We start from the raw sequence: 72,089 nt of genomic DNA, 5'->3' as shown, positions 1-72,089 counted from the left end.
GTCGTATTTATTAGTTGTTGATTCTCATCTTCCTCTAATTTTGGCGTAATTAAGTGTTCCATAAATACTTCCATTTGTGCTCTTACTTAATTTCTGCATTTCTCTGCTTTATACAAATTTTCTGGTTATTTTTCTTGTCTTGGGCTCCCTAAGTTTGGCAACAACTCTTTCAACTTTCTGAGGCCTAAGTCATTGTGCTAAAAGTAATTTGTTTGTGCTGTGGGGTTATTAAAAGATACTTGCTTAATACCAATCTTTCTAAACTCATTCATATTATCCAAATACTCCCTTGTTTTCTTTTAAGCATTCTGCAGTCTCTCTGTTTCTTGTTCTGTGAGATTCCTCTTATTCTGCAATATTTTAACCATTGTCAACCCCTGTAAAAATGCCTAATACTTCTTAATATCTCTTTCTCTTTTTTTTTTGCTGCCCTATTTTTAAACTCCATTTTCATTTTATCCCACTCATTCACTATCCGTTCTGAAGAAATGTCCGTGTTCCCTAATAACTTTCAAATAATTTCTACTGCATATTCCTTATGTTTGTCTCTTTTTAACAGGTAGGTGGGAAATCATCAGTGTCTTATTTTTACTTAATTACCCTACATTTTTATCTTAGTTTTTATTGGTACATGATCTGAAATAGTGATTGGGTGTGTGTCATAGCTTTCAATTAAATGCATATGTTCCTGTGAAATATTATTTCTATCCATTCTGGCCCAGTTATTACACCTTGGGGGATAATAAGTAAATTCTGCTCAAGTTCCAACTACTAAGCTCATGTCTACCATAATAGGTATTTTCATAGCTTTCTTCAGAAATATACCTTATTTTGTTATATTTTCCCTTCTAGGTCCTCCCATTACATCCTCACTATTGCAAATGAAGTTCCAGTCCCCATCTATACTATAAGTAATATTCACTGCAGAAAGCTATTTATTGCAACCAGAGTGTTCATAAGCTCCATGATAGCAGTCTTTGGTGAAATATAAATGCAAGCCAGTGTAATCCTCCTTCCTTGCCTATAGTCTCTATTACCATATATCTGCCATTATTGTCTTTTTTCCTCTTCTGTCACTATTACAGCTTCTCTAGCAATCAGCATTATTACCCCCCCTTTCTTTGTCCTTGATATTATACTTTAACATCCATCCTGAAACTTTTTCTTTGTCAAATTCACATACTCATTTTCTTTCCAAATGTGTATCCTGCAGCATTGCTTTTTGCATTCTGCATTTCTTAATATAATTCAATATTCTTTCCATTTTGTTTAGATCTGTAAGACCATTAACATTCCACAATACTGAACAGAGTAGCCATTATGCACTTATTATTCATGACAATTTTTATATATATTTTCAACTAATGTTTGTCAGGTTAATCTTTTATACATTTGTTTCATAAAACCCTCAAACTAAATATATTTTCAGAACACTCCCATCCCCTATTAAATTAGAACAAACACAGACAACTATGTACAATTTCAGCAAATGAAGTAAAGCCTTCCAGATAGGAACAATTGCTCCAAATTGATAGCTGCACCCACAGGTATAACCTAATCTAAAATTAAGGTTGTTAAAGTGCATGTTACAGCCTGTGTTCCCACTTACACTGATTGCTCTCTGCTCTTTTCTTATTTGTATGCTCCTCCAAGATGAGAAAAATACAGCTTGTAATCCTTCGGAAATCATTAACTTTCATCCCTAAGAAATAGTACACTGGTTACCTTTTAATAAAATTAAGTTATGCACTCTTATATTAACTGCATTTTATTTATTTATGTTCAGTTTTATAATTGGTGTATTAAAGGAGTACAACAGGTTTCTCTAATGTATTCCTCAACTTCACAGCCCTTTTCCTCCCTATTTACATTGTCCTCTGTAAAGCAACAACAATAAAGCATTTACAATTTTTATAATTCCCCTTACTTCTGTAGCAGAAGCCTACCTTCTCATACTGTGATAGTTTCTCTTACAAAATGATTCTCTCACGTTTGAATAAAGCTTGCTGTAGTCACCCAATTACTGACATCATCAAGGCCAGGCAGTGCAGGTACTTTTTTTTTTAACCAGTTCCCTCCCCCAAAGTGACATCACCACTGCCGTCATCTGATTCTAATTAAAATAATGAGACCCACCCATTCTGTGATGTCATGGCTCCCTTGTCCTTCCCCCAGCCTGAGTGCTGAAATACAAGTGCAGGAGGTAGGGTACAAGCACCTAGAATTATTCAGTGCAGCTTCCATACCTTAAGTCTGAAAATGAATTCACATACTCACATGAACAGGAGTAGCTGCATATTGATGGCTAAAGGTGTATAGGTATGTCAGGTAGTTACTACACTGCAAAACTGGTATGTAATGGTGGGGATATTTGGAAGGCATGAGCAAACACATCAGTATATTAAAGCCATAGCACCAATTGAACTGGAGGCTGGCAAATAGATTTAGTAAGGGATTTTGTCCATGCACAAATATTTCAACAGTGATTCTTTGCAGTGGCATCCATTATCTGATTCAAGGTAAATTAACCTTGATGTCTTTTATTTTAAAAAAATCAATAAAAAATGTACTTTGTTATAAGTGACTTCTGGACACAAGAAAAAGGAAGGGGAAATATAGCAATGTGGTTTGCATGTACAAAGACAAATCCAGTGACACTGCAAAAGGTTTTTTTTGCAAACCAACCAGTGGAGTAAAAACATGTGTAGGCAAACACTGCATACCAACACACTTTGCACATGTAAATCTCATTTTTTAACAAGGTGGAAGCATGAAGTGATACCTTAACAATTAAATTAATAAAGATCTAAACTGGTTAATAGTATAAATGTTTTATTCTTTAGCTCCTTGGTGTAAGACCTTACAGGAGTTGCTACATAAACTGGATGTGAATGCAGTCAAGTAAGGCCGGCTATAGTGCAGCAAAAAAATGTCCCCTCTAACAAAGGAAATGCTAGAGCAAAGATTAAATTACATGAGTCAAGCACCCTGCTGAGATCTGTCAATCAATAGAATTACCAGGTCAAATTACCCTCAGGACTTTGACAGCTAGGGAAGCTAAGTGTTACGGGGGAAGGGGAGAAGTAAATGGACTGGAATTCATTGTCTCACAAATTAGTGCCATTTAAACTAAATTAGAAAAAAGGCAGCAGTAAACAGCACTTTGAGTGTGTTCTGTGACATTTGCACTATTTCTGTTTTAAGTAGTCATTCAGCAGCAGGGAATGTTACTTACACTGTTCTATTTTACTCAGTACTTTGTATGCATGCAACATCTATGAAATGACAGGAGCTTTAGGCAAATGGAGGCCTGCATGATGTAACATTTTTGAGCCAAACAATGATTTCTGGGATACTGAATGGCAACCTGATTTTTCCAAACCACGTCAATATGCCAGCCTCTAGGTGGTCAGAGTCTAGAATTACATATAAAAATATTTAAAATCCTGTAAAAAATCCCAAAGTGCTGTTAAAGTGTAGGAAACATCATGCCGTGATGTTTTAAACATGTTTTTTGAGTCTGCGTGTGCGGTACTCCTTTAAGGTTGTTGGTGAGTCTACTACCTATTATTCACTTCCCATAATTCCAAACTTTAGTTTTCACTGAACTGCTTTCTATTTAGTTAAATGTTGAATTTACCTTAGCAAAAAAATGCACAGAACTCTCAAGATTAATTGTTTGCACCTGCAGATAGCTCACATCCATGTAAAAGTAATCAACAATCAATGAGGAAAAAAAAACACAGCTAACAACTTTGCTGATGCCTGAAGGAATCTTTGTAATTTTCACTCAAAACAGAATGTATAGAATTCCCCTGGCTAGATGCCTTTAGCAGCAGACTTCTTGTCTCTCAATGAAAACATTTGCTAATGGAAAAATAAGTAAGCTGATTATCTTGGCAGATGCGAGAAGGTTAGCATTTTTCATGGCTTTCATCATTTTTTCCTCTTTTTCAAGCCTATTTGCTTGCAAAATACCTGTTTGTAGCTTAAGCCAAGAATACTAATCTAGACAGCCACCTTTGTAAAAACAAGGGAAATTATCATCTTAGTTCTACACATAACATACAATTACACTTTAACACTCACCAGCCCAAAATCATGGCATTGTATTAGCTCAAACTCTCTTCTATACGATTCTTAATTTGATACTGTAAAGCCTATATTTCTTGCAAATAAAAAAAGGTACTTGTATACATTAATATATTTAACACTTGTAACAGTCACCAAAAAGAGTTACCCACTCCCACATTTAAAATACCCCTGACTGCACACTATACAAAACTGCTTTATGATACAACATGCAGTTTATATCATGGGATGCTTTATACAAATATTAATAAGAACAAGATTTGTTTTACTTACAGTTGCTTCTTTTTTCCCTTAAGTGTCCTTCTAAACATTAATGACAAATGATACAGCTTCTCTTCTCTTCTGCCTGGTGTACAGTGAACAATAATTTTTCAGAAATACTCTGCAGTCTCCGTTTTTAAATATTCCCCTCCATCATAATTTTGCCAGAATCGACTCTTTCTGCTGTTGTTTTTGCATATTTACTAATCTAGGTCTTGGCTGTTTTCTCCTGGTGAGGTTTAGATCATACACTTGATATGCCCTTTCATTTAACAAATCTTTCTGTGAAACACCGGTCCAGGTGCTTATTTGTGCTTTAAATTGTTTTCTCCATCCAGTTTCTCTGGTATAGCAGAAAATCTCAGGCATTCTTTGGCCACTACTGTCTAATTCTATTTTTTAAATGGATCTTCTTGAGAAGCCTCATAATCTGTCAGCCTTTTCATTATTTGAATCTCTGATTTTTGAGGTTTTATTAGTTCATCTGAGCTTCTTCAATTTTTTCCAGCATGTTTTTATTTGAGCTGATATATTACTTTGTTGTTTTATTTAATTTAATTACCTTTGAGTACATTGGATTTATTTTTTCCTCAAATTTAATGGAAGCAATCTTTTGAACCAAAACTGAAGCTTGAACTGATTTTGCTGAGCAGCTGCAGGATTCTTTCCAGCCAGTATTTTCTCTTCACCTTTTCTGGTTGATTATCTTTCACATTCTCCACATTTCTTCTTTGCTGGCATCTGGGCAGTATCTTTACTAGCCAATAACTTACATTTACCCAAGATTACAATTTCCTGCATTTTTGTTTTCACACTGGAAGAGCTGAAATTAAGCTAGTGATCAGTATACAGCTATCTTGGAAGTCAGGTTCATCTTCTCTTACCCCTCATTTCAAGCTTCTTCCTCCTAAACTTCTTTTTTTTTCTTAATCTCTTCGTGCTGAACCTCATTCTCCGTTGTCCTTCCAGTGGGATCCATTTTCTACTCTCCTCTACCCCTCCTCTCTGAGAAAGTGCCCCTTCCTACCTACTTCCTTCCTTCTTGCTTTCCTACTAATGTTGCTTTCTTTATGGCCACCTATGTCTCTTTGTTTCTTTTATCATTCATCACAACTGTCTCTCTGCTTTGGTTTCCTTCTCCTTGTCATTTCTTTTCTAGCTGTTGCTCCCATCTTCCTCCTTTCTCATTCCTTCCTGTATGCTGTCCTCATTTGACTGTATTTCTAGGACTACCTGTACTCATGTCTTCCTATACTTTGTCTTGTCTTTCTTTCCTTTTCTTACTCTGCCTTGGTCTCCAATTTTGTTGCCCCCTCCTATTCTGTCTCTGCCTGTTTTTTCTTATTTGCCTGGTCAAAACACAAATGTCCCTCTCATTTTCTTCTGAAGTCACTCAATTTTCTTAAGACCCTGAATTCTCTACCACTCTAAAACTCTCCAAACCAGCCCCCTAGCCCGCAGCCTTAACATCTTATCCACCTCATTCCTTACACCTTCCATCAGCCCCAATGGCTACTTCATGCAGTACAATTATTGGACTCCTTTGTTTTCTTTTTCTAACATTTACTTCCATATCACTTGGCCTTTCTGTCTCTGCCTGCTTTACTACTCTGTTTTTGTAAGTGCCAATAAATTAACAGATACTTAAGTAGCAGGCACTGAATAAATGCCTAGTCTACTTTCAGAATAGATGATGCAAAACAATAAAAGGATATGCATCACTAGTTCTGTATTCTAAATGGAGTGTCCTACATTCACTCCCCACATACAAACAGACATTACACTCTCATGTACATGTGCACACAAACAAAAGATGTGGGGTTTTTTTTTGCATTAAATCAGACGTTAAAAGTGAAATGAAAATGGAGGCTGAAGTAATACACACACACACACACACATATATATATATATATATATATATATATATATATATATATATATATATATATATATATACATATATGATCATGTAATCAGTAACTACAAAATAAATAAGACTGCTTCTTATCTTAGACAGTCACTACAAAAGATAAAGCAATAAATGCCACAATAATTAGCTTATGTCACTTTAAAAGTTAAATGGAAGAAAAGAAAACAATATGCTAATGTGTCTTAAAATGTATTCACAGTTGTTATACACTGAATATTGGCAAGGAATAAATGGTCTTGTTACTCACCTGTTTTGCATTGTCTATGATCCTACAACTGTAACTCAGTTAAATAAATCTGTGAAGAATACAAAAGTCTACATGCAAATGACTAGTCTCCAAGTCATCAGAATCTATATTGCAATTCAATAGTTGCAAACCCATATATATATAAACTAAAAATCAAAATATTTTTAATAAGTAACTAATTCAAATAGTAAGAAGTACAAATTAAAACAGGAATAAATAATATACAGTAAACATGTCCTAAATGTAAACCATGTTATTACTAAGTAATTAAGTCAGAATTCAACAAACTTAATAAACATCAAATAACAAACTTATTGGTTTTGCGGCTGTATAATAACCCAGGTCACTACTTCTTCCCTTCCAAGTCTTCAAAATTGTTCAAAGATTGTTATTGCATACATAGTCATTTGATTTATTTACTTATTGAACACTTAAAATTTATATTACCTATACTTCTTCTTCTTCTTTCGGCTGTTTCAGTTAGGGGTTGCCACAGCAGATCATCTGTTTCCATTTCTTCCTCTCCTCTGCATCTTGATCTGTCACACAAACCATCTGCATGTCCTCTCTCACCACATCCACAAACCTTATCTTAGGCCTTCCTCTTTTCCTCTTACCTGGCAGCTCCATCTTTTTCCAATATACCCAGCATCCCTCCTCAGCAGTTCGTAGCCTGCTCTAGGTCCCCAACCACGTCCCAAGTCTCACACTCCACGTTCCTAAGCACCCTGGAGAATATTAGGGTTCAACCTAACACTCTCATACTGGGTGACTTCAACTACCCCTTCATTAACTGGGAAAACTACTCATGCACCAATACATTTCCCCAATGTTTCCTGGAATTCATTAATTCCAATGCCCTGGACCAGCTCATTCTTACTTGCACTAGAGGTAGCAACATCCTTGACCTGGTCATTACTAACACGGGCGACTGTTGCTCTATACCAATAGTCAACTCCTCCCTGGTTAGATTTGACCACAAACTAATCACCTTGGAAATCCACATCCCTCCCACCCCACCCCACAATGGTAACCACCATGAAAAACTTCTCCAAAGCTAACTTTGAGCTCCTAAAAACAGACATGGCTAACTTCACGGCACCCATGCAATTGGAGAACAGCTGCATGACTGCTGAATGATACACATATGCCCTGTATGAACACATACACAAATGCATGGATCTCGCCATACCCAACAGAACCAAGACACTCTCCTCCAAAAAAAAAAGAAGCCAATCTGGTGGCCCCCTGCCCTAAACAAACTCTACAACAGAAGGAGGAAACTGATGGAAAATAAGGTGAAGTCCCAAGACTGGAAAAACTCCCTTATCAGTCTCAACAAAAAGTTGAGATCCCTCATCAAATCCTCTAAAGCTAGCTATGAAAACAGAATTGTAGCAGATAGTAAAGACAACTACAAGACCTTCTATAGTTATGTAAAGAATCTCCATGGCAATACCCAGATTTGCTCAGAGCTATTGCACAATGGCACCATACTGAGCCAACAGATCTTGCCAATATACTGGCCAACAGATTCAGTGCCAACTCTACCCCTCTCTCCCCTACCAAAATACCAATCACAGTACCAGTAGATTGACAGGCACCCAGTATTACTGCTGCATAGGTTAAAACAGCACTGTCCAAGGCCAAGAATACAGCTTCTATGGGACCTGACAATATCCCTAGCTGTGTTCTACATGAACTACAGAGTGAACTGGCACCTCACCTGTGTTCAATCACAGCCTCACCTCAGGCTTTGTCCCTACCAAATGATGCACTGCTGCAGTCATCCCTCTCCACAAAGGAGGAGTGACTACAGACCCTGGGAACTATCGCCCCATTAGCCTGATGAGTCTAATATGCAGAGCTATGGAACACATCATCACGGACCTAATAAACAAGGATACAGGGAATCTCCAAACTCTGGATCCCACACAGTTTGGTACTGTGAAGGGTAGATCATGCCTGCTTAACCTGGTTGACTTCTTTGAGTCAGTCACCAGAGCTGTGGATGAAGGCAAGATGGTTCATACAGCCTATCTTGATAGTCAGGGAGAGCAGGCAGCATGTCAGCAAAGGAGTATGGAAAGCTGACAAGGAGCCAGCTGGCTGAGATGTGCCAGGCTAGGGGACTGGTGCATAGAAACCTGAGAAACAGCAACCAGGAGGACAATCAGACTGGCAGTGGAGATGTACCACACTCAGATAATGGACAGCTCAACCTTTCTGCAGAGGACATAAAACTCCATCTGGAGCTAAAGAGACTTGAGTTGGAGGCCAGGCATTTGGAAATAGAAGCAGCTGAGAGACTGAGGTGTCTAGAGAGTGAGGACAATGAGAAACTTACAGACAAGGCAAGAATTACCCTCGCCCAAACTCACCTTCTATCCACTCTGATGTATGCTGCACCTGTCCTAACTCAAACCAGAAAAACAGATCTTACCAAACTTGAGGCATGCTATCATAACATTGCTAGGTTTGGTAACAACTCACTCTACAGAACCTATAATTGTCAGGCTTTAATTACAATGGCTAGAACTTCCACAACTACGTAGCTATCAACAACTTCTCACAGCCTTTAGCATCCTCTCCTACCCTGAAAAAACTCCAGCCCTAAATCACCTACTATCTCATTATTCTTCCTCTTGGCCTCTTCGGTTTTCTAACAAGTCTCTCCTTACTATTACTAGAGCAAGTAACACAGCAGGAAAGGCACTGTTTTCCCACACCACAGCAAAAGCCTGGAATAACCTCCCTACTTCTATTACTTCTGTCTCCTCTACCCAGACTTTCAAACACTTACTCAAACTTCATCTTACTAAAAACTAGATATGTCCATGTATCACATAATTTACCACTAGATTTCCCCTCTATCCTGTACCTAATTCTTAGGATTACATCATCTTGAATAGCTGTAGCCTGTTAACTTGATAAACAAATAACACTAGATTTGTTTGTGTCTTTCGACTTTTCCCGGTTAGGGGTCGCCACAGCAGAACTCTGGTCCGCTAATGATTGGCAGTTGATTTTTACGTACTGGCTTGCCAGGCCTGATGCACAACCTTCAACGAAGGTACGCCCATTCACGCATGTCTCCATGCAGAAGACAATCTAGCTAAGAATCGAACCAGACAGCGTCTTACTGTGAGGCGACAACGCTACCGCAGCACCACCACCGCGGGTCAAACAAATAACACTAGATAATTTGTAAATATACTTGTCAGTACTACTGTATTTTTAATGTTTTCAATGATATATGGATGAATGTTTGCTTGTCTTTTGTCCTTCAACTTTTACTTATTCTTACTAAACTGTGGAGCTTTTCTCCCTGGGCCTCAGCTGTAAATGGACCTCTGTCCAGTCGAACTATCCCAGTTAATAAATGTAAAATAAAATAAAATAAAACAAAAAAAAAACTGTGACATTTGCAGGCTGAGGAGAATGAGAAACTGCTACACCTGGAAGCTGAGGAAAACGAGAGGCAGAGGCAGCATGAGAAGGAGATGCTGACTCTTCACCAGAGTCATGGAGGTTATGGGGAAGGGAGTAACTGGACCCCAAAAGCATAACAGGTCAGTAAATTTCTTCCGCAGTTTAAAGAGGGGGATAATTTTGATAGTTTCATTCATATGTTTGAGGGCATGTAAACAGTATGATGTTGACCAAAGGCTCTGGTTATGGTTCCTAACCCACTTACTCCATGGTAAAGCTGTAACTGTGCTGTCCAAAATGTCTGACGATGCATGTTTTGATTATACTGCTGTTAAGAATCACTTGTTATAAATGTTTAAGCTAACACCTGAAAAGTATAGGAAAAAGTTTTGTGAGCATAGACACAAGGCAGATGAAAGTGTGTGTGAATATGTTGCTGAACTGAGCACTTATCTTCATAGGTGGGTGAGTGGATGTCAGGTAACCACTTTTGAAGGGCTGGCAGATCTTTTGGTGAGGGGACAAGCCCTTAGCACTTTGCCTGAGGACATGAGGATCTGGTTAGCTGATAGACAATGTGATACTTCAGATGAGTTGGGGAAGAAGGGAGACTTATACCGAGCAAGCAGGGCATCATGGGTCTAAAGGAACCCATAGTGGGCAACACAGACTGCCCCAACAGAATCTGCCAGTAGCAGGGGAAGCCACTAGTCCAAGTACATGTCCAGGACTTAGGGTTAAATGTTTTGAATGCAACCAGTGGGGCCATGTGGCATACAGATGTCCATGGAGGCAAGGTAGGGATCAAAAGGTGAGAGAGCCAGTATGTGGGAAATACAAAATGCCAATAGCAGGTTGTCTTGAGACAACAAGGGTACCAAACTACCATCCTACAGCTGTCCTAATAAGGAAGGATTTGGATGAGGCAGTATCATGTGCTTTTGCAGTTACACACAGTCAGGCTAGGAGACAAACATGTGGGTCTGGTAGCCTGGGGGAGACCCAGACAGACTGCATACTTGCAGCCAGGACTGGTGAGGTGGTTACTTCAGGGAAGGAGCTACTCTGTAGCAGAGAAACTGAAGGTGAGCCACAGCTGCTTGTGGGTACTGATGTTCCCTTGGACAGAGGGACTGCAAAGGTAGAGGTGAGTAGTAGTATCCAGGCTAACAGTAAGGCACTACTGTCAGAGGATGTCAGACATCCTGTTGAAGAGGAGCTGGGAAGGGTTACAAAGAGAGAGCTGAGACAGGCTCAGCTCTCAGATCCTACACTGCAAGGCCTGAGGCAGGTAGCTAATGAGGCACCGGATTCTCAAGGCAAGGGGGAATCTGTATACTGGGACAAAGGGTTACTGTATAGAGAGTGGACTCCTGATGGAGGGCTAGCAGTTGGTAGTGCCTAGAGCCTACCATCTGGCACATCTAGCCATAGCCCATGATATTTCGTTTGCAGTTCATAGGGGCATAAAACATACAAAGAGACATATGCAGAACTTCTATTGGCCTGGAATTTCCAGAGATGTAACAGGGTACCGCAGAACCTGTGAGCAGTGCCAAAAGGTAGGCAAGGCAGGAGATAAGGTGAGAGGTCATTTGATGATTTGCCTGTGATTGAGGAGCCATTTCAGAGGATAGCTATGGATATTGTGGGGTCTCTGAGTACCCCAGGTTCCACAGGGAAAAAGTATATCCTAGTGGTAGTGGAGTGTGCTACACGATACCCAGAGGCAGTGGCTCTGTCCTCCATTGAAGCAGAAAAGGTGGTAAATGCTTTGTTAGAGATTTTCAGCAGGGTAGGTTTCCCAAAAGAAATACTGACTGACAGATGTGCCAATTTCATGTTAGACCTGCTGGCTTGTCTGTGGAAGTACTGTAGGGTGAAGCACCTGAAAACCACCCCCTACCATTCCCAGACTAATGGTCTTGTTCAGAGATTAAACTCTATGATCAAGTCCATGCTACGGGCGTTTACAGACTAGTTTAAGAGGGAGTGGGTATTTGCCCCATCTGTTGTTTGCTTACAGAGAGGTTCCCCAGGAATCCACAGGTTTTTCACCCTTTGAGTTGCTGTGCATAGGGCGAGGGGACCTCTAGATTTAATGTGTGATGAGTGGGAAGGTGAGTATGAACCTCACAAGGAGTCTGTTGTGGCATATGTCCTAAATCTCAGGACAAGGCTCCATTTTACAATGCTTTTCACTCTTGATCCTAAACGGTGAACAGATTTCCACGTATAGTCAGTGGCGGAGCTAGCTCTAAAAAGAGCTGTTTTAGCCCTGTGGGCAGCTGGAGCTCTGTATAGAGCTGTTACAGATCTTCGTGAGCTCTGAGAAGAGCTGTTTTGTGTTTTGAAAGCCCTTTCGGGCAGATGCAGTAGCTCTAAAAAGAACTGTTTTGTTTGGTTTACCGGAGCTGTGTCTGTGCCTCTGGCTGGTCTTACCAGAGCTGATACAGATTTCTCTGAGCTCTGAGAAGAGCCGTTTTGTGTTTTGAATGCCCGTTCAGGTGTCAGTGGCAGCTCTAATAATAGCTGATTTGTTTTGTTCTTCAATGTGTCTCCGGTTGCTCTTACCTGAGCTTGTACAGATCTCTGTGAGCTCCGAGAAGAGCTGTTTTGTGTTTTAAATGCCCTTTCTGGCAGATGCGGTAGCTCTAAAAAGAACTGTTTGGTTTGGATTACCGGAGCTGTGTCTGTGCCTCCAGCTGGTCTTACCGGAGCTGATACACACTTCTGTGAGAAGGGGTGTGGTTGGGTGCCGTCCAGTGAGAAGTGGGATGTGTGATCCTGGTAGGCCCATGAGGAGAGGACGGACCCAGTTGGAAGCTTCTCATTCCTCTTATTTAATTCCTTTTTGTTTTTGTCCAGCTTCTTGTTCGTATGTGCCGTACCTAACCTCTAGCACTAAGTTGGAGCCTTTCCCTTCATCACGGTTATACCTGTGTTTGAAAAAATAGTAATAAAACTTAAATTTAACTAAAGTAAATATAATTTAACTGTAAAACAGAGATTCTGTGGTGGGTGGTTTGGAGCTTTGAGAAATCTTGGGAAATATTCTGGGGTTACTGACTATGGTTTTAGCTTTAGGCTTGCCAATGCCATCTGTAAAACATTGGAAGCTCATTTCTGAGAAAGTCTCTGAGATGTCTGGTGCTTTCGGGGCAGATAGGGAGGTAGCCTGTCTGCTGCTCCTTCATCAGGGGGGGGTCGTACATTAGGTAGTAAAAAGTTAAATGCAGTATGAAATTGAAATTTTACCTTTTAAATTAAAAAATAATAAATTAATAGTTGAGCTAACACTTGTAACTTTTGCAAGGGCTGATACAGTAACGGTTGTTAAACTTTAATCAGTTAACTTACTTCAATTTTAGTTCTGCTTTTAAACACCCATAGTTCAAAACATAAATTCATTATGCCTTATGCCTCTGAGAAAACCATGAGCAAAATAAATAACATACCTTACTAGGAGACGATTAGTTGTAGTTAGCATGGTTAAGTGTCCTTTGGTTCAGGACTGGGGTGATTAGTTGTAGTTAGCATGGTTAAGTGTCCTGAAGTTCAGGTCTGGGGTGATGGTCTCCATGTAGTTGAGACCCGGAGGATGCCTTGCTTTAAGTTGTATCTGCCAGATAAGTTCTTTTTTCTCTATTCTTGAATTGAAGTCCCCGTTGAAAGGGATTTTCTCCAGTTGTTCGAGTATCAGGAACTTAAATCTTTCGTGTCCTGTTTTTTTGTTGCGTGTGTTGCTAGTTGATTTGTCTGTATCTTGTGCCTGATATCGTATAGGTGTTTGGCAATCCTGGTTTTAAGGGCGTTGATGGTCTTGCCCACGTAGAAGGCTTGACATTTGCAGCAGTTTGCTCTGTAGACAACTCCTTCTGTGTTGCAGCCTCTGAATGCTCTTGTGGTTATTGTTTTTTTGTTGTTGGGACAATAGAAGCAGTCTGTGCCTGCCATGTATTTACAGTAGAAGCAGGGGGATAATTCGCTACATGGATAGGTGCCGTATCTGTTGAGTTGTATTGGTGGGGGTCTCTCCAGGTGGTCTTTTAGGTTGGGTCCTCTTTTCATCATGAACCCTGGTGCTTCAGCAAAGATGTGTCCAAAAAATCTGTTTGAAGAGATGATGGACCAGTTATCATGGATGATCTTTTGTATGTCCTTATAGTCTGTGGAGAACTGTAAAATAAAGTTGAGCCTATATTTGTTTTCATACATGTTTTTAGTCCCTAGGCTCTGTTGAAGTATGATTTTTTTTTATCTTTCTGTTGTTCAGGATGGGGTCCAGAATCTGGTGCAGTGTCCTGTCCATGTAGCCTCTGGCCAGGAAATCGTTTTCCAGATCTTTAATGATGCGGAGAAAGTCGTTAAGGTCTTTAGTGATTCTAGAGATTCTGAGTCCCTGTGATTTTATCATGTTTCTTTTGACTTGTACGGGTGCATGCTGCTGCCATGGAGTAAAAAGTTTACTCTTGTAGGTTTCCTGTACAAGTTGTGGTTGATGTTGCTGCTGGTGTTCTTGGAAAGGAGAAGGTCCAGGAATTCGACATGTATTGGGCTGGTTTTGGTGGTGAACCTGAGGAAGCTGGTGCTGCTGTTGATGTGGTCTAGGAAGTCCTGTAGTTTCTGGGGGGTCCCATTCCACACTAAAAAGATGTCATCAACGAAACGGAAGTAGCACGCCATGTCCTTGTAGAACTCCGAGTTGTATACATTGTCTTTTTCCCATTTTCTTAAAGCCATGATGTGAAGTTGTTAAATCTCACCGTTTATTCTCACTGATGGGTTTGGAGCCGATCCTCAGCTCTGACACGTCCGATAACAAAACTCAAGGTTTGCCAGTAGCTCGAGACCAAGCCCCTTATCCCACAATGCACTGCTGGAATTACCTCAGATCTAGTTTGCCGCGACAAGAGAGATTTTGGTGATCCAGTCAGCTTGGACCATTTTTTGCTAAATCGCAAGTTTAAAAAAAATTATTTCTCTTCTTTTTTGATAGACTATTCTTTATTTAGTGTGTGTGTGTTTCTTGTTAAAATAATATAGTTTTTAGTAGGTTAGATTGTAGAGATAGTGCCCTGTGTTGGCTTAGTTTTCTTAGTGTTGGGCCTTTTCTTAGCCCTATTTAGTTTTAACAATTTTTTTCTTGTTATTAGTATTTTTTTAGTGTGGGCCTAGTCATCCCTGTATTTAACCTCTACAGGTTAATTTTGTGGTGTGTCTTCTAACATGTCGGATGAGAGGGAAAAGTCTCACCCCAAATCGGGTTTTAAGAAATGTCCAGATTGTGGACAGAAAATGTCCGTCACGGACAGACATGTCCAATGTGTTTACTGAATGGGGGCTAAACACCTCCAAGACTCTTGCAGTATTTACCAGTCTTTTTCATCTAGGGTTCTCTTAGAGAGAAGGAGAAAACTCATTGATAGGGGGTTGCTGCAGCATACTTTCTCTGAGGGGTTGGGTAGCCAGGAAGGTGCCAGCACTTCTTCAAAATCTTCTAAATCTTCAGATTCTAAACTAACCAAGAAGGCTAAAAGATCAGAGGGTACAAGGTCATCGGTTCCACAGTCCTCGGAACCAAGTGTCCCTTTGGTTCAGAGCCAGCTCCCAGTCTTGGAGCCAGTCTCTGAGGTTCCCTCATCTCCTCTGATCCAGTCAGCACCTTCAGTGCATTCCTCGAAGTCTTCAGTCAGCCTCTCTGATATGGATATGGATCAGCTAGTGCAGAAGCTTCTACGGGTACCAGGAATTGCTAAATTGTTGTCAGCCCCGACCATTTCGTCATAGCCGAAGACCATTGAACCGGACTTGACTACTCCTCCTCCAAGCCGTACTGGACTCTCGGAGCCGAATGAGCCTGAACCGATAGTTGTCGAACCTACGGAACCGAGACCTGCACCAGTGTTATCAGTTCCATCTACTTGGATGTCCTCAGTGCCGACCGGGGACGCTAGGAGCCGACACTCTCCTGTTGGGTCCGGGGAGGATAGTTGGACCAATTTATCGATGCCGACTCTTCCTCTTGGGGCATCGGCTCGGATGAGCTTGGCTCCTACCTCGGGCTCGGAGCCCATGGTTTCGGTGCGTAAAGACTGGACGGTCCCTCCGGATCTGTCTACCCCTTCTCGTTGGAGCCGTGGTGCTTTCGATGCCATGAGGAGAGTCCTGTCTCCTAAGACATCATCGGCATCAGTTTGGGCTTCCTTCTCCCCTCAAGCTCCTGTGTCCACTTCTACATCTACCGGTCCCCCTAAGCATAGAGACCCTGAGCCTCAAGTAGCCCCACAGGGTGTCCCCTGCTCTTTCGAGTCCTCCCCAGATCTCCCCACTGAGGAGGTACCCAGGAAGAGACTGTGCAAGAGGAGGCACTTAGACTCCTCACAGGTGTCTTTGACATCCGACACTGACTTTGATGAGTCAGAAGGGTCTCCTTGATCCCCCTCTGAGGATATCTCCTTTGCAGAGATATTAGAGATCCTTAATCAGAGGGGTGATTGGCAGTCCAAAACCCCTACTGAGGATGAGTCAGTGCTCTTGAAGGCTTTTGGGTCTCAACCTTCCACTTCTTGGGTGTCTCCACCTTATGACGAGCTCATGGAGCTGATCTCTCATAAGGCGTGGGAGTCACCGGAGGCCATGGAACCTGTCCCTCGGAAGCCAAATAAGTTCATCTCTGCCCCAGTGGACAAAGCTTTTTTCAACAAAGGAGTGCCTGTTGATGCCATGGTGGTAGCTGCAGCCACCAAAAAGGAAGTGTCTGAAACATCCGCATCTATCCATCCTCCTAACAGAGATTCTAGGATCATGGATAGATATGGGAAACATATGTTTAGTTCAGCTACTTTTTCTCTGTGATCGCTGAACTATTTAACCCATTTCATGAGACTGCAGAGAGATCTCCTGAAAGAGCTAGGAAATACTCTCCAGGGTACTATAGCTGCAGGGGTTGCTGACAAAGTCGACACACAGCTTGCTACCCTAAACTCAGTTGTGAACTCGTCCATGCATCTCATATCTTATGCAGCTGATGGTTCGAGTAGAGCCGCTAGTTCAGGCATTGCTCTGCAGAGATAAGCCTGGATGCATCTCTGTTCCCTTGCGGAGCCCTTTAATTCTTCCTTTATCAACACCCCATTTGATGGCTCATCACTGTTTGGGCCTAAAGTAAAGGAAACTTTAACCAGGTGCGAGCAGGAAGGCAAGACCCTATCTGCCGTTGGAGTCCATTTTTCTACCCCTACCCGGCCCTATCCCAAGGGCCCTAGGGGTGGGAAAATGTGGTTCCGAAAAGCACAGGGAGCCTTTCAGGACACATGTGGAGAAACCCCCTCTAGAGGCAGAGGAGGGGTTATAACGGAAGATGCCATGCGAGGGGTCCACAGCAACAGGGTGACAGAGGCCAGTTCTCTGGTCAGCCCTACCAGCACTCCTGAAAGGAGGCCCGGCTGTCCGGTTCTGGAGGTAGTCAGGGGTCGCTTGCCTTTGTACCCAGAAGCCTAGCTAAACCTAACGTCAGATACATGGGTACAAAACATCATTTCCAGAGGATATTTCATACCGTTCTCTTCCCCACACACTTGTGTAAACAGAATTCCAGATGTTCCACCCAGTCTCAGGGAATAAGCAATCGTAGAGGTCCAAAAATTGCTAGAAAAAAGAGTCATCCAACCAGTCCCAGCAGACCAAGTTGGATTCGGAACTTACTCAAGATTCTTTTTGGTACCAAAGAAAACAGGGGACTGGAGACCTATCTTGGACCTCAGCAGACTCAACCAATTCATAAAGAAAGAAGTTCTGAATGGTGACGCTTCAGTCCATTCTTCCCTTCTTAGGGAAAGGCGATTGGATGTGCTCCATAGATCTCAAGGGCGCGTACTATCACATAAAGATGAACAGATGCTCCAGGGATCACCTGCATTTCTGGCTGGGAGCCAATCATTGCCAGTTTCGAGCCCTGCCCCATTGGTCTCACTACAACCCCCAGAGTGTTCACCAAATGCATGGCAGTGGTCACGGCTCACCTGAGGCATCTAGGATTCCAGGTGTTTCCATACCTAGACGATAGGCTCCTCACCACTACCACCAGGCATCAACTGACTCAGGCAGCACAATATACTCTGACACTCTGCCATCAATTAGGCATTACGATCAACTTCAAAAAGTCTGCCTTATCGCCATCGCAGCATACCGTTTTTATAGGAGCAGAGTTAGATACCTCAACCACCACTCTATGTCTTCCAATCGAAACAGTCACTTCTTCGCCAACACGTCAACTCACTGGTGTCAAAGAAAAAAGCTACAGCAGCAGAGGTCTTGAAGGTTCTAGGTTTGATGGCAGCAGCAGTCCTGGCTGTACCACTAGCAAGGGTGCATATGCAAATCCTTCAATGGCTCCTCTTCGCCCAGTGGTCTTACCAAAATCTACCAATGCACCACATGATTCTCATCACAGATTCTTGCAAGAGAGACCTTCGGTGGTGGTTGATGTCCCTTCATGTCACAATCGGAAGACCCTTTGCCCCCCCCCCAGTAGCCACTGTGACCACGGGCGCTTCCCTGATAGGGTGGGGGGGGGCATTTTCAGGAAAAGACTGCCCAAGGCACATGGACGGATCGAGAGTCACATCTGCATATCAATGTTTCTGGAGTTGAGAGCGGTACTTCTGGCATTTCAGTACTTTCAGGCCTCTCTTCCTCTAGGGACAATTGCAATTCAGACGGACAACATGTCAATGGTCTGGTACTTGAAGAAACAAGGCAGAACCAAGTCTTACCCCCTTTGTCGAGAAGCTCTCAGGGTATGGCAATGGGTTGTGTCGTCCCACCATTTTCTGATAGCAACACACATCCCGGGGAAATCCAATGTGATAGCAGACAAGCTGAGCAGGGCAATACTGTTGCCTCATGAGTGGTCTCTCAACCAACGAGTTGCAGATTTGATTTTCCGCAAATGGGGCCAGCCTTGCTGCTACCTCTTTGCCAGTCACATAAATACAAAATGCAGAAGCTACTTTGCCCTAATTCCACCTCCAGGACATTCCCCGAGAGATGCACTCATACATGATTGGCCTCTGGGTCTCCTATATGCTTTCCCACCTATTCCATTGATACCCAAGTTTTACAGAAAGCAAAATCACTGGGAAGGACAGTTATCCTCATAGCACCCTACTGGCCTTGACAGATTTGGTTCCCTTTCCTTCACCATCATCTGCTGGAGGATCCATGGATCCTGGACCCAGTTCCGGACCTTCTGACACACCCATCAGGGGACCTCCATCCTTCACTGCAGTCCCTAAAGCTGACTGCTTGGCTGATCTACTTCCCCTAATCACCAGGCTTCATTCGCTCTCAGGTGATACAAGACAAATCCTTTTGTCTTCTCACAAGCCATCACCCAGGAAACTATACTGCAGTAAGTGGAACAGGTTGTCAATTTGGACCAATATACAGAAAATTGACCTTTTCTGAGTTCCTCTATCGTCCATATTACAATTTTTGATGAAGATTTTTAAGGAAGGAGCAGCAGCTGCACAGTTTGAGTCCAGTTAGCCACCATATCAAATATCCACCTTGGATTCGATGGATTGAACGTTATGGGCCATAAGTTATCTAAGGCTTTTCTTAAAAGGGCTTTTCACATGAGACCTGTCAAAATCCCTTATTCTCCATGGAATTTGAATTTTATGCTGTCTCAAATAATTCTACCCCCCCTTCGAACAGGCATCTTCTTGTAATCTCAAATATTTGTCCTGGAAGACTATATTTCTAGTAGCCATTACTTCTGCCCGCAGAGTGTCAGAACTTCAAGCATTATCTATCGGACCTCCTTACATGATTTTCCATGCTGATAGAGTATCTCTCAAAACAATCCCCTCCTTTTTGCCTAAATTATGTTCTGAATCCAATATCAATCAGGTCATTGAGTTGCCAGTCCTTTTTCCCAACCACTCTAACAAATTGGAATACATGCTGCACAAACTTGATGTACACAGTCAGCTCAGATTTTATCTTGATAGAACTAAGGATATTAGAAAATCAGATCAACTTTTCATATCCATTTCGGAGGCCAGAAAAGGTAATCCAGTGGCTAAAACAACCTTATCTAAGTGGTTATCAGATTGTATATCCTTTGTTTATGCGAATGCAAACATGCCATTGACACACAAACCTAAGGCTCATTCTACCAGAGCGGTTTCTACGTCTTCTGCCTTTCAAGCTAAATTGCCCCTTGACAATATTTGTGCTGCAGCCATTTGGTCTAAGCTTCATACCTTTATCACGCTTTACAAAGTAGATAAGGCTTCCAGGGATAGGTCTTCCTTTGGTTCCGCAGTACTGAAAAACGTACTTCCATGAGCCACCCAAGATTGAGGGGGCTAGGGACGCTACCCATCAGTGAGAATAAATGGCGAGATTTAACAACTTCACATAAAGAAGTTATGTACTCACCATAACGTTCCATGTGAGTTGTTTATCTTGCCTTTTATTCTCATGTCCCTCCCTCCTTCCCCCTCCTGGCTGACAGTTGACTTAGAGGCTAGTACCATCCTTGTTATTCAATACTTCTTCTTCCCCTTTGGGAGCTGCTTCTTTGTAGAAAAGGAAAAAAAAAATAAAAGGGTATATATACTCACAGCAAACAAGATCTGAGGTAATTCCAGCAGTGCATTGTAGGATAAGGGGCTTGGTCTCAAGCTACTGGCAAACCTTGAGCTTTGCTATCGGCCGTGTCGGAGCCAAGGATCGGCTACGAACCCATCAGTGAGAATAAAGGCGAGATAAACAGCTCACATGGAACGTTATGGTGAGTACATAACGTCTTTTTAGCTAGGCTTGGGGCCATGGCTGCTCCCATTGCAATTCCTGTGGTTTGTCGGTATGTTTGACCACTGAAGCAGAAGTAGTTGTTGTTGAGTATAAGTGAGAGGATTTTTCCAAATGTGTCTGTTTCTCCAGTAACTGTTGCATTGTCTTTGTTGTAGGCCACCACCATGGCCGTGATGCAGTAATCGTGTGGAAGCACTGTGTATAGGGCCTCCACATCGATGGTGACTAAAATGGCTTCTTCTCTGAGGCGAATGTCCTTAATTCTGTTGAGAAGGTCCACAGAGTCCTGAATATATGAGGGATTCTTTTCTTCCAGTGGTTTGAGTGTGAAAAACATATATATTGCTAGAGGTTCTTTAATTGCTCCGTCACTGGCAATCACTGGTCTGTATGGCGGGTCGTTGAGATTTTTGTGGGGTTTCGGTATCCTGAAGAACTGAGGTAATTTTGGGTGTGTGACGGTTAGGAAATCAAATAGGTCATTGCTGAGGAGCCCCTCTGTCCAAAGTTCCTTCAGTGTGTTCTTGACCTCGAGGTAGGCTGTTGTGATGTGGTCAGTGTCTCTCTTTTCGTAAAATGTGGGGTTGTTCAGCATCATCGTGATCTTATGGTTGTAGGTACAGGTGTCCATGACCAGGATACCTCCTCCTTGTCCACTTTCATTACTCTCCTGATACTTTCCTGGCTTAGTTGCTTTAGCACTTCCATTTCCCTTTTGGAGATGTTATAGATCTGCTTTTTGGGGGTTTTTTTAGGAGTTTTTTTTAGGTCCTTTTCGCATTTGTTCTGGAAAGCGCTGATAACTTGGTTCTGTGGTGGGCAAAAGTTGCTTGGTCTTTTCCAGTTGACCTCGCTTAGGGCATGGGTATCCAGTCTGATGTTTTTTTCTCAGAAAAAACAAAAGTTTGAACTGTAGTTTCCTTGTCCATAGCCTGAGGTCTATGATGTTCTGGGCGAAGTTGGTCCGCTTGAAGGGGATGAAGGTGAGACCTTTCTGTAGTACCCTTAGTTCATTGTTGGTTAGTGGATTTTGGGTGTAGTTCCAGGCCACTGGTGGTTCGATTTTACCAGTCTCTTTTGTGGAAGGTTATCCGGAGGTTGCTAGAGGTTGGATAGGTTCCTGATCCCTCTCCATGATCTGTCCCTCTTCTCTTGGAAGGGGGTTGGGGAGGTTAACCTGGGTGGTGGTCATGGTCCTTGCTGTGTGAACCCTGTGGGATGGTACAGGGGCTCATCTGTGTGGCTGCTGTGTTGGTGGTTGATGTCGTCTGTGGGTTCTGCTTGCCCTCTGCTTGTGCCCCCATAATCGTTCGTGTTCCCTTGTTCGGGGATGGCTCTGTGTGTGGTTTTGCCATTTTCCATTCTTTTCTGTCTTTGTTCTCCTGTGGGTGTTTGTTGCTGCTGTGGTCCGCTTTGTTGTTGGTATTGGGGGTGGGTCTTGCTTTGCTGGATCCTGTTGCTTTGGTGGTCTCCATTGTTATTCTGTGGTCGTTGTTTAGAGGGTGTCTTGTTGTTAGTACCTTATCTGTGTCCCTGGGTGCTCTGCCCTCTGGAAAATCCTGGTGTTGTTTGTTGTCTGTGTCCCTGGGTGCCCTGCCCTCTGGAAAATCCTGGTGCTGTCTGTTGTTGTGGATCCTGTGCAGTTCCTGTTGCAGGTTGTTCGTGTCCTTGGCCAGTTTTTTCAATTTTCTGCTTTTGATTTTGTTTTCGAAGTTGGCATGTTTTTCTTTAATGGCATTGAATGTCCTGTCAGTGTCTACGTTTGTTAGACAATTCTCTTCACGCTCTGTTATTGCTTGGATGTTTTTTGTTTGCTGAGTGTAGTTGTGCTCCAGGAGGGCATCAGTTAGTTGGAAGCTGGTGTTTGTCAATATGGATTGCCAAAGGTCTTGTAGTCTTTTGTTTTTGCTTCTTATCAGTGATTTCTTGGATATTTTGAGAACTTTGGGGCTTACATTTTTGGTTTTGCATTGACTCAGATAGAAAATGTCCCATTTAGTGCAAATGTAGTTATTAAGGTGCTCCTCTAGATTTGTATAAGAGTCACTGTTTGGATTGGGTCTGGATGAGGGGAGGTTGGAATCTTGAGTCTGAACTATTTTGTTTGGTTTACCGGAGCTGTGTTTGTGCAGTTTTGTGTTTTGAATGCCCATTCGGGTGTCGGTGGTAGGTCTAATAAGAGCTGTTTTGTTTTGTTCTTCAGTGTGTCTCCGGTTGCTCTTACCTGAGCTTGTACAGATCTCTGTGAACTCTGAGAAGAGCTTTTTGGTGTAAGGTGCAGATCAACGTGAGTTCTGAGAAGAGCTGTTTTGTGTATGGTCACACTGGGCTCTGGGAAGAGCTGCTGTTGTGTCCTTTGGTGTTCCGTGGTGGTGTCGATCTCCACTGTCCTTCTTCTTGAACAGATCTTCGGTTCTTTTGCTGTGTGTGAGTCCTAAAAAGGACTATTTATGCACTCCCCAAGTGCTGGTCAGAATGACCTGAGAGCTGTTGCTGTGCTGCTTTTATGCTATTGTAGAAGTCTCGTGGTTGAGTGTCGTCCAATGAGAAGTGGGGGGTGTGGCCCTGGTAGGCCCACGAGGAGAGGACGGACCTGGTTGGAAGCTTCTCATTCCTCTTATTTAATTCCTTTTTGTTTTTGTCCAGCTTCTTGTTCGTATGCGCCGTACCTAACCTCTAGCACTACACTGGAGCCTTTCCCTTTGTCACGGTTAGACCTATGTTTGAAAAAACAGTGATAAAACTTAAAGTTAACCAAAATAAATATGATTTAACTGTAAAACAGAGATTCTGTGGTGGGTGGTTTGGAGCATTGAGAAATCTTGGGTAATATTCTGGGGTTAATGGCTATGGTTTTAGATTTAGACTTGCCATTGCCATCTGTAAAACATTGGAAGCAAGCTTGGTTCTGAGAAAGATTCTGAGATGTCCGGCACTTTTGGGGCAGATAGGGAGGTAGCCTGACAGAGTTCGCAGATGACTGCAAACTGGGGGCCATAATCGAATCTCCAGCTAACACAAGCATCCTCCAAAAGGGTCTCACAGAGATGGATGCTTGGTGCCAGAGCCACGGCCTCAAGCTAAATGCTAAAAAGTGCATAGTCATGCCCTTTGGGAAAAACAAGGTGCCCACAAATTACCACATAGGTGGTAATCCATTAAGTATGGAAGAAGTAATTAGAGATTTGGGGACCAACGTAGATAGTAATCTCTCCTTTGATAATCACGTTGCCAAAGTGGTTAGAAAGACCTTCTATATAGCCCATCTTATCACGAAAGAGTTCGCATCTAGATCAAGAGAGGTCATTGTGCCCGTCTACTCATCACTCATCAGGCCCATAATTGAATACAATACCCCTTTTGGGATGTACATTACCCGACACCTGCAGCAACTGGAGAGACCCCAAAAGTACCTCACCAAGAGGATCATGGGCTACAAACAGATGTCCTATGCAGCTCGACTAAAGAAACTCCAGCTCTACTCAGTTGCTTACTGCCTATTCAGAGGCGATCTATGCCTGACATACAAAGCCATGTCAAACCCAGAATTAATGGACATGCTCCATCTCAAAAAATCCAAGTCCCTTAGAGCTACACGCTCCAGGGACTTAAACCTCAGCACAAAAATAAATAGGACATGCTGGAGGGACAGATTCATTTCCTAGTGGCTCCCCTCACTCTGGAATAGAATCCCAATTCATGTTAGACATAGCCCCTCGCTGACCCTCTTCAAGCGAAATCTGGATGCGTGGATGGGAAATCGCAAATTCACCCCTGGGATCTCTTCTGTGTCCCTGCTAGACAGAGGCACAGTAAACTAATCTTAAAGGGTACCTTCTGTGACCTACTTTACAGAGGCACAGTAGGCTAATCTAATAGGGAGGCAGAAGCCAAATACACTCTGGCTAGGCATATAAATGCCCTAGGGTAGATAGCCTAGTATCTATCTATGAACCTATGAAGTGATGATGGACCCAGTTATCACGGATGATCTTTTGTATGTCCTTATAGTCCGTGGAGAACTGTAAAATCAAGTTGAGTCTATATTTGTTTTCATACCTGTTTTTAGTCCCTAGGCTTTGTTGAAGTATGAATGTTTTTTCCTTTCTGTTGTTCGTGATGGGGTCCACAGTCTTTCTCAGAACCAAGCTTGCTTCCAATGTTTACAGATGGCAATGGCAAGTCTAAATCTAAAACCATAGTCAGTAACCCCAGAATATTGCCCAAGATTTCTCAACGCTCTCCAAACCACCCACCACAGAATCTCTGTTTTACAGTTAAATTATATTTATTTTGGTTAAATTTAAGTTTTATCACTGTTTTTTCAAACACAGGTATAACCATGACAAAGGGAAAGGCTCCAGCGTAGTGCTAGACGTTAGGTATGGCGCATATGAACAGACGCTGGACAAATACAAAAAGGAATTAAATAAGAGGAATGAGAAGCTTCCAACTAGGTCCGTCCTCTCCTCGTAGGCCTACCAGGGCCACACCCCACACTTCTCATTGGACAGCACTCAACCACACCCTTTCTACAGTAGCATAAAAGCAGCACAGCAACAGCTCTCAAGTCATTCTGACCAGCCCTTGGGGAGCGCACAAATACTCTTTTTTAGGACTCACACACAGCAAAAGAACCGAAGATCTGTTCAAGAAGAAGGACAACTGAGATCGACACCAGCATGGAACACCGAAGGACACAACAGCAGCTCTTCCCAGAGCCAGTATTACCATACACCAAAAAGCTCTTCTCGGAGCTCACAGAGATCTGTACAAGCTCAGGTAAGAGCAACCGGAGACACATTGAAGAACAAAACAAATCAGCTCTTATTAGAGCTGCCACCGACACCTGAACGGGCATTCAAAACACAAAACGGCTCTGCTCAGAGAAATCTGTATCAGCTCTGGTAAGACCAGCCGGAGGCACAGACACAGCTCCGGTAAACCAAACAAAACAGTTCTTTTTAGAGCTACTGCATCTGCCCTAAAGGGCATTCAGAACACAAAACAGCTCTTCTCAGAGCTCACAGAGATCTGTAACAGCTCTATACAGAGCTCCAGCTGCCCACAGGGCTAAAACAGCTCTTTTTAGAGCTAGCTCCACCACCAACTACACATGGAAATCTGTTCACCGTTTAGGATCAAGAGTGAAAAGCATTGTAAAATTGGTTATTCCTTCCCTCCAGGCAGGCATCACTCAGGATCAAAAACCCAAGAGGTCCACACCTATTTTTGTGGTTCTATTACATTGTTTCTGGGCCTCACAGAGGCCCAGTGTTTAAATAGGTGACTCCTCAAAAAAGGGACGATGAACATCTCCAGGTTTAAGGACTTCTCAACAACACCAGAACGGGCTCAAGATTCCAACCTTCCCTCATTTAGACCCAATCCGAACGGCGACTCTTATACAAATCTAGCGGAGCACCTTAAGAACTACATTTGCACTAAAATGGGACATTTTCTATCTGAGTCAATGCAAAACCAAAAATGTAATCCCGAAAGTTCTCAAAATATACAAGAAACCACTAGTAAGAAGCAAAAACAAAAGACTACAAGACCTTTGGCAATCCATATTGACAAACACCAGCTTCCAAATAACTGACACCTTCATGGAGCACAACCACACCCAGCAAACAAAAAAACATCCAAGCAATAACAGAGTGTGAAGAGAATTATCCAACAAACGTGCACACTGACAGGACATTCAACTCCATTAAAGAAAAACTTGCCAACTTCAAAAACAAAATCAAAAGCAGAAAATTGAAAAAAACTAGCCAGAGACATGAACGACCTGCAACAGGGACAGCACAGGATCCACAACAGCAGACAGCACCAGGATTTTCCAGAGGGCAGGCACCCAGGGACACAGACAAAAAAACAACACCAGGATTTTCCAGGGGGGAGAGCACCCAGGGATACAGACAAGGTACTAACAACAAGACACCCTCTAAACAATGACCATAGAATCACAACGGAGACCACCAAAGCAACAGGATCCAACAAAGTGAGACCCACCCCCAATATCAACAACAATGTGGACCACAGCAGTGACAAACACCTACAGGAGAACAAAGACAGAAAAGAATGGAAAACAACAAAACCACACACAGAGCCATCCCAGAACAAGGGAACACAAACGATTATGGGGGCACAAGCAGAGGGCAAGCAGAACCCACAGACAACATCACCCCCAACACAGCAGCCACACCGACGAACCCCCGTAGCATCCCACAGGGTTCACACAGCAAGGACCATGACCAACCGCCCAGGTTAACCTCCCCAACCCCCTTCCAAGAGAAGAGGGACAGATCATGGAGAGGGATCAGGGACCTATCCAACCTCTGGCAACCTCTGGACAACCTTCCACAAAAGAGACTGGTAAAATCAAACCACCAGTGGTCTGGAACCATTCCCAAAAACCACTAACCTACAATGAACTAAAGGTACTACAGAAAGGTCTCACCTTCATCCCCACCAAGCAGGCCATCTTCGCCCAGACCATCATAGACCTCAAGCTATGGACAAGGAAACTACAGCTCAAACTTTTTTTTTTCAGAACGGAAAAAACAACAACAGACTAGATACCCATGCCCTAAGGGAGGTCAACTGGAAAAGTCCAAGCAACTTTTGCCCGCCACAGAACCAAGTTATCAGCGCTTTCCAGAATAAATACAAAAAGGACCTAAAAAACCCCCAAAAAGCGGATCTATAATATCTCCAAAGGGGAAATGGAAGCACTACAGCAACTAAGCCAGGACAATAGCAGGAGAGTAATGAAAACGGACAAGGGAGGAGGCATCCTGGTCACGGACACCTGTACCTACAACCATAAGATCACGATGATGCTGAACCCCCCCACATTTTATGAAAAGAGAGATACCGACCACATCACAACAGCCTACTGCGAGGTCAAGAACACACTGAAGGAACTTTGGACAGAGGGGCTCCTCAGTGATGACCTAATTGATTTCCTAATTGCCACACACCCAAAATTACCTCAGTTCTTCGGGATACCGAAATCCCACGAAAACCTTGATGACTCGCCATACAGACCAGTGATTGCCAGTGGAGGAGCAATTACAGAACCTCTAGCAATATACATGGATTTCACACTCAAACCACTGGCAAAAATAAATCCCTCATATATTCAGGACTCTATGGACCTTCTCGACAGAATTAAGGACATTCACCTCACAGAAGAAGCCATTTTATTCACAATCATTGTGCAGGCCATGTACACAGTGCTTCCACATGATTACTGCATCAGGGCCATGGTAGAGACCTACAACAAAGACAATGCAACAGTTATTGGAGAAACAGACAAATTTGGAAAAAATCCTCTCACTTATTCTCAGCAACAATTACTTCCGCTTCAATGGTCAAACCTACTGACAAACCACAGGAATTGCAATGGGAGCAGCCATGGCCCCAAGCCTAGCTAACACGGCTTTAAGAAAATGGGAAGAAGACCACGTATACAACTCGGAGTTCTACAAGGACATGAGATGCTACTTCCGTTTCATTGATGACATCTTTTTAGTGTGGAATGGGACCCCCAGAAACTACAGGACTTCCTAGACCACATCAATAGCAGTACCAGCTTCCTCAGGTTCACCACCAAAACCAGCCCAATACAAGTCGAATTCCTGGACCTGCTCCTTTCCAAGAACACCAGCAGCCATGACATCAACCACAACTTTTACAGGAAACCTACAAGAGTAAACTTTTTACTCCACTGCAGCAGCATACGCCCGTACAAGCTCAAAAAATGTGATAAAATCACATGGACTCAGAATCTCCAGAATCACCAAAGACTTAACGACTTTCTCCTCAACATTAAAGACCTGGAAAATGATTTCCTGGCCAGAGGCTACACGGACAGGACATTGCACCAGATTCTGGACCCCATCACAAACAACAGAAAGGAAAAAACATTCATATTTCAACAGAGCCTAGGGACTAAAAACAGGTATGAAAACAAATATAGGCTCGACTTTACTTTACAGTTCTCCACAGACTATAAGGACATACAAAAGATCATCCGTGATAACTGGTCCATCATCACTTCAAACAGATTTTTTGGACACATCTTCCCTGAAGCACCATGGTTCACGATGAAAAGAGGACCCAACCTAAAGGACCACCTCGAGAGACCCCCACGAAGACAACTCGACAAATATGGCACCTATCCATGTAGTGGCTTATCCCCCTGCTTCTACTGTAAATACATGGAAGGCACGGACCGCTGCTATTGCCCCAACAAAAAAAAACAATAACCACAAGAGCATTTGGAGGCTGCAACACAGAAGGAGTCATCTTCAGAGCAAACTGCTGCAAATGTCAAGCCTTCTACATGGGCAAGACCATCAACGCCCTCAAAGCCAGGATTGCCAAACACCTATACGACATCAGGCACAAGATACAGAGAAATCAACTAGCAACACACACAACAAAAAAAACAGGACACGAAAGATTTAAGTTCCTGATACTCGAACAGCTGGAGAAAATCTCTTTCAATGGGGACTTCAATTCAAGATTAGAGAAAAAAGAACTTATCTGACAGATAGAAATTGAAGCAAGACACCCTCCGGGTCTCAACTACATGGAGACCATCACCCCAGTCCTGAACCTCAGGACACTTCACCATTCTAACTACAACTAATCAGCTCTTAGTAAGGTATTACTTGTAGAGCTGCAAGGAACCACCACGATCCACCATGAAAATAAATCAAGGAATTTTTATTGACCTTAGTAAGGTATGTTATCTATTTCGCTCATGGTTTTCTCACAGGCATAAGGCATAATGTATTTATGTTTTGAACTATGGATGTTTAAAAGCGGAACTAAAATTGAAGTAAGTTAACTGATGGTAGTGTAACAACTGTTACTGTATCAGCCCTCGCAAAAGTTACAAGTGTTAGCTCAACTATTAATTATTTTTTAATTTAAAAGATAAAATATCAATTTCATACTACATTTAACTTTTTACTACCTGATGTACCCCCCCCCCCCCCCCAATGAAGCAGCTGCAGACAGGCTACCTCCCTATCTACCCTGAAAGTGATGGACATCTCAGAATCTTTCTCGGAATGAAGCTTGCTTCCAATGTTTTGCAGATGGCAATGGCAAGTCTAAATCTAAAACCATAGTCAGTAACCCTAGAATATTGCCCAAGATTTCTCAACGCTCCAAACCACCCACCACAGAATCTCTGTTTTACAGTTAAATTATATTTATTTTGGTTAAATTTAAGTTTTATTGCTGTTTTTTCAAACACAGGTATAACCGTGACAAAGGGAAAGGCTCCAACTTAGTGCTAGAGGTTAGGTACGGCACATACGAACAAGAAGCAGGACAAAAACAAAAAGGAATTAAATAAGAGGAATGAGAAACTTCCAACCAGGTCCGTCCTCTCCTCATGGGCCAACCAGGGCCACAAACCCCACTTCTCATTGGATGACACTCTACCACGCCCCCTCTACAGTATGATAAAAGCAGCACAGCAACAGCTCTCAGGTCATTCTGACCAGCACTTGGGGAGTGCACAAACAGTCCTTTTTAGGACTCACACACAGCAAAGGAACTAAAGATCTGTTCAAGAAGAAGGACAACAGAGATCGACACCACCGTGGAACACCAAAGGACACAACAGCTGCACTTTCCAGAGCCCATTGTGACCATGCACAAAACAGCTCTTCTCAGAGTTCACGTTGATCTGCACCTTACTCCAAAAAGCTCTTCTCAGAGCTCACAGAGAAGCTCAGGTAAGAGCAACCGGAGACACATTGTAGAACAAAACAAATCAGCTCTTATTAGAGCTGCCACTGACACCTGAACGGGCATTCAAAACACAAAAGGGCTCTTCTCAGAGCTCAGAGAAATCTGTATCAGCTCTGGTAAGACCAGCCGGAGGCACAGACACAGCTCCGGTAAACCAAACCAAACAGTTCTTTTTAGAGCTACTGCATCTGCCCGAAAGGGCTTTCAAAACACAAAACAGCTCTTCTCAGAGCTCACAGAGATCTGTAACAGCTCTATACAGAGCTCCAGCTGCCCACAGGGCTAAAACAGCTCTTTTTAGAGCTAGCTCCACCACCGACTACACATGGAAATCTGTTCACTGTTTAGGATTAAGAGTGATAAGCATTGTAAAATCGGTTATTCCTTCTCTCAGGGCAGGCATCACTCATGATCAAAAACCCAAGAGGTCCGCACCTATTTTTGTGGTTCCAGGACAAGGCTCAGAAAACTTATGGGCTTGGCCCAGGAGAACCTGGCAGAAGCCCAACAACAGAAAAAGGTGTGGTATGACAGGAATGCTCGAGCTAAAGAGTATTCTGTGGGGCAGCAGGTAATAGTTCTCATTCCTGTCAGACACAACAAGCTGCAAGCAGCTTGGGAGGGACCCTACAAGGTGGTAATAAAGGTAAGTGATGTTAACTACATGGTAGAATTGCTAGGCAGGAGGACAAGTTGTACCATGTTAACATGATGAAACCTTACCATGACAGGGAGGCCCTTGTGCTGAGCATTTGCAGTCAATTGCAGGAGGAGTCTGAGGGAGATCTGGTGACTGATCTCCTCAGTGAGGCTCGTACTGACACATCAGTGGAAGGGGTAGCGATATCCCAGCAGCTATCTCCTGCCCAGGTTCGAGAAATCCGAGCAGTGTTACAGGAGTTTGGGGACATGTTCACTGGGAAACTAGGGTGCACCCACCTGGTGCAGCACCTGCTGGATACAGGACCCCAAACGCCTATTAGGCAGGCCCCTTATAGGGTGCTTGAGAGAGTCAAACAGACTCTGAGGGAGGAGATATAGGAGATGTTGGAACTAGGGGTAATACAAGAGTCCAACAGTCCCTGGGCCTCCCCAGTGGTGCTAGTGCCAAAGAAGGATGGCAGCACCAAGTTATGTTTGGACTACAGGAAATTAAATAGTCACACAGAGTCAGATGCTTACTCTGTGCCTAGGACAGATGAGGCCCTAGAGCAACTCGGTGGGGCTATGTATCTTACAACCATTAATCTTACTAAGGGTTACTGGCAGGTGCCCTTGATTCCAAGTGTTACAAAGAAGTTTGCCTTTGTGACTTCTTTTGGCTTGTATGAGCTCACAAAGATGCCCTTTGGGAAGAAAAATGCCCCAGCAACTTTACAGAGGCTGGTAGATCATATCTTTGCAGGAGGGTTTGCCCTTGCTTACCTAGATAATATTACCATCTACAGCCTTTCCTGGCAAGAGCACCTTCAATATGTCAGGGAGGTGCTGGACAGACTACAGAGGGCATGGTTGACCATTAAGCCGAGAAAATGTCAAGTCGGTATGGCAGAGGTCTCCTACCTGGGACATAGAGCAGGAAGTGGTAAAATCAGGCCAGAACCTGCCAAAGTGGAAGCCGTTCAGGCATGGCCTGCACCTGTTACCAAAAAGCAGGTTAGGACATTTTTAGGGACAGCAGGGTACTACAGAAAGTTCGTCCCCAGTTATAATACCATAGCTGCTCCCCTCACAGACCTGACAAGGAAGAACAGGCCAGATAAGGTAGTGTGGACCGCAGCATGTGAGCAGGCATTCCAGAAACTTAAAGAAGCTTTGGGAGGACCCCCTGTGTTAGCCAGTCCAGATTACAGCAAAGAATTTGTGGTGGAGGTGAACGCTTCAAACCATGGGGTGGGGGCTGTACTTAGCCAGATTTCTTCAGAGGGAAAACGGCACCCAGTGGTTTATCTCACTCATAGGCTCCAACCCAGGGAAAAATGCTATGCACCTGTAGAAAAAGAATGTTTAACCATATTGTGGGAACTGCAAAAATGTCAGCCTTATCTGTATGGAACAAAATTCGCTGTAGTGACAGATCACAACCCCCTAACATGGTTGCATAGAGCCAGCCAGCAAAATGCCAAGTTGTTAAGATGGAGTCTAGGGTTGCAAGCATATATGTCAGTGCAGCACTGCAGTGGGATTAGCAATGCCAATGCAGATGGGCTCTCAAGACAGGGAATGGGGTGAGATATACTCAGACAGACCTAACCCTCTCAATCTGCGTTTCTCAAGGGTTACTTGAAAAACTAGCTTGAGTTCCCCGGGGGGAAGATGTGTGAAGATAGATGAAGGCTGCCAGCCTAGCCAGATAGAATTTTGTAGATAATTCTGTCATTTGTAAATATTAATGTAAATCAAAGGCTTGCTCTCTTAAATGTGATAAGACTGCATTGGATATTGAACTGCAAAAATGTAACAACAGTGCACTCTGTTGTAAGAAAGCTAAGTCAAGCATTTTATGACTGTCTTTGATGCCAAAATTCGGAGTCGATATGTCTGGATGAAGGAATTCTGCCTATTGTTTTGAGGCCAGAGTTAAGGGCGGCCACGGTAGTGCAGCGGTTAGTGTTGCCACCTCACAGCAAGAGGTTCTCTGGTTCGATTCTCGGCTGGGGTGCCTTCTGTGCGGAGTCTGCATGTCCTCCCTGTGGTTGTGTGGGTTTCCTCCGGGTGCTCTGGTTTCCTCCCACATCCCAAAGACATGCAGTAGGTGGATTGGACACTCTGAATTGGCCCTAGGTGTGAGTGTGTGTGTGCCTTCTGTGAAAGGTTGGGCGCCGGGCTGGCAACTCGACACTGTAAAACTCCACTGCCAATCATGAGCGGACAGATGATCCGCTGTGGCGACCCCTAACCGGGAAAAGCCGAATGAAGAAGAAGTTTTGAGGCCAGAGTTAATGGCTAGAATTTGCATGTATAATTTCTCTTATTGCTCTGGTTCCTGACCAGCTGCAAGATCAAAGGGGCCATTACCCTCTCAGAGTCTGTTAGCCTGGGAACCAGAAAGAAATGATGTAATCTGAAATAAATCAGTGGTACTGTGTTATCAATTTCCCTCGAGTACAATGCCCCATTTGGCATATACTTCACTGGACACCTGCAACAACTGGAGAGGCCGCAAAAGTACCTCACAAAGAGGATCCTAGGCCTTAAACACTTGTCCTATATGGACAGACTCAAAAAACTCCTACTATTCTCTGTCTCATTATCGCCTACTTAGAGGCGATCTCTGCTTGACTTACAAAGCCATGTCTGACCCAGCTCTGTTAGAAATGCTACATCTAAAGAAATTCCAGCAGCGGTGCTGCACTGACATATCTATGAATCCCTCTGCACTACATGCTCTAGAGACCTCAACCTCATTACCACAATCAACAGAACAAGCTAGAGAGACAGGTTCATAACCCAGAGACTGCCCATGCTATGGAATAGACTTCCCATACATGTCAAGTGAAGCGCCTCACTGGCCCTCTTCAAGAGAAATCTTGATGAGTGGATGGTAAATAGAAAATTCACCCCGGGTATCACTCCAGTGGCTCTACTTGACAGAGGCACTGGGAACTTAGGTTGGGTGGCACGATGCCAGGGTAATCCTATGGGCTAGGCTTGTAAAGGCTCCAGGGCCATTTGTCTATTACACACCTATGAACCTATGTCCAAACCAATGCAAGCTCGCCTTACCTGTACTATTGTGTGAAATTTTGTAATACATCTGTATTTTATTTATTTATTTTTATTTAATGTAACAAGGTTATGGCTGAAAGTGGACCTCTACAGTCCATTGCATACTTCTTGAAAGAAGGAGCCATTTCTTAAAGAAGGCTTGGAGTCCTGCGGATCTGAGCTGACCTTGGCTTAGATCATTAGTTCTTTGACCTTGTCATCCCTGGTTAGTTAATCACAAAAGTCACATTTGATTGTTCTCATTTTAGGAGGAAATAAGGGTTTCATGGACAGGGAATAAACAGCAAAAAAAGTCGGAAGACACTGAATTTAATTCAGTAAAGCTGATCAAGCTGTAGATTTCCAAATATGTCAGGAGAATATATTTGTAATACAAATGGAATGAAAAAAGGAAATGGGTATACCAGGAGGTAGTTAAGTCTCTCAGTGGAAAAGGTAGCCCATATTGAACAATGATTTCCTCTACACTTGGTCAAGGGTAAAGTGAATAAATTTAAGATTGTTCATAGGAAGTTACTAGGCTATTGGCCTTGAGGCCCTCATAAGCCTAGCCAAGAACTCCCCAGCTATGTTTCCCATAAGAAATTGCTGCTGGTCTATTTTCTGTTTGTTCACCAGCGGTAATTCAAATTTTAAGGCTTTTTTTTTCTTTCTTTTTGTCTCTGATTGTGCAGAGACTTATTATTGCAAGTAAGTGGGTATGTGAGGGTAGGAGACAAAATTCCTACAAGAGGAGAGGGTCTTTCATCTAGAAAAAAAATAAATGCTTTGTGTGTATGTGTTTTGTCTAGTTTTTTTTTTTCATCCAGCTGAAGCTTCAGCAAATTAAGATTCAATAAACTGTCTTTCGGCTTTTCCTGGTTAGGGGTCGCCATAGTGGAACTCTAGTCCTCTAATGATTGGCAGTGAATTTTTATCATGTCGAGTTGCCAGCCCGGTGCCCAACCTTCAAAGAAGGCACACCCACACACGCTCGCACCTCAATAAAATTTTAAATTTGTTTAAGCAGTTTGAGCAATAGTTACATTGGCTGGCCTGCTTAAATGAGATTGTCCACCTGATTTCTGAATAATTAGTGACAAGCAAGGTCTGCTACCTACTGTTTACCAGATGTTACAGAAATGGGATGGACTGGTTCAAATACAAGTGAGTGAGACCCAAGTTAAAAGATATTTCATTAGGATGATTCAGTGCTATCAAACCCAGTCAAAGGTATACTGTCCTGTAATTATTATTATTATTACTATTTTCCTTTAACTGTACTAGGCATAAGTACTTCTTTTCATTGAGTGAATTGGAATCAAACTTATTTGTTTCGAGGCTACAGAACAATCCACCTCACAGATTCTTCCCATTCTAGGTAAAGTTTTTAAGCAACTTGCTTAGAGATTCAACATATGCAAATGTAGAGTGAATGAATCACACACAGAACTACAGAAGAAAACTTATTAGCAGCTCCTTCCCTCAGCTGTTGGGTCTATATTAAAAGAGCGAATGTTTACTTACCCGAATACCTAAATTCCGACACATCTTCACCGAATCGTGAAAACATCGATCGTCCAGAAGTGTGAAATCGGAAATGTTGAATCGTCATGGTTGACCCTTCTGCGGTATAGCTCCGTAAGGTAAGTGTGCGATAGTTACGGACCTTAGGGTTAGGGTGCAGGTTAAGTTAAGTGCATACATGGTGGTATATGCAAGATTTAGTGTAGGGTTAGAAGTAGGGTTTAGTTTAGGGTTAGAAGTAGGGTTCAGGTTAGTGTTTGTGTAGGTAGTGTGTAGCGGGCGGTGGGGTGGGACAACTATGACGGTTTGACTTTTTGAATTTCGAGGTTTAGGGCATTCAGTGTATTTGCAGTTCACGGAATATGTGTCGGCATTTAGGTATTCAGGTAAGTAAACGTCCGTGCTTATAATATAAGCCGCAACTGTTTATTCTATGTGGTAAGACTGAGTTAGCGCCTCCCCTCAGCTGTTTATGCTGGGTCTATATCATATGAGCAAATCGCACAAATTGTGAACCCACATAATATTGAAAGTACCAGACCTCGAACTTCCTATTGTGGGGGGCTGCGTCCCCCACACCCTCCGTTAATTATATATTCCAACTCCGAGATCACACTACAGTGAGGAAAGGGCAAATATCCCATTCTTCACTGTACCGTGATGTCAGCAAAAGCACTTCAAGGTCCGGTACGTTCGATATTATGAGCGTTCACAATTTCTGTGATTCGCTCATATTATATAGACCCATTTATGCTATGTGGTAAGACTGAGTTAGCTCCTCCCCTCAGCTGTTTATGCTATGTGGCAAGACTGAGTTAGCTCCTCCCCTCAGCTGTTTATGCTATGTGGTCAGACTGAGTTGCACGCTAATGTTTGTTGTGGTGCAAGTGAATAGATTGCACCATGCAGACTACAAAGAATGGGATGGTAAGGAAGGGATGTAGGTATACTCCACAACAATCTTGTTGTCTCTTCTGTACTTTCCTGTTGGAAGTGGTAGCTAAGGTAACCATGATCTCATCCACCAGGTGCTTTGATGCTATTTGGAGCTAAGCAGCAAATTTAACCAGTCCCATCTCCTTTCATTGTCCTTGTTTCTAATGTGGAGGAAGGCCCTGAGTAAGCTAGTGGAGAAGACATGAAAGAGCTTAGACCATGTTTCTAAGAGCTCAAGGGCAGCATGCTGTCTTTTCTTAATCTAGATTTCCATTTTATCTGTTTTCTTGATTAGGTCGCACAAAGCTGATATAAGCTAAGCTTAATCCAGTTTTATAAATGCCATATCTCTCAGGTGTCCAGATTTTCAATGAATGTCCAGAATTTGCTTCATATTTTTAGTCTGTTCCTCATAAAACTTGTGTTTTTCAGGAAATCATTGAAGACTGAAGTCATTAAATAATGGCATCCATTTGAGTTTCAGACTTCATGTTCTTCAGAAAATGAATGCTAATGCAAACCCTGTTATTCTATCAATGTTCTAAGTTGAAAAGAACAACATTTAAAATCTATCCCTGATTTTGGGCCTTTGTTCCCTCTTTATTTTTGCCTTTGTCCAGACTTCCTGTGCTTAGATGGTGGTGAGAGGTATGATAAGAACTGAGGGATGGAATAAGCATCCTAAGAATATTTGTTGTGGGGAGCACTGTTGCTACAAATGTCTGAGGGGTGGTCTGTGGTTGGTTTCAGTGATTAGGCACTTCAGAACTGTTAGCAGAAGCAGAGTATGAGAGAGTGTGCAAGACAAGGATAGAGGGGACAGGAACATAACAACAATTTCCAAATAGAAGACATGAAACTGGAAGGTCTACAGTGAAGAACAGAATGGGCAGGTGAGATAATAACCAGAGGTTGTAACAACCAACAAGTCCTGGTTTGGGTGTCTGGGCAAATGATGGGTGTGTAGAAATAACCAAGCTCTGTGATGTGGGCAGGAAAAAGTTGGAATGGGGCCACAAAACATGTGCAGACCTTATCAGCTATTGGTCTTGTTTCAAATGACAAAGGACTATTCAGAAGTTAGGATGTCTATCACTGTACTCCATGGAGGAGACATGTGAGAATACTGGTAGGCAGGAGAGAGCAAGACATATAAAATATGTAAGGGAACCATAGCAATGTCTGACGGCGTAAGTGTCAGAGGAAAAATAAATTAGTTTTAAAAAGGAAAGCAGGTATGGGTGTGAGAGAGAAGAGGCTGGTAAAATGTGGAAGCAACAATCCATTTATAAATTTTGCTCAGGGTGACAATTTACAAGTAGAAATAGACAAAGAGATATATGGAAAGGGTTGCATATTAGTAGATGCAAAACAGTAGAGCCTAACAGAACAATAAACAATCAAGGACAAAGAGCAAACACTTGAATTAAAAATAAGACTGTCTTCTAATTTTAAAATGATGCCTAGAACACTCTTTACATCTGAACTATAAAATATGGGAAACCGGAGAAAGGAAATCCCATTCAGAAATATGAAAGGAGAATAAACTTTGGGGTAGGGTGAAGTGGGTGCAGACATAAAGGGGAAAATGACACTAGCCGAGGTAACGTAGCTTAAGAATACTGTGATCAGGAAAGGACTGTGGAGTAAGAGTAACAACAGCATCATGCTGATAGCCAGATGGCTTGAAGGATCAGCCTGAGTTAGCTGTGTTGAAAAAGAACACCCTTCAGGTATGTGTTATGGAATGAGAGGCAGTGATGCTCAATTAACTTGTTACATATTGCCTTTCTACCTCAAATGCTAATCTCAGCCGCAGGAGAAACGCTGAAAGACCCCCTTATATTAATAAATTACCAAGTAATTCTTATGTAGTACTGTAACCTAACACTAATCAATCTTTCACAGGTAGATATCTATGAATGGTCAGCAGCCCTCAAGGGATGCTTATCTAACATAATCGGTGTAACAGCTGACAACACAGTCAGCAAGAGGCTTAGCATACAAATCATCCTATAAATCATCAGAATATCGTTAATGGCTGAATGTCTGAACTACTCCAGTATGTGTGCATAAGAAGATGACAGCAGAAGAAAACTCATCCTCTGTAGAGTCCATCCAAGCACAGCTGCTTTTCTCTCACATTTGCTGCTTCATTTACTTGTTATGTTCCAAGCAGTTTTTGATCTCATTTGATTGTTTACTCTGTACCACTGCCCCTGGGAATATATTCAGTGTGTTTATGACCCTCTCTTTGAAATAATATTTAATTATATTTACCTTGAACTATTTTCTAGCTGCCACCTCCATGCTCATCATAATTCTTTTATCTTCAGTTCCAGCCTTGCTGCTTGTCCCTAAAACTACAGTGCACCCAAATAATATCCCACCTTTACTCTCCTAAGGTATAAAAACCCAGGTTATTTTTGCAAATTGGTTCCTCCATTGTACTCTCTATTTAGGTAATATTCTACCTGCCTAATATCCCTTCTTCTGCATGACCTTCAGACCAATACAAAGTACTCTAAAGTCATCACTGTAGGTGCCCTGTGTGATGCAAAGATGGCATCAGCATCTGTGGAATCAGCTTCATGCATTATGGACCCCAGCATCCCTCTATAATTCGTCACTGTCTTTTTATACTCTATAATATGATTCATCCTATGGACTTTTATTATTCCCAGATCCATTTCCTCATTGATCCTACCTGGGGGTCACATCCCCTTACGAAAGTACATAATATTTCAATGTTTTGTACACTATCCCAGGTATACTCTGTCTACTCATAATGCAAGTTACTAAGGTCTCTGTGAAGATTGCTCTTTTACTGTGTGAGCGATGCATAATACTGATTTTCTCTCCAAACTTAGTGTGGTATCCCTCACAAATATACCAAATACGACTGTTCAAACAAATGAACACAAACACACACACACACACACATGAATTCACATATGTACACATACTTACAGCTGGCTACCTATATAATGCACTAATGAATAAAGAAGGAACATCAAAATGTTGAAAATAAAACACTAAAAGTACTAACAGCTGAACCACAAAAACATTAATCATCCTCAAACTACTCTCCAAGCAGCACTGCAAACTTTGTATAAATATAAAAGCACAGAGGATCCTTAGATACATTTCAGCAGGGAAAACTATGCTCCCCTTTTCCCCTACATGTGGGGGGGTGCACCTCTGCCCTCACTAATTACATACAAACACACTGCATACACATTATATAGCTGTGTGTGTGTGTGTGTGTGTGTGTGTGTGTGTGTGTGTGTGTGTGTGTGTGTGTGTGTGTGTGTGTACTTCGAACATCATACAGTCATGACAATATGATCAAAGTTTTGAAACTTCAAACATTTTGAATGGAGATTGCAGTACAACGTGGAATGGGAAATTTGCCGTTTTTCTTTCTGTAGTGCAATCTAGGAGTTGGTATATTTAATTAGCAGGGGGCTGTTTGTATTTTTTATCTTATTTTCGAAGTTTCAAAATTTCGATCATATAGTCTCAGCTGTATGATAATCAAAGTTTTGAAACCGATAATCTGATAGGATCCATATATTATATATATGTGTGTGTGTGTGTGTGTGTGTGTGTGTGTGTGTGTGTGTGTGTGTGTGTGTGTGTGTGTGTGTGTGTGTGTGTGTGTGTGTGTGTGTGTGTGTGTGTGTGTGTGTGTATCAATGTAGTGTCAGTAGATCAGCAGGTAGTACACAAAGCCTTTGGTGCTGTAAAATCAGAAGGCTGTGGGTTTTATTCCCACCCCAAGAACTTGGATTAATTGGCAGTTAGCACAGGGGATTAAGGCTTTGAGTTGTTAAGCCATTTCCTGTGGTCCATAGTTTGATTCCCGCAGCTTTCATTTGCCTGCTGTGTCACACTGAGCAAGTCATTTAACCAGGCAGTGCTTTAGGACAATTGGGAAATTGGGCTAGACTCCTCAATGGTCTTTCTGGACTGTATGCCTAGTAACAAACTATGAACCTACTCAGAGGTCTTAAAAACATGAAGTAAAGAGAATAGCTGGTTTATCAGCGAAACCACCTAAACACTTATTTTAAAGGCAGCATGACCCTGAAGTCTTACTGCAGGTGTGGTGGCAAAGCCTCCATGGTGTTGGTGCAGTAGAGGCAAAACCACCCTGCAAAAATACTTTTGCAAGTGATGCTCTTGCATATATTACAAAACTCTTCTTTTGGAAACTTCAGTAGTTTACCACAGTTTCCTCTGTTACAGATACAAGCTTGTTATTTACTACTTTGTATCAACTGATAACAGACAACATCTGTTTTTCAGATAACTATAGTTGTTTTAGTTGTGGTTGTTATGGGGTGAACATTTGTCTAATATGTGCTGACAAATTTGTTGGAGTGTACCTTTCCGCTGAGCAATAGGAAGGGATACTGCAGTACACTCTGTTCTCTGAATTTGTTCTGAAATGAAGCATCTTTCATGGCAGCTTTTTTCCTTCTTCACATAAGGTAGCAATGCACGTTTCTGTTGACTTTGACTGCATTATTCATTACGTAGTGAAAAAATATTGCTACATGCGTTTAATTCAGTTTTATTCAAGAACTGTTTTATGTTACTAATACAGAGAATGAAATACTGAAAAACATACACAGAAAAGTCACAAGTATGCTATCAACACATTTTTAAACAGTTTCACCCACTTATAACAAACACGTTTATTTGTTAATGTACTGTTTTGGTATATTACAGCAAATAGTTTCCTGACCTTATAGTTTTTAAAGAAAAATACACTAAAACATTTTAGAACTTTTCACAGCTATATGATTATCAGACCAACTAAATATGTGCTATTTATTTATTTAGTTCTGTTTGTTTACCAGAAAGTCTGAATAGGGGAAAAAAAAAATCTTTGCAGGATTGTGGAGAAAACCTTCAGGAAAAAAATACAAAATACAAGTAAATAATACAGAGTTGCAAACTACAAGGATGAAAACATTTATGAAAATATCTGGGCACAATTTACAAAGAATGAAAAATACATCAAATATCACAGTACAATTAAAAACCAGGCTTTATATAGCCAAGCAAAAAAATGAGGTAATGTGAATTATATGATAAACACTCACTTCTCTTCAAAACACGGAAGCTAGTTGTACAGCTCAGTCAGAGTGGCCATTGTAAATTGATCGTATCTTAATAAAAAGAAGTCCAGGTGCTGAAGTATTGTTCAGTGGCTGGACCTTCTAGTGGAAAATGCTCCCCATTCGTAAGATATTTTACAAAGGAGAGGGCTAAATATGCTAAACATGAGAAAAATCAGGGACTTTCTACAAAACTGTGCACTGTGAACAGTTGAGAGTAGGGTTACTAGCAGTACAATTAACCATACTGATGGTAACCATCCTTTTAATTGTCCTAGCAGTACAATCAACTATACTGATGGTAACATTCCTTTTAACTGCCCTAACAGTACAATCAACCATACTGATGGTAACATTCCTTTTAACGCTCCACAGTTTTGCAGAACATCCTGTGATTAGGGGAGAAGTTGTTTACCAAAAGTGACTACTACACTTTTTAGCATTTAATTTTGAGTCCATTTTTATTACATCAAAAGGTTATCAGGAAGAGTTCACATGCTGGAGGGTTAAGTTGTCAGAGTATGACTAACAACAACTCTCAGTTTGCAGTTGTCAGCAAAGTTTGTTAGACACAGGTCTTGGCTCTTTGCTTGGTGATCTGAGAAATGAATATAAAAAGGAGAAGTCCCAGCACTGACCCTTGAGGGACACCACTGGTCTCTAACATACATTCCAGTGGGACTCCTGCAACTTGTACTTTGTTAGTTCTGTTTTTCAAACAGTCTGCTATCTATCTTACCTCACAAAGATTGGATTTTAACACATTTAGTTTCTGTATGATGCCAGCATGGGGAATGATGGTGGAAGCCTTAGTCAGGTCAAGATACACCATGTCTTTCACATGGCCACCATCTATAGCCTCAGCAATCCTTTTGAAGAAGAAGATAACCAGAGTCAGTAGATGGGATCTACCCTTTACTAACCAAACTGCTGGGGGTTAAATAAGATTCTTGATACTGTAGTTAATGAGGTCAAACATAATACATTCCATGGCTTGGAAGATGAGGCTTGTAAGACTGATAGGTCTGTAGTTACCTGGATCAGTACTAAGGACACCATTATGGAAGGACATGATGATTGCTGTATGGTACTCATCAGAAATGAAACTAGTAGGCAAACTTTGGTTAAAAGTTTAAGGAGTGGGTCTGTATGATTGGCTATTAATATGTTTGCAAGGATGGTGGTGATACCTGTTGGATCAGGATAGGAGGTGTCATTTTGAATAAATTCAGAATAATAACACAGCTAAAGAAAGATTTAAAAGTATTTTTGCTTTAAAGACCACCCTAAGTTCACTAACTCTTTTAGTGGACTTGATAGTGGTTTTCAGTTCTTTTTTTCTAATGTTTTTGATATTTTTCTTGAGGAGAGGGGTTTTGGATATGCTGTATAATTTAAGGAGTTTCTTTCTTTTGTTTTAGAGTTTATATATGGTAGTAGACCATCAGAGTGGTTTATTTTTGTTTTTCCTATGATACTTTGCTCTTGTAGGGACTGCTGTCTCATTGCATTATTCTAAATGGGTGTAGAATTCCTTGGTGAGCTTGATGCTGTATCAGTGTGAGGGGTGGTGCAGTCATGAGCAAATGTTATATTTCATCATAAAGAAGGCTGACGCTGATGCATTTATAACCTTTAAATTTAGTGGAGTTTAGTACAGGGGCTTTCTGAAGTTTAAAGGAGGTCACAAGTTTGTTGTCTAACTTCTTTGGGGAAGGAGAGAAAAAGAGCAAGAGGCAGACATATTGGTATAAATCAGTTCAAAAATGCTGTCCTCTAGTAGGTTTGTTGTTTACCAACTGCTCACGGGGGGGTTGTTTATAAAGTCTAGGAATTTTGTGGCATATCCAACCTATGTTATAAGTGTCCCATTTCATTAAAGGGTAGTTAAAGTCACTCAAAATAATGGAGTTTTTGTTGATATGAAATTCATTTAGTACACTGACGGATCTTACATAGTCTTCAGGGAACAAGGAAGGTGTTCTGTAGGAAGCTATTAACTGATATTGAACTACAGATAACTCTAGATGGGCTTAATTGAGTTCACATTGTGGGTACCTAAGGATCTGCTTGGAGGCACTATGTTCCTTGATAAATATGGAGAATTTTACAGTTGCTACTGTGTCTGAAGGCATGAAAAGTGCTAAACCCAGGTATAGAAGCAGTGTTCTTTTTATGTTTAAGCCAAGTTTTAGAAGCTACACAGACATGGATTTGCTTTTTCCAAATGCAAGAGTGCCTCAAGATCAGGCAATTTATTATTAAGACTTCTGGCTTGGAGGAGAGCAACCTGAATGTGATCTGATTTCATGACTCATATATTAGTCATGTGGGAATGTCCATCATTTAGAGTCTGTATACAAAAGGTAGTAGAGGGGCAGTAAAGGCCTTAGCCAGTATGTGGAAGCCTTGGAGTGAGAGGTGCAGGCCATAATCAGTGAACTGAACTGGACTGCTGGTCATCTTTTCCATACTAATGTATGTTGGATCTGCCTGAAATGACACCAGATATTTGACCAGTTATTCAAACCAATTATATTTTCTTTGTATCTAGGTATCACTAAAGGTGAAGGAAAGACTCCACTCAGGACAAGTCTTACCTGCACTTGTAGCATGCATGGAAAGTTCTGACATGTCTCTCTGCATGTCCCGCAAGGTTTTGCACCGTAAGCCATTCACTCCCAAATGGACCACTACTATCTCAGAGACATACTTGTCAGGGGACATGGTCCTTAGTGCCCTTGTAATGTCAGAAATCCTGGCACCTGGAAGAGAATTCATTGTGACCATGTCCTTGTCCAGCCTTGTGAGTGACATGTCAGAGTACCTGAAAATAAAGTCGCCTATCACGAAAGCATTTCTGTTGATGTTGTGGTTCAGAGTTTCTGAAAGGAATTTGCTTTAGCCTACATACCAAAAAGGAACCTGTATTCTTGCTATCGTGTTTATTGTTAGTCATTCCTCACATAGTTGTACGTCCTTACTGAGTGTCTTGTTGGGGTCAGTACAGTGTTAAAAACACATATCCTGGTAAAGTGAAACTTTTACAAAGGGAAAGTTCTTAGATAATGCTTTATAACATCAGCTGGGATACATTATACCATCTTATCACTTGTGTTCTCATTTTTGGTCAATGAAGTGATTTGTTATTGATGTAAATGTGGAAAATTAAGGACAGCAGGGAATACCAGAAGTTGTTTAAGGCTGCTTCACTAATTTTATGACGTTAACTGTCATTCTCAGGTAGCTGAACAGAGCTGCTACACCTGCCACAACAAGACTTTTCAGGAACAGTGGACAAACTTGCTAGGACTACAAATGTGAATATCTCACAAAACCATACAATTTAACTACTTTGCCCAGATGATATTTAAATGCAGCACAAAATGCAATTTAGCAGGTAACATTTAGTACTATTCCATTAAATTATTGTTGCAGAGACAGTCTAAAAAGCAAAATAATTCACAGTGCTACTGCTATAAATAAATGCAGAACTAAGCCATCTGATTTATTCTATGTAAGCTGTGTCCTACTTCAACAATTATGGAGACACAGAGTAGACAGTGGGAGCAAGACCATCTAAAAAACATAGTGTGACAGTTCCTAATAAGCTACTTTGGTGTATAATAAATTACAAAACAATATTACACATCTGAATAGATACTCAGGCATTACTGCTGCACATAAACCTGAGATAATATTAAAATCATGCATTGCTCAGCTTCTGGGTGGAGTGTTTCTTTAATCTACCTTCTGTAATTACTGTGGGAATTTGTTCTGTTTTATTTTTTGTGAATTTCTTTATCCGAGCTGTGCCATCAAATGGTCTATTGTGAACACTGTACTACCCCAGTAAACAAAATAAGTAAATTAATAAATTTCAAATACATTTAAATGTAAATTTGATAACTGCCATCAGTGTAGCCAAAAAGGTGGTTTCAGTCCAGATGTGGCTCTATTGTGTTTTGTCTTGTGATCTGCCTTTGCTTCCTCCCACAGATGCTCTTTGTCTGAAGATGCCATAACCCTGTTTTTTCTCTCACTTCATTTTGCAATTCCTGTTTGTATTATACCAACTTACCTTTAATTTCTCTATAAAGTGGCTAAAATTTATCTACATTTTAAATCATTAACATATACATTGGGCTGCGCACTGGTCCAGTGGTTAATGTTGTCACTGCATAGCAAGAGGTCTAACAGTTCGATTCTCAGCTGGGGTGCCTTCTGTGCAAAGTCTGCATATCTTCCCTGCATTCGCGTGGGTTTCCTCCAGGTACTCCGGTTTCCTCCCACATTCCAAAGACATGCGTCTGGAGTGTTTCTCCCTGGGCCTCCACTGAAAAGAGGCTCTGTCCTAGTCAGACTTTCCCGGTCAACAAATGTTAAACAGCTAAACCAGAACACCACAAATTATAAACCCCACACCCCACAAACTCAATATAAGTTGTACATATTCTTAACTAATGTTTTCACATTATGTCTAATTTGGTGTAATTATTTAAAGGGTAGATGTTGTTGTAACATTTCTGGAGATAATGTTCTTAAAATATTTTTGTAATACCTTGGAGCTTTTCTCCCTGAGCCCCTGATGAAAATGGGCACCTACCCAGTCAGACTTTCCCAGTAATCAAATATCAGTAAATAATTAATAAATAAATAATAAGTGTTCAGACAGAGAGCATCTGGAGTAGGGAGCAAAGGCAGATCACAAGACAAACACAACACAGCCACATCTGGAGTGAAACCACCTTGCTAGTCACACTGCTGGCAGCTATCAAGTAATGTGAGGGTAATGATCAGGTTGTTGTGTCTTTCGGCTTTTCCCGGTTAGGGGTCGCCACAGCAGAACTCCGGTCCGCTAATGATTGGCAGTAGATTTTTTACGTGCCAAGTTGCCAGCTCTGACGCACAACCTTCAACGAAGGTACGCCCATTCACGCATGTCTCCACACAGAAGACGCTCCAGCTGAGAATCGAACAGGACAACGTCGTACTGTGAGGCGACAACACTACCGCAGCACCACCAGTAAAAATCAAGCTGAAGTATTTTGAGTAAGAGCAAAAAAAGTTTCTTCATCCTGGAAACAATGACCTGCTTCAGGGGTGAATAGTGGTCTCATGACACTGCAGCAACATACCAAGTGATAAAATGAGGAAGGCATACCTGCAGAATATGTCACGAAGCAAGAGATTTATAAGCCATAACAATAGCTGACTTATCAGCACAAAGTGACTTCTTGAATGTACCCATTCTGTATGCAGTGATGGGTAGTGAGCATATGGTGGCCTAATAGCTGGAAGAGTATACTAACTGGGGCCTCACCAAGTGTAATACACTACCAAAACCTAGGAGAACCACCAAAATGACCACCTTCTCTGAAAGCAGACACTGACATATTATATCACTTCAGGTGCTGTTCCCCAACATCATGTCAGGTTCACCATAGAGACAGAGCTAATAGTTGTTTAGCTTGAAATCAGTGAAGCACTTCTCTCTCCCAGTACCAGAACCTTTTCTACGTATCAGCTAAAACCACTGCAGGTCTGTTACAGCAATTCTACATGAATACAATGTGCATATCTTTAGAAACGTGTTTAAATGGATTGTAGATTGCTGCTGTGTAACCAAAAATGTTTACTTAGGATAAAGTGTAACATTATTTGTACAAAGTATTTCAGCCTTTCTCCAGTCAGCCAGCCAATGAAATAAATTAATACATGAACAACAGTGCATTGTGTAAAACAGCCAAAGTTCTGAATTATGTTCCTGAAGCAGTCGGGTTGTTTACACCTACAAAGTACCAGAGAGATTGTGATAATCTCTCGTATTTGACAGGTGTAAAGAACCTTTGTTTGAACAACTTGTGTGCTTCACCTCGCAGCAAAAACAAGGTAGCCCATGTCAATTGCTTGTGTCATGCCACAGTTTTACAAAAAGGTGAGTAATTCAAATGTTGGCTAAAACTCTGCACACAGCTGGGAAAGATCTGTGAAGAGTTTTAAACAGGAAAAAATTAGAAACGATCCTTAGTGTTTACATTAGTGTGGCACTGATAAAAAAGAAGGACAATTAAAAGAAAAGAATGACAGAAACAAATTGCTGAGAGTTACTTTACACTTCAAACTCTGTGAAAGTGAATTGCAACAACATATGATAACAATAATGTTTAAGTAATGAATCGGCCAGTTTTAATTCCTGGTTATTTGCCTACATGCAGAATCAAAATCTTTTTCACCTCTCTTCAATAACATCTGAAATGCGTGTAGCAATTATGTACCACCTACATATTCTCAGGTTTTCCTGTTTTAATACAACTAGGGGCAGTAGCTCAAAGTCCGTGAGTCTTTAATGAATACTAGCTTTTTTCATTAAGAATGCTGTTAGAGTAAACGAATTTCTAATAAAAGGCTGAAGCAAAAAAAAAAACAGATATGTAACTGTAATCTCTAGCATTATTTAATTATAATCCTTATCTTCTGTCACAAAACCACACATTAGCTCTACGACATTCTGAGGCAATGTTAGGGAGATCCCTTAAAATCATGAACAGATAGTTGGGAAATGGGATACCCTCCAAAAAAAAATCTACATATAAATCATAATCATGAAAAAAAGCATGGATTATTTTTGTACCATGTAATCAGCTATAAATGTCTGACCCAAGCTTTCAGGCAGCACCAGTGAATGTGATATCAAATGTGAACTGTCAAGTGTGACTAAAACGAACAATGAAACCTAAACTTCAGAGTTCATCTCTGGATGTATCCCAGTATTATTCAAGGTTCTGAAATCAAAAGTGGTTGTTGCATTTCATGTGAATCTATTGTAACTTTCAGGATTTCTTGCAGCAGAGATGAGTGGGTATTTTTTTACTTGTTCAGAAAATTGCTATACCTGTGGTTTTCAACCTTTCTGTGGTGGCAGAATTGTGCAGAAGCTGCCAGTATGACTCAAGAAATTCTAATCTGGTATATAGTTATAAGTTATATGACAGGTAGACAGAAAGACCCTTCAGGAATAAAACAAGTACATTTATGTTATTATTTATTATTTATTTTATTTTACATTTAAAGTAAATAATAAATAATAACATTACATTTATAACTGCGGTGGTGGTGCTGCGGTAGCGTTGTCGCCTCACAGTAAGACATTGTCCTGTTTGATTCTCAGCTAAAGCGTCTTCTGTGTGGAGACATGCGTGAATGGGCGTACCTTCGTTGAAAGTTGTGCATCAGGGCTGGCAACTCGACACGTAAAAATCTACTGCCAATCATTAGCAGACCGGAGTTCTGCTGTGGCGACCCCTAACCGGGAAAAGCCGAAAGACACAACAAAAAAATTTATTTTACATTTGTTGACCGGGATAGTCCGACTGGATATATGTCCATTTTCAGCGGAGGCCCGGGGGAGAAAAGCTCCACATACCAAAAAAGAGACAGTACATACATCACTGAGTGATAAACTCAGGAATACATGTTTAGAAAAATATCGACAAAGAATAGGCAGATATCAATATACACAATGTGCAAACTTAGATCTGATTAGCGAGACATATCAGAAAATGTGAACATAGAATACAATCAGATTTCATAATTCACAGTGCGTAGACATTTAAATGCTATGAGGCATAGATACTTGGCTAAACAGCAGGTTGGGTAGCAAGACATGTGTTAGTGAAGTTGTTAGTCAGATTTAGAACAAGAGCACAGCCAATGAGATGTGAGGTATTTTTTGTATTCTCTTTTAAATAGGGGTAGTGAGGTTTCCTTGGTAAAGGTAGTAGGGAGTAGATTCCAGATTTTACCGGTTGATTTGGCAAATATAACATCACCTGCAGAGTTGTTGGATTTTTGGGTCAGTATCAGTAATTTATCAGCTGAGCGTAATGGCCTGGGGGCACTATGAGGGGGTGAGAATATTTTTGAGGTCAGGGGTGTTATCAGGTTGATGGAGTATTTTATGCATTACTGTAAGCTGGTTGAACTGTAGAAGGGTAGAGGTAGGATACTCTAGCCATCCCAGTGATTTGAGGTTCTGGCAATGGTGGGTCCTAAAAGCCATGCCAGTAGCGAATCTGGCTATATGACAGTAACATCCTGATAATTTGTTGAGATCGGTTTTGGATAGGTTGGTGAGTATAGAGGAGGCATACATAAGGGTAGGGAGGAGGTGTGATCTTGCAATAGCTACCCTAGCTGGGGGGGGGGGGTGAAGAAAGGTTTGGCTTTTTACAGGGAGCCAAGTATTTTGTTGACGGACTTAATAGTGTGATTTACATGTTTATCAAATTTAAGCTTGTTGTCTATTACTACACCTAGAAGCTTTGTATGGTCATCAGGGGAGATAATGGTGTCATTGCTAGATTTGATGTTGAAGGAAGGAGGAGAAATTCTATGGTTAGGGGAGAAAAGTTGTAGCTTGGTTTTGTTAGGATTTAGATTAGCTAGCCATGTTTCTACCATGCTGAAAGTGGTCTGAGTGAGGGTTAGAAGTTGTGTAGGAGAGGAGGCGGAGCATATTAGCATTGAGTTATCTGTATATTGGATGCAGGTGGCTCATGGGATGGTGGTGTGCAGATCATTGATAAAGATAGAGAAAAGAAGGGGACCTAGTATGGACCCTTGTGGGATACCTAGGGTTAGAGGAAGTTGGAATGACAGCTTGCTCAGCCATAAGACAGCCTGCTGTCTACCATTTAGGTAGGAGTGAAACCATTGTATTGTATGTTGGTCTAAACCGATGGTTTGTAGGGTATTGAGCAGTAGCTGACGGTTGACCATATCGAAAGCTTTCAAAAGATCTAGGAAGAGTGCTGAAGATAGTTTGTTGTTGTTACGATGAAGATTGATGACATTGGAGAAAGATAGAAGAGCCGTGGTGGTACTGTGGAATGGCCTAAAGTCATGCTGAGAGTTGGCGAGCTTTCCATTTTGAATACGAAAGTGCATGATTTGTTTGTGTATGCATCTTTCCATGATTTTAGCTAGTGGTGAAAGAATGGCTATAGGTCTAAAGTTAGATAATTCTGTGGAACTTCCTCCTTTATGGAGAGGTATAACGTGATATTTTCCATTTGCTGGGATGGATCCTTCTGAGATAGATCTGTTGATCAGAATAGTAATGGGAAGTGCTATGGCATCAGCTGCTTTTTGAAGATATTCAGCTAGGAGGTGGTCGGTAGCTAGTTTAGTAGGTTTTAGCTTTTTGAGTAAGGTCCGGATCAGGTTGGTAGGTAAGGTTTGAAAGGTAAAGGTGGGTTGGGTGCTGGATGGATAAGGGCTAGATGTGCCAGAGCTGGTGTTTGCGTCCGATGGAGTTATATGGGTAGCTAGAGACTGGATAGTTTCGAAAAAAAGGAGCTGAAGCTGTTTGCAATTTCTATAGGGGATTTATCAAGGGCAGCTGATGAGGTAGGAGTGGCGGAATGGCCTGGGTGGAGAAGATTGTTAATACCAGCCCAGAACTTTTGAGGTTTTAGCTGATATTTTTGTTGTAGGAGGGTGTAATGATTTTTTTTGTCTAGAATGACAGATTTTCTGGTCTTGTTCCTTAGCTGCCGGTATCTTACTTGGTCCATAGCGGCTTTGGTAACATGCCACCTGGCCCAGGCGTTGTTTCTTAGTTTAATTTTGTTTTTTGTTTCTTTAGATAACTGTGATGCAACTGTGGCTTTTACACGGATGGTACCGGTAGGAGCATGGTGGTTAAGGATAGCCAGAAATCTGGCATTGAAGTACTCAACTGCTTCTTGTAATGGGAGTCATTTCAAGACATTCCAATTACATGTTTTGAGTTCATTTTGGAAGTTGTCAAGGTTAAAGATCCTGACGTCTCTTATAGTTTTGTAGGTGGGCTGGTTGGGAATGTCGGCTTTGAGCCTAATATATAGGTAAGGCAGTGATCACTTAGATCATAGGGTAATGTACCTGACTTGCACTTATGGGGTGGCTGTTAATAAGTATCCAATCAAGGATACTCTCTTTGACTCTATTTTTGCTAAATCTGGTGGGGGGGGGGCAATGATCTGAGTAAACCCGTGGAGGTTTAAATGGGTGGAGGGAGTTTCAGAGGAACAGGTGTTCCAATCAATGTTAAAGTCCCCCAAGAGAATGGTTTCCTGGGGATAGTTAGAAGCTAGCCAATGTAAGATATTTTCTAGAGTATTATTCTTGCCGGGTGGAATATAAATGCAGACAATGTATCTGCATTTATTTTTGTTTATTATTAGTTTGGTGATGACAATTTCTGCATTGCCAAACTGGGGTGGCTGTTGGGTGTCAATTGTTATTGTTAGGGTAGACTTGTATGGTACAGCTACCCCGCCACCTTTCCTGGAGATCCGGTCCAGTCTAAGGATGTTGTACTGGGGGTTATTTCGTTATCTTTGGTTATAATTTTTATATGTTATTTTATATATATTATATATATTATGGTTCATAGGTTCTATATTATTATATATATATTTATATATTATATTAATAACAAGGCAGCAATAATACTGAAACTGCTTTTTATTAAACCAAATTAAAACAGTATGTATAATTTGCTAAGAAACTTGAGTTAAAGTTACAAAATTTCTACACCCATTTTGCCATTAATTGAAGTACTTGATTGATGGCGTCTATACAGCTGCAGAACCTGCTGGAGGGCAAACAGACTTGTCGCTCTTTTCCCACTGACAGAAGCTACTGCTGTTTTTAATGTTAAGAGAAATTTGTTGGCGACCCCCGTTAGATGCTAGAGAAGCCCTAAGGTTAAAAAAAAAAAAGGGTGAAAATTCATTTGCTAGACTGAACATCAGTAGCAGCAGTCAGAGCTAGTCAGGACTTGCTATTGTGATTAGGTGGTTTCTTTGTAACAGCTATAATGCCCATTTCTACTCCGGGAGAGGGGGTGGGGTAGAGACAGACAGAGACAGTGTTGAGGGACACTGCAAAACAACCTTGATTAGCTCTTGAATCTGTTAAAAAACATCTCATTTGGCAAACACAACTGACAAAACAATTTAACTGTGTGATAGCTCCTAAAAACAATTGAGTGTCAAACATAAGATTAGAGAGAGACAGACAAAAAAGATAATGTTTTATGTTCTAAACTAAATGCAAAAAAACATGATGTAAAGCCTTTTATTGTTTGCACAGTTTATTTGGCAAAGTCGCTGGTTCCATTTGTTTAAATTTTATGTGAAATAGAGAAAACCTTCAGTCAAATGACTCTTGAAGATGTGAACAATGTGCTATGATCTATTTAAAAGAGGAATTTTGTCAGATAAAGAATATACAGCTCTCAAATGTACCCAAGGAGTAATATGTCCCACCTTACTTTACCAAAGCTCTGTTCCACAGACAGAATGCATATTGTGCATTCAGTGTAATTTTTTTAAGTTAAAAGCATGTTTAAAATAAAAAAAAAAGGTTCCAGTAACCAGATGTTTAAGCATAAACAAATGAACTTAAAATATTTTGCTATTCCTAGCTAAACATATTTTTGTTCTAAATGTTGGTGCTCCATTTTTTGGAACACAGAACGCATAAAAGAATATGCAAATAAAGGCAGTGACAATGAAAAACAGGTTAGCAGATTGACCAGAGCTTATTCTTAGTTTACAAAGAAGATCCTGCAAGTGACAATGGCATCCAATTCTCTTCTTCTGTGGAAGGCACATGAGCAAAGGCTGTTAGCTGCTGTACTAGCTTAATGAAGTACAGCTGTGTTTCCTTCTCCGTCTCCCCCCCCTGTCAAAACAGCTTCTCTATCAACATATATAAATCATTTGGGAAGCTGCAGTCAGAAGTTGTGTGCCTCACGTCTCAGAACATTTTGTTCTGTGGTTTATGAAAAAAAAAAGGTTCATACCCTGATTCTAGCATTTCTGCGTGATCCTAAAGCCCTCCATTTTCAACCATTTTACATCTGCTTAGTTACAACATTTAAAAACAGAAACATTTGACTGCCCCAGGTTTATTTTCAGAGTTTTTCCTTCTGCCTTACTTCTTTTTCTGTAACAGAATAATGCAGGGAAAAAACACATTAATAATGATGAGAAGAAAAAAATCTGCGTGTTGCAGAAAGCATAGATTTCTTAAAATGCATGTGTACTTCTGCTGCATAAAAACAGCCAGTGTAATGAGATGTGTTTCTGGCTCTTGAAATTGTTTTTTAAGCGTTGTTCCTGCAGTTTGAAGCAAAAGGTTGAAAGGTGATAACTGGGTGTCAAACATATTACCGGAGGGTAAAGCTTGAACAATTCCATTATGTGAGAAAGCAATTTATGTGCTTTGCTCTAAATGAGCTTTTGCTGTGATTGCTGTAGCTTCTCCATTATGTTAAAAATGAAACCATACCAAAACTTGTTATAGTTTGTGTGGTAATAAAACTGAAGCCGTGTTATTTGTGTTTTACTTAAATGTAATAAAATCGGATCTATGTTACCATATCGAATGGTAATAACGCCGAACCCCCATATGAGCGAATATTCACAAGAATGAACTTCTGGTTTTGGGGTCGCGGTACAGTGAGGATTGGAATATTTGCCCTTTCCTCACTGTAGTGTGATCTCGGAGTTGGAATATATATTTAGCGGGGGGGGGGGGCACAGACCCCCCCCCCCACAATAGCATGTTCATTCTCATGAATATTAGCTCATATGAGCATTCAACATTATTACCATTTGATATGGTAATATAGACCCAATAAAATCACCCATTTATGGTTCTCACTGTACTAAACATGTTTAGAATAACAAATTAATTTACTGCATATAACCCCGGAAAGGTCTTACTAAATTAATTGGATTCTGTCCTTCTAAATAAACAGTGATCATTATGGACAGTTAAGTATGTGGACATATTTTCCAAAATAGTTAAACTTTTTTTATATTTAGAAACTATATAAGATTAGTGCTGTACTTTTTCCGTTTTGAATATGCTGAATTATTTAATGTAATCCATTTTGAGGTGATACAAATTTGAATGTAAAATATAAAACTATTATTTCATGTCAATAATGTACCTCCAGGTATATGCACTTAGACTATTATTTTTTATATGTCAATTACATTAATCTTATTTATTTAAATTCTGTCCATTGCAAATAAAATAATGTTACACTGGCAATAATGTAAAAAAGCATGTATCTGTCAATAACAAATGTTGAGTTCTACAAGAAATAGATTACAGCAAATCATATGTAAATACGTGCGTTAGTGACATCAGCAGAATTAGAATTAGCCTTGTCATGGAGTTCACCTGATCTAAGATTGTTAGACACTTCACATGCACCTAATTTTTATGGATGGTGGTAACCTCACATAAATCAAACTGCTGCATGTACTCTGTTTTTATTTTTTTTTCCTTTTTCTTTTTTGTATGACCCAGACTGGCTCTGAAAAGGTCCATTGGGATCATTCCACTTGTCTGGCCAGGCAAATTTAAATAAATAAGAACAGATGAAATAACGAATAAATAAATAAATAAACAAGCAAACAAGCAAACACCTGATAAAGCATAATATTTAAAATGTATAAGACTTGACCCTAGCAGTTTCCTGTCTAATGAATCTGGTAAATTTCTTTGAGAGGTTAACACACGGCATGGACTATGGTCATGCTGTCTATACAACATATCGTCACCTCACCAGAGCATTTGATAGCATACCAAATGTTAACATAATTAACAAGCTGAATGTGCTCTAAATTGATCCCTATGTAGATAGGTGGATAGCAAATTTGCTGAGGAGTAGAACACATGCAGGGACGGTGGCATGTGCATCCTCTGAGAAAATGAAGGTAATCAGTGGTGCTCCTCAGGGATCTGTATTAGGACCGCTACTATTTGGCATATACTTCTCTGATCTCCAAATCCAAAAAGAGAATTTCTGGATAGCCACATTTGTGGACAATTGTAAACTGGGAGTTATTCTCAACTCCCCTTCTGACATACACATTTATTTTAATGTATTTATTTATTTATGTTTACTGGTTCACTGATCAAACAATGACCAAATGCAGGCTCAGACAGGGAACATACAGAGATGTAGAAGCTACAACTTGAATCACACATAATAACTGTTGCACAGAAAATGGGCTGAAACTAAGTACTAAAAAGTGCGGTATTGTCATGTTTGGTAAACAATCCTCCAACTCTTTTTATAATACAGACAACACCCCACTCCAAAATTAAGATATTTTGAGAGACCTTGGAACATAGTTAGATAATTCCTCTTTCCTTTGAGCGTAATATTACAGCTTTGGTTAGGAAATTCTTCTGACTAGCACAGCTGATCGAAAAGGATATTGCCTCCACATCCAAAGAATTCCTTACTCTATCTTGGTACACACAATGATCAATCCAATCATAGAATACAATGCCTCCTTTGGGATGTATTTTGCTAAAAATATTAGGCAGTTGGAGAGACTCCAGAGGTTCCTAACAAAACATAGCATGGGCCTAAAAGAACTAAGCTATCAAGAGAAGTTGGAGGCTCTGTCCCTGTATTCAATGTCCTATAGACAGATTAGGGGTGATCTGTACCAGGGGTGCCAGAAGATACTGAAGGCAAAAAGGGCATATTGTGATCTAAAAAGGCATTTTTAGCTGTCTGCTGACATAACTGAATCATGTCTATGACACAAGATATATATAATATAAATATGAGTTACAGTTCATAGAAATGTATAAATGAAGCTAATATTGCACCTACATGGTGTGTGATCCAGGAGCCATATATCCAAAAGTTAAAGAGAAAAGTGCAATAGTGCTGTAATGTGCTTACACCTGCCAAACCACCATAGAGGAGTGGTGGGAAGCTGCTAAACACTTCAGTCAGACTTTAGAAAAAAGTTTGACTGAAGTGTTTAACAGCTTTCCAGAACTATTTAGTGGTGACTGCTGATTGCTGTTAGTGCAATAGTGTGTGACTAGAGCTTAACAGTGGTAACAGGTACTTAATAAAAGCTTGTTAAGCACCTTTCTGATGCCAGAAAGGTGCTTAACAAGCATGCCTTTCACCAAATTAAGAGCATAATTAGAGTCATCCATACACTACAAATCATTATCTTTCAAAAATAAGACATAAAATGCATCTCAGAACATCTAGATCCTGGCAGCTTCCACAACCCAGGTTGTAGAACTGGAGTTAGATACAAGCTTATTGAGGGCTTCTACCCTGGACGCACCATTTCTACAACTGGCCCTGCTCAGAAGTCTACACATAAGGTTGCTATAGCTTCTGCATGCATGTGTGTGTGTGTGTGTGTGTGTGTGTGTGTGTGTGTGTGTGTGTGTGTGTGTGTGTGTGTGTGTGTGGTGTGGGCTGGGAACATTGAGATTATTATTTCTTAAATCTTCATCGCAATCAAACCTCAGAGGTGTACACTATAACTTGTTTGGGACTGGAGAAAGTATGGTCATTGTTATTTCTCTTTTCTTCTTCACAATTAAATCTCTGCAGAACTATGCATAGAAGAGCACTGTGGATTTTGTGTGGCTATGACAGTGTATTCATTATTTCTATAACTTTTCACACAATCATACCTGACAGATATGTGCACAGCATCACTATAGCTCGTATAGGGGCAGTGTAGGAGCAGCAGGCTGAAATACATAACTGTGATAATTTTTTGGTAGCCATTTGAAGTTTTGCGACCTGCTAGCAGAAGTCCCAAAATACAGATACGAAGTGGCTGAAAGAATGGACTTAAATACACCAAGTCCAAGTTGGCATTTCTCAAAATATTTATTTTATTTATTTATTAATTTGCAGTTTGCTAACCGGGAAAGTCCATTGGGCTATGTTAAGCCCATTTTCAATGGAGGCCCAGGGAGAAAAGCTCCAGTAATGAGTATTTGCAATATTTATAAAAACAAAAACAAAGAAACAAAAATTACAAGTAATAATATTTACAAGAGAATTAATCATCACAAGTAATGCACAACATTTATGAGCTCATACAAATGTAACATTGAAATGAGAATGTAAATTCAACAGATTTATTGGGGGTTCCTTGGTTGAGATTGGGATAGGAATGATGAAGGGGGAGGAAAGCATCAGGTCGGGTGAGAGCAGGAGCATTCCCAGAGGGTGGAGAGATGAGAGTGAAGTAAGCTCTTGAAGATGGAGGAATTATGGGTACTTCTAATGTGAGGGGGGAAGCAAATTCCAGGATCTGGCAAGGGAGAAAGATAGTAAGAGTTGTCCTGGAGTACATATGGGTTTGTAAACTTCGAGGAGATATTGATTGCTGGATCTGAGTAATCTACGTGGCTGGTGCAGTTTTAGGGTGGTGGAGAGGGAAGGACAATTAGAGGGTTTGAAAATAAGCTTATGTGCATTTGTGAGTTGAATATATGTCCGGTAGTTGGGAAGTTCCAACCAATTTAGGGAATGGTGGGAGTCACAGTGATGAGTGGAGGATTTGGATCCGGTGGCAATATTAGAAATTTTATTGTAGCAGGAAGATAGTTTAGATTTAAGGGTAGACTGAAGATTTGTAAGGAGAGGGGCTCCATATAGGAGTGAGGGAATGAGGTATGTGGTGGCAAGTAGTTGGTTAGTTGAGGGAGTAAGGTAGCGGTTGTGCCGATATAGCATTCCAAGCTTCTGATGAGTTTTTTAATATTAGTTTGTAGGTGTGTGTCGAATTTTAATTGATCATCAATAAGGACTCCTAATGGCTTAGTATAGGGAACAATTTCTATAGAGGTCTTGTTTTGGCTGACAATAGAGAAGGATGCTTTGTTAATTTTGGTGAGCCTGGAGGGGGTGAATACCATAATTTTGGATTTAGATACATTGAGAGCTGAATGGTTATCTAGCATCCAATTTTCGGTGTGGGAAAAGGCGTCTTGGGTTAGATTCATAAGTTTAGGGAGAGAATTAGTGGAGCAGATGATGGTAGAGTCATCTGCGTATTGGACAAGTGTTGCATTGGGGATGTTCTGATAGAAGTCATTGATAAAAATGTTGAAAAGTAGGGGGCCTAGTATTGAGCCTTGTGGGACACCAGTTGGAGTGTGGATGAAGGAAGAAGTAGAATTGTTCCACTTTACAGCTTGTTCTGTATCCGAGAGGTAGCTGATGAACCAGCTGATGGATGAAGAGGATAGGTTGAGATGAGAGAGCTTGGTCAAGAGGAGTTTGTGGGATACAGTATCGAAGACCTTAGATAGGTCGAGAAGGAGGGCAGATACTATGTTGCCGGAGTCACGAGCAGAGTTAATGATTTCAAGAAAGGTGAGCAAGGCAGTAGTGGTGCTGTGACCAGGTCTGAAACCATGTTGAGTAGGGGTCATTAGCTGATTGTCTAACAGGTAGGGTAGGAGTAGTAGATGGACACATTTTTTGAGAATTTTTGAGATTGGAGACAGAATAGCTATTGGGCAGAAATTGGAAACTGTAGAAGTGCTTCCCCCTTTATGGAGGGGAATGATGAAGGCTTTTTTCCAAAGGAGGGGTACATGGGATTCTTGGATAGAATGATTTATTAGGATGCAGAGAGGTAGTGCTATGCCATCAGCAGCTAGTTTGAGGAAGTTAGATGGCATGTTGTCAGTGGCATTAGAACATGGTTTTAGTTTTAGTAGGAGTTTTTAATGATATGTGTAGAAATAGGCTTGAGAGAAAAAGGAGGGAAATTAGTATAATTGGAGGTAGGAGGGATAGGATTAGATGTACTGGGTGAGGTGTGAGTAGATGTATTATTAGGAAATGATGAGGTTGGTATGGCTATTGAGTCAGTAAAAAAGGAATTGAATTCAGTAGCTAGGACATGGTCAGATGAGGTGGGGTCAGGGCAGGGGTTATCTTTTTTGCCAGGATGGAGGACTGAGGAGATACTGTTCTAGAATTTTTTGGGTTGGTTTTATGGTTATTTTGAAGTTTGGAATAGTAGGATTTTTGGTCAATACCTATTTGTTTTCTTTTTTTACCTGATTTCGAAGTTGCTTGTATTCGGACAGGGAGTTGGGTGTTTTGAATTTTTAATAGTGTTTCCAAGATTTGTCTCAGAGATGCATAAGGGTTTTAGTCTCTCTGGTTAACCAAGGTTTTAGTTTTGACTATTTTGGCTCTGAGGGGGGGCAAAGCAGTTTAGCAGATTATTAAATACTGAAGTTGAAGTGAGAGACAGCAGTATCCAGAGGAAGGATTTTTAGGGGGTTCCAATTTGTATGTTTTAAAGTGTCAGAGAAGGTTTGGGGGTTGAAGTTCTTTATGGTACGGTTTGAGATATATTTGTGCTGTAGATGGAGAAGAGAAGGAGAACGATATGCGAAGGCAGGCAGATGATCGCTGAGGGGGTCAGGAGGGTGCCACAGTCAGAAATATTGTTGGGATGGGAGACTAGTATCCAATCCTTTATGCTGTCTGTAGTGGTATCCTTGTTGAGTCTGGTGGGAGTACTGATTATCTGAGTGAATTTATATAGGTTAATACTCAGAGAGGATGTAGGTGAGTGTATAGAAGACCAGTTTATAGTAATGTCACTTAGAATTATTGTTTCATTGTTTATGTTAGTGGTAAACCATGACAGGATATCCTCCAGACTAGGGATATTGTTGCCTGGAGGTATGTAAAGAGTAGCTATGCATATACTCTTATGGTTATTAACTTTAAGGAGGGCTGAGGTTAGCTCAGCAGTAGCAAAATGGGGTGTGGGTTTAGTATAGGGTGTTACTGTTAAGGAGGAGGAGAAAAGTAAGGCTACCCCCACCTTTCTTCTGAGGTCTGTCATTTCTTATGAGTCTGTAGTTGGGTGGGTTTATTTCAGTGTCTTTTATATGTGGCTTTAGCCATGTTTCAGAGATAGGGAGAATGTCAGGGTTGTTATGGGAGATCCAAGCATGGAAATCGGGTATTTTATTGCATAGGCTTCAGGCATTAATTGTAGCAAAACAGAAGGATTTATAGGTGGGCAGTGTAGGAGTTGAGTTTGAGTTGGAGGAGTGGTTGTTTGAGGGTCCAGGGCTTGGATGGATGTTACCAGAGAGGAGGATGGAGATTAGTTGAGAGAGGAGAAAGGATAGGTATTTACATTGTTTGGGGTTAGAGGTTGGGGTAGCATAGTGTATAGTGCCTGTGTTAGTGGGTATGGTAAGTGGATTACAGATAACAATGAGTAGTTTTCTACTAAAGAGGAGAGAGTCACTGTGGAAGTACAGGTGGGTGAAATATGGATTGTGGAGGGTGAATCTTTTTTGAGATATATAGAGGTTGTATAGAAAGGGGGGAGTAAGAGAATTGGAGGAGAGTGGTTAGGTAGAGTAGATAGAAGAAGAAGAGGGATAGGAGTATATTAGGTATAGTATGTGCAGGTTTAATTTGCATGTTTAAGGTTGAAAGTATAGTACATCGAGGGTATGAGGGAGATGAGGGGTGAAAGGTGGATGAGAGAAGATATGTATAATAAAAGGATAGTGTGTAGAGTTTATAGAGAGAAAGGAAGGATATAGGAGAGAAGGGAGGTAGTAACTAGATAAAAGGAGGAGAGAGAAGGAGAGATGTATGGGAGGGTGGGGCTAATTTCAATAGGGTGTTTCCAGTATGGGAGGGGTTAGACAAGTATAAGTGTAGGAGTGCTGGGGGGTGGGTGGGATATGGGGGTAGGGTAGGGGAGTGAGCCAGCAGGGCGAACGGAGTTGGTAGAGCTGAAAAGGGTAAGTGAGATGAAATCAGAGAAACAATCAGCCAGACAGTTTCTGGGAGCTACGCAGAGCTGTTGGCCAGCACACAGGTTACCTCAATACAGAATTGTCTAATACTATGAGTTTATACTGTTTGTATTGTGGGTTTGGCTAACTACAAAAATAAAAAAAAAAATAAAAATACACAGGTAAAACCTATTACAGTGTCTTCGGTTTGCCGGGGATTAGGCGTTCTAAGTATCTCTCCATTCAGTAAAACAAAAAGAGAGTATTCCCTTTTCTCCAGGGTATGGCAATCTCAGAGTTGGTATATATATATATATATATATATATATATATATATATATATATATATATATATATATATATATATATATGTGTGTCTATATTAGATAGTCGAAGTTCAAAGTTCCGTAACTCCGAACACCTAATGGTCGAACCATTAAGTTTGAAGTTACAGGACTTCGACTATGCAAAAAAACAAAAATACACAATGTACAAAATAATAACTTGTAAGATGGGGGGCAAGCCCCCCTGCAACCACCACACCCCCCACTACCTAAATATACCAACTCCAAAATCGCACCACATTGAAGTGAATGGAAACCTCCACTTATGGAGATTTCCATTCAAACACTCGATCTTTTACAAATTTCAACGTATGGTCTCAACCATATGTGGTTCGAACTTGTAAAAGTTCGACTACGTGAATGGAACCCTATATATATATATATATATATATATATATATATATATATATATATATATATATGGTTTACTATCAGTATCATGAACGTGGCTTGGTTGAAATGTACTTGTCCGACATTCGGAATGCACAAAACACTTTAGTAAACATTGAGAATGTCAAATGTAATTATCCAACTGCATAACGGCAATCAAGCCAATGCTGTCGAGCATGACATTCTCAGCAATATCTAGTCTGGCAAGTGATACATACATGGGAGATGTTTGTATTGAGATTGTGGGACAGTGCATATTGGGAGATTTACCCTTTTTTGCACTGTAGTGTGATCTCGGAGTTGGAATATACAAGTGGCAGGAGGTGGGGGGGGGCTGTAGGTTGGCTTGCCACCCTGCAAAAAATGACTGTCAGTGAATTGTAGTATGGACACCAGAGTGCAGGAGTCAAATTCGACTTTGAATGCTTTGGTGTCCGATCTTTCTTACTGTTTACTATTGTGAATATTGAACATGTAAACCACATTTTTGATAGGTTTACATTGTGATGTTCGATGTTTAAAAAAAAAAAAAAAAAAAAAAATATATATATATATATATATATATATATATATATATATATATATATATATATATATATATATATATATATATATATATATATATATATATATATATATGTTGGGGGGAGGGGGCTGCCCCGCCATCCGCAAAAAGAAGTTTAAAGCAAAAGAGTGATTTTTGAGATTCACTCTTCTTCTGTGTTTTCATTCTTTTTTTTTTCAACTTGTTGGCACTCGGCATTTTGAATGCCAACATTTAAATAGGGAGCTTAAATTTTCATTTCTTTTCTGGCAATTACATATCAGAAGTGTTTACAGGTGGCTAACCTTGAGAAGTAGGGATAAGAGGGCATGTTGTAAATATACATCTGTGATCAACGAGTTAACATATGTTACTGTATTCTAGTTGTCAGATGGATACACATATGGTGGTAGCGATCTTTTAGGGGTGAGATGAATATACAAGCTGTATGATGTGTGACACCAGTAACTTTAAATATATAGCTGAGGCCATTTATTCATTCACTCTCATCCCAAACTAATAACAGAGGGATACAGAAAAGGTGACTATTTTTTTTTTCTTTAACAGGTAGACATATGATTCTTGTATCTTTGCTGTATCTTTGCAAGCATTTCTCTCCTCAGTTTATTTGGAACTACTTTTTTGTAAACTTTGATCATTAAGCCTTGGGCACAACTTATTTCTTCCCTGAAAGAAAAAAATAACACTAGATTTATTTAGTTAGTCATGATTTTTGTCCAGGCCATAATTGTAACAAAAGGCTGTGGGGAACAAATCTTTAAAATGTACCTAACATAATCTAGAATTCCATGGTTTCTGAGGTCCAAGCAGCCTCCAGACTATCACTTTATTTCTGTTATTTCCTCCCCAGTTATAACACTGCAGTCTTGGCTATGTAGTGGGAGGATGCAGGGAAAAAATGAAGTGCAACAAAGAATTTCTTTATTTAGCCACAGTTTTGTTCAGGCCATCTTTGGCTCAAAAGTTTTGAAAAAAAAAGAACTCTAAAATGCAACTCAGAAGAGCTAGAACCCAGTGGCTTCAGGGTGGGGGTAGGGTCTGAGTCCACTGGCTTCCTTTAATTATTTCCTCCTTATTTATTATGGTGTATTGTTAGCCATTTATGATATACTGAAACAATGCAGGAAGAATCTGAAGACTTCAAAAAAAGTATTGGAAAATGAGAACAAAGTAATCTGATTGGTGTTGTAAGACCAAGATTGGGGGAAAGCAGAGGGAAACAGTGGGACAGGGTTGATCCATGGAGTCCTTTTCCTGGGCTTTCATTTCACCTAAAGCCAGAGTCAGAATATTTAGTACTGCCAAGGATTATCTCTTTAAGCACATCACACAGCTTATCAAAAAGGTTTGTTACTCTCCATAAAACATTTTGTAACATTTTACCATCTGAATAATAATAAAAACATGCAAGAAGCTTGGTTTTGTCAGATTTCTGATATACAACAATCTTTTTGACTGTATCTTTATTTATTACTATGTCATATACCTGTTTGCATAATAGTGTTAAATAGTGTTAAACATGCCCTTGTAGACACACTACTCAAGATTTGATAAAGTCTGCAATGGTAGCAGACGAAAGCACTCATCTTACATTTTGTTCTTGTTGCTGTGTTTACTACAATTGTATTTGCTGCTGTGGATTTTGGCTGTGCATTAAAGCACTTTTTCTGAGGATCATTTCATTTTTCTTGGGTTACTGGACATCACCTTCAAGTGGTTGTTTTTTCTACACTCCTCAAACTGTTTAACTTAAGTTTAGTTACTGGTTTTGTCCCTGATGAGTGGCACACTGCAGTGGCGATGACCCTCCATAAATGTGGCCTTACAACTGACCTGGGTAGTTAAAGTTCTATCAGGCTTACAAGCCTCATCTGGAAAATGATGGAGTGGGTGTATTATAACCTCATAAACTATGATATCAGGACTCTTGTTTGACTTAACCCCCAACAGTGTGGCTTTGTGAAGGGTAAATCCTGTCTTATTTAACCTGGTAAATATCTTCAAAAGGGTTACAGAGGCTATAGATGGTAGACATGCAGTGCACTTGGTTTATCTTCACCTGGTGAAGGACTTCAACCCCATTCCCCATGCTGGCATCATACAAAAGCTAATTGCTTTAAAAATGTACCCCATACATGGTAAGATGGATATCAAACTAGCTGAAAGGCATAGTTCACACAGTGAGATTTGCAGGTGCCTCGTTAGTAAGCATGAATGCAACCAGTGGTATCCCCTAAGGGCTTCAGAAAAAAATCTCCTTTTTGGCATTTACTTCCCTGATCTCCAAGAAGAGAGCAAAGACCTATGACTAACAAAGTCTGCAGATGATTGCAAACTGTAGGTTGTTGTTAAGTCACAGTACAGCACCCAAACTCCTGTGAAGGAGCTCTCCCTAGTAAACCCCTGGTGCACTAAAATGAGCTCAAACTAAATGATAAATAGTGTAGTATCGCTTTTGGTAAACAGCCCCTCCCTTCCCAGCATGTTACTGCACAACCAGCACACAACTACAATATGAAAAAGTTGTCAGGGACCTAGATATGTGGGCTGATAGCTTTCTCTCTCTTTTGACCATCATGTGACAACAGTTGTCAGGAACTTGTTTAGTTAGCCTACCTAATTGCCAAAGGAATATCCTCACGGTCTAAAAAGGTAATCACTTCCTTATAGTCAACACTGATCAGGAAATTATTGAGTACAATACCTTCTTGGGATGTATCTCAGTAATCATATAAAAAAATTAGCAAAACCCTAAAGGTTCCTAACCACAAAGATACATACCTCTTAACTATACAACGTATGTAATGAATGTAAGAGTCTATATCGCTTCATCAAAGATTGAAAATATCGAAGCTGATATGGTCGGCACCATATCAACGAAAGTAAAAGACATTGAACGTTTTAACGGAAATCTCCATAACGGGAGATTTCTGTTTACTGCAATGTAGTGCAATCTCAGAGTTGGTATATTTAAGTAGTGAGGGTGTGGGGGGTGCAGGTGGGCTTGCCCTCCTGCTTGCAATGTTTAGTTGTTTTATTTTTTCTTTTTTGTTTTCTTTGTTTATGTTCGAAGTTTCAAAATATCGATGATATGGTGTCGACCATATCAGATTCGATATTTTGAAATTTCGATGATGTGATATAAATGCGAATGTAATGTCTTATTTTACTTATATAAATTGTTATCTTTACTGCTGTTGATCTTGGGTAGTGGATGGGAAGGGCCAACAGACATGTCCACTTACCTGGTAAACAAACAGCAGTCAGTCACTGAATTGTTCAGAATTTTGCAGAGCATCCCTGATTTTGCCTCATATTTTTGTCCTGTCCCTTGTAAAAGGTTTGATTTTCTGGTAAATCATTCAGGATCATACTTCTCAACTCACCAGAATAATACAGAATGTCTATATTTTTGCCTTATATTTTTGGTCTGTTCTTCGTAAAATGTGTGGTTTTCTGGCAAACCATTGATGACTGTGCACACTAAATAATGAGAAATTCCAGTCTGTTATTCTAGCAGTTTCTAAGTTTATATCACCAATATTTAAAATCTGTCCCTGATTTTGGTCCTTTGTCCCCATCATTGCTGGCTTTGTCTAGAGTTCTTAAGCAAAAGGTGAGCGGTTCAGAGGATTACAGTCAGTCACTAATGCCAGACATTAAAGTTTCATTCTTCTATTAATCAAAAAATGCATGTTGATGCAAAACGTGTTCTTTTTAAATTTTTAAATGCGTAAGTTAATGTTTAAAAAGTGTCCTAAGTATTGAGACTTCATTCCTCTGTTATTTTTGGCTTTGTCCAAAATTTTTGATGAAAGACGTTGATCAGTATGTCTCTGAAACACTTGCATTGACTTTTCATGGTAACCATAAGCTTGGGCAGCTAGAAAAAAAGGTGATTTATCACTCAAAATCTTTTTTTTTTTTGTTTTGTTTTTTTCTGTTTGCCTGACCTTGTAGTTACCTTGGAAATGCTAATGCAAATGTTTCAGTGTAATCACTGTTTTGGCAGCAGTTTCAGGGCATACTGGGCAACTGTTGAAAGTGTGTGTATGGTGGGGGACTCTCACCCTATGGTTCCAGCACCCATGATCTGTACCTTGCTTTTTGGGCCATTAGGAATCCAGCAGTCCAAGGCCTGTTATGTCTCTACAAATCAAAACAGTCCGGCAAAAAGTATGACCAGAGATCAGAACCTGCTTCAGCAAATAAACAAATCATGATGTAGAGACAGATTCATTGCACAATGATTACCCCTGCTGTGGAACAAACCTCCACTCCAGATCAAGCAATGTTACATACTATCTTCTTTTAGAAAGGTGTTAGATAATTGGATAGGTATTCCCAAATTCACCTCATGCATGACCGAACTATTGCCCAGAGAAAAAGAAAGGTAAGGTCTAAGGATGAGTACTGGTAAAGCATAAATGGCCACAAAGCCCAGCTGCCTTATATTTTGTATGATTCTGTGAGTCTATAAATATAAGTCACCACCTATATAAATCAAATTTGTGGGTCACTTTTGGGTTGCACAACTAGTCTTATAAGGGCCCTAGTAGTCGTTAGCCTAGTATACACCTATGAACCTATAAACCATGCATACATACATTTTACAGTGCAGTTCAGCTACTGCAACTAGCATCAAGGAGTTGAACTCAAATCTTTTACTTTGTCACTTTCACTGTTCTCATGCTTTAATGAAATCTGGCATTGTCCTGTACCTCACCACTTTCTACAATAACTTATATAAATTATTCACCACCCCTCTTTCAAACAGGGTTTCCTCATAATAACTTTATACCTAGCCCTTTACAGTTGCAAGCCATGTCTGTGCTTCCTCAGCATCCTGTGAACCTGTATCGTGCCCACACCACCCCCTTTCATATAGGGGTTAACACTTGCTCTTTCTTCCTAGCTCAATCTAGTCATGTTCTTTACATCCCTAATCATCCGGTATGCTACATTTCTGCCATCTCTTGTTCTTTTTGAAGGTGTTCTTTACATCCCTAATCATCCGGTATGCTACATTTCTGCCATCTCCTGTTCTTCCTGCATGTACAACCTCCAGAACTGCACACAGCACTTTAGGTAGAGGCCTTACTAATTTTTTATTTAGATGAGGTATTGCCACCTCCCACCCTTGAGATGCAGCCTGCAACTTATCTATTTCCATTTCTTAACTAGGAAAGTCTGACTAGGCAGAACCCATACTCAGCAAAGTTCTGCGGTGAAAAGCTGTAGAAAAAGAAACAGCTTAGAATAAATGCAGAATTCTGCAAGATCTGAGACAAGACTACCAATCACTGGAGAGCCTTCTGTATGTATTCTGACTAGTTAGATACACTCAGTGCTGTTTTTGCTTGCTCATATAAACACCTAGGCACTGAACAAGATAGAAGTCAGTCTTTTAGCACTAAGTTTCCTAAGACAGTGTACTAACTGCCTTATGTTCACAGATAATGAACTTATTCTAAACATTAATTCCATCAATGAGTGGGGTAAATACCTAACTAATCTGTAGGCTTACCTCACACCTAACAACTTGCGCCGAGAACTTCATAGACTTCCACCACAGTCCTTCACCAGTCACTGAAAATGTTTTATGTTGAGGGTGTTAAAGAAATCACTCCCAAAGCCTTCTAGAAATAAGAGCATTAAGCATCAGAAAAAATCAGACCACTTATGCACCTCATTCAGATCTGCTGTAAAAAGTCATCCTGAGAAAAAACACTCCAAATCTACAACTCTGAACTGTATCAGCAAGAGAAATATTTTAGTGATAGCTGAATCTATTGTCACACTGCCTTATCACCCACAAGGCTAGACAAGGAGATGAATATTTCTGATGTTACAAAGGCTGTGAGGACCCTAACCACTGACAATATGACTCTAGCATGGTAGTGTTACATACAGGAGTCAACAATTTGAGATGTAAAACTCTGAAGGATATGCAGAAAGACATGTCTGAGCTTCACATGCATGTTACAAAATGCAGGTAAGACACTGGGTGGAATCCTTCCACTACCTCAAATGATGGCCTAGATACAAAGAAAAGATAATCATCTTCAATAATTGCTTAAATGGGTACCTATCACGTAGTCAAACTTTTACAAGTTCGAACCTCATATGGTCGAGACCATAAGTTCGAATTTGTAAAAGTTCAAGCGTTTGAATGGAAATCTCCATAAGTGGAGGTTTCCATTTTGTTCAATGGGGTGCAATCTCGGAGTTGGTATATTTAAGTAGTGGGGGCTGTGGGGGGTGCAGGGGGGCTTGCCCCCTGCTTAAAACAGTTTATTTTGTTTTCTGTTTTTTTTTTTATCCATAGTCGAAGTTTTGTAACTTCGAACATAATGGTTGGAACATTAAGTGTTCAAAGTTATTAGACTTCGACTATGCGATATAGACCCGCTTAAATAGCTAGTAGCAATCCAGGGAAGCCAAGATGTGTCAGCATGGGATGAGATGCTTGAAAGTCATTTTGCTTTGCTAAAGATGTCCTGCACCTCTTGTTTCAAGACTTTCCCAGGCTGGCTAAAGCCTTTGCTACTCCCCGGTGCCTTTTTTAAACAGAGCCCAGTTGGCGGACTCTTCAGCATAACTAACACATCAGTTGCAAAATTAGATCAGATTAAGGTAACTCACTAACATCAGAAGTCTGTACAATAAATTGCCTGATGTTGGGTCACTGCTGCATCAAAAAAAAAAAAAAAAGATTGTTTGAATAGTTACTGAGACTTGATTTGAATGTAAACAGAGCACTTTGTCTGCAGTTAGGTTTTTACACTTTTCATATCTTCAGACCTAATGACAACTGAGGTAGAGTCTCTATATCAGTCCAAGAGCATATTACTTTCAGGCAGATCTCTAGAGACCCACAAACTAAAACCATTAAACTACAGATCACTCCACATATGATCAATTGTCAGCTAATAGCTTGTTACAGAAAACTTCTTTGTCCCTGGATGGTCACATAAGATTCCTCAGTGTTTTAAATAATCTCCCTCTTAGCAAATCCCCATTATTTTGAATGACTTTAACTACCCTTCAATAAACTGGGACACCTTTACCTTCAATGCATATGTGCACAAAAATTCCTAGACTTAATAAGCAAAAGTTTGTTTGAGTAGTTGGCAGACAAACCTACCAAAGGACATAACATTCTTGACCTGCTTCTTAAAACTGTGTCTGTCTCTTGCACAATTCCTGTGTTAACTCCCTCCTCTACTAAAGTCTGACCATAAACCTGTTACCTTCTCCTTTAAACTTCCAAAAGCCCCTATAGCTAACCCCACTGAATGTAAGGACTAAGGATGTGCCATCAGCAACGTACTCTATGAAGAAATACCAAAATTCAGTTATGACTGTACTACCCATGACTCTGAGTTAACAGCAAGTTTCACTAAGGAATTCTACACCCATTTAGAAGCATGCAGTGAGCTAGCAATCCTTACCAGAACCAAGCATCATGGGAAATTCAAAAATAAAACATCCTGGTAATCCACCACCATAAGCAAACCCTACAACAAAAGAAAGAAACTTCCAAATTATATAGCAGATCCAAAATGCCCTTTTCTAGAAACTATCAAAATTAAAAAATTAAAAATTCTTTCAGGATCAGTAAAGGAGCCCACAAACTTAGACTGGCCTCTGAAATCAAAACATTTATTTATTTATTTATTTATTTATTTATTTATTTATTTCCAGTTTGATGACTGGGGAAGTCCACTGGAAAAAGCAAAGCCTATTTTCAGTGGAGCCCGGGGAGAAAAGCTCCAAAAATAGTTAACAGACTATAACATAAGTTTGTTTGTGTCTTTCGGCTTTTACCGGTTAGGGGTCGCCACAGCGGAACTCCGGTCCACTAATGATTGGCAGTGGATTTTTACGTATCGGATTACCAGCCCTGACGCACAACCTTCAACGAAGGCACGCCCCATTCACGTATGCCTTCACACAGAAGATGCTCTAGCTGAGAATCGAACGGGACAACGTCTTGCTATGAGGTGACAACGCTACCGCAGCACCACCACCGCAGTTAGACTATAACATTAGTAAAGTATGGAATATACAGTATAGAAAAGCATAAATATACAATTTAAAATACAAATACAAAATCAGGGAGTATACGTTTAAAAAACAATTATAACCCCTTCTTTAGTTATATTAGAAAACCAAGAAACAATACCCTACCTAAACGACCCCTCCTGTTTTTGTCTAGTAAATATCGCCACTAATGTAATCTTTTCTAACAAATGTAGTGCCAACTTTACCTCCAAAACTTCTGTCTAAAGCTCTGGAACATTTGAATCCCTTACTTTACCAAGTGTCTCTAAAGATCATTTACTGACAATGCTAACCAAGACCTTTTCATGCCGTGAAGCTAGGCTGGCCAGGATTTTTAGAAAACTCTGAGTAAGATATTCAGCTGCAGGATCTAGGCATTGGAATTTTAGTGATATTCAATTTATTGTCTCAGCAGGCTATTAAATCTAGTGCATTCTGCCTTGTGTGCCCCTTGAAAGAATGAAATTGTGTTTGTTTGTTTATGCGTTTAGTTACTCTGTTACCTGTTATTCATTTCCACTAGGTCACTGTTCTTTTTCAGGGGACCTGAGTTGGTATTCATACTGACTGTCTTCTTCTTTTTTGGCTGTTCCCGTTAGGGTCACCACAGCGGATCATCTGTTTCCATTTCTTCCTGTCCTCTGCATCTTGCTCTGTCACACCAACCCTTCCTTTGGCCAACAGTAGCCCAATTTCTACCACCACCCTGTTGGCTGACAGTACTGGTGGCGGTCATTGTTAACCCGGGCCTCGACTGATCTGGTATAGAAATCTGCATTGTTGTTCGCATATGTTATTTGGCAGAGGTTTTACACCGGATGCCCTTCCTGACTTAATCCTCCCCATTTATCCGGGCTTGGGACCGGCACGAAGAAATGCACTGGCTTGTGTATCCCCAGTGGCTGAGGTGGTATTCACACTGACTGTGTTGTTTTCTTATTTTAGAGGTGAACATCAACAACAGGTGAGGAGCATTTACAAAGCTGGACAGGAGACCAATCAATCTGTGTTTTTTAGGTGAAGATATGAGCAACCAGTCAGGGACTTACTGATGATTTATCATCTCTGGTAAGGACATTAATCAGTTGTACTAGGCTAAAATTCTGAACAAATAGATGTGAGATACTATCAGAAGCTCTAGTATAGTCAAAGTTAATATCACCTATGATAAACATTTCATTTTTATACTGGTAATCAACAGACA

Source organism: Protopterus annectens, chromosome 14.part0, assembly GCF_019279795.1.
Source record: "Protopterus annectens isolate FY-2018-M chromosome 14.part0, PAN1.0, whole genome shotgun sequence".
Lineage (NCBI taxonomy): Eukaryota > Metazoa > Chordata > Ceratodontiformes > Protopteridae > Protopterus > Protopterus annectens.
This window is presented reverse-complemented; position numbering follows the sequence as displayed.